This window comes from Cajanus cajan, chromosome 9, assembly GCF_000230855.2.
Source record: "Cajanus cajan strain Asha chromosome 9, NIPB_CcT2T_4, whole genome shotgun sequence".
Taxonomy (NCBI): domain Eukaryota; kingdom Viridiplantae; phylum Streptophyta; class Magnoliopsida; order Fabales; family Fabaceae; genus Cajanus; species Cajanus cajan.
Window position 1 is genome coordinate 15,742,364 of NC_138525.1, and position 72,089 is coordinate 15,814,452.

A 72,089-nucleotide genomic window follows, 5' to 3' on the forward strand; every position below is an offset into this window, starting at 1 on the left:
CATCCGCATGGCCAGTTCGAAGAACATTGGTGGACTCTCCATGTGGACGGCTCCTCAAACTGCCAGGGGAGCGGAGCAGGGGTAATTCTGGAAGGACCCAAAGGGATAATTCTAGAACAGTCCCTCCGTTTCCGATTCAAGGCCTCGAATAACCAAGCCAAATACGAAGCGCTATTGGCCGGACTGAGGCTAGCCGAAGACATGGGGGCTTCGAAAATCAAGTGTTTAACTGATTCCAAGGTGGTGGCCGAGCAGGTCGGGGGTAATTTCCAAGTAAGAGACCACAACATGTTGAAGTATTACCATGCTTATCAGAAGTTGAAGTCAAACTTTGAAGAGGTGCTGGTCGAGCACATCCCACGCGAGGACAACACTCAAGCCGACCAATTGGCGAGGTTGGCCGCAACCAAGAAGCCAGGACAACTGAGAACCATCATTCAACAAGAAATCGACCACCCCAGTGTCGAAGCGGACATGATAGCAAGCGTGGATACCGACCACACCGGACAAATCAACACGCCCAACTGGCGAGACGAAATCAGGGCATTTATCATTAACGGTGTCATACCAACTGATCCGACCGATGCCAGGCGATTGAGGATGCAAGCCAGCAGATATGTCGTCATCGCCGATCAGTTGTATAAGCGTGGCTTCTCCACCCCGCTATTAAAATTCCTAGACTCCGCCGAGGCCAATTACGTGATGAGAGAAGTACACGAGGGCATTTGCGGGATGCACTCGGGCGTGAGAACAACAGTTTCCAAACTGTTACGAGCCGGATACTATTGGCCGACCATGAATACGGACTGCGCAATGTTCATAAAGAAGTGTCAACCATGCCAGAAACACGGCGACTTAATCCACCAACCGGCCGAGCAGCTGCACAACATACCCTCAGCATGGCCATTCACTACTTGGGGGGCCGACATACTCGGGCCCTTTCCAGTCGCTAAGGGACAGTGCAAATTCCTCATCGTCGCCGTAGATCTGTTTTCCAAATGGATCGAAGCCGAGCCTTTGGCATGCATCTCAGCTCATCAAGTCCAAAAATTCTTATGGAGAAACATCATAACAAGGTTCGGCGTCCCGCACACCCTGGTGACCGACAACGGTCTTCAATTCACTGACCAAAAACTTAATGAGTTCCTCACCGGCCTAGGGATACAGCATAAGACAACTTCGGTCGAGCACCCACAAACAAACGGTCAAGCCGAGTTCGCCAACAAGGTTATTTTGAAGGAGTTAAAGAAACGGCTAGGAGAAGCAAAAGGAGCCTGGGCCGAGCAATTGCCCGAGGTGCTATGGGCCTATAGGTGCACACCTCAGTCGACCACACAGGAAACCCCGTTCCGCCTAGTATATGGATCCGACGCGATGATCCCGGTCGAAATCGGAGAACCATCGTTCCGCCGAGACCACTTTAATGAAGCAAATAATGAGGCCGAGCTCCGAACGAGCGTAGACGTAGTTGAGGAAATTCGAGACCGAGCATTAATTGTGGCCGAAGCTACCAAGCAACGCTACAAGCGAAGGTTTGACAGCAAGGTGAAGCCCAGAGAATTTCGACAAGGAGACCTTGTGTGGAGAGCCACCGGCGATGCGAGAAAAGATCCGAGACAAGGAAAGTTCGCCCCAAATTGGGACGGACCCTTCCGAATACGACACAACCTAAACAACGGGGCATACAAGCTTGAATACTTGTCAGGGGAGCCAATTCCGAGAACTTGGAACTCCTCACATTTAAAAGTGTATTACAGCTGATGTAACAATGCACTCTTTTCCTTGACCGACCTTTTTTTTCCCTAAGGAGGGTTTTGGGTCGGCAAGGTTTTTAACGAGGCACTCCATTAATACAACACATTTTTGAAATATTGATCGTCTTTTTTACTATTTGCATATACGAACACGTTCAAATCATCCTCATGCAGGTCCTCCTTCGGAACACACGAACGCGTCGGCACCGAGCTATCCTCGGCAGACCACACGAAATGTACTCGTGCGACAGGTTTCCCTCCCGAGTAACCTCCTCGGCTAAGGACGCACCTGGGCCGAGTACTACGCACGGACGCGTCGGCACCGAGCTATCCTCGGCCGGCCACACGAAACGTACTCGCGCCAGGTTTCCCTCCCGAGTAACCTCCTCGGCTAAGGACGCACCTGGGCCGAGTACTACGCACGGACGCGTCGACACCGAGCTATCCTCGGTCGGCCACACGAAACGTACTCGCGCCAGGTTTCCCTCCCGAGTAACCTCCTCGGCTAGGGACGCACCTGGGCCGAGTACTACGCACGAACGCGTCGGCACCGAGCTATCCTCGGCAGACCACACGAAAACGTACTCGCGCCGACAGGTTTCCCTCCCGAGTAACCTCCTCGGCTAAGGACGCACCTGAGCCGAGTACTACGCACGAACGCATCAGCACCGAGCTATCCTCGGCAAACCACACGAAAACGTACTCGTCTGACAGGTTTCCCTCTCGAGTACCCTCCTTGGCTAAGGATGCACCTGGGCCGAGCACTACGCTAGAAAGCGTCGGCACCGAACAAGCCTCGGCCGTTCGCTCGAAAATGTACTCGCGCCTTACGAGTCTCCCTCCAGAAGACCCCCTCGACTAAGAACGCACCTAGGTCGACCACTACGCTATGCAGGTTTTGTTCCTCGGCTAAGGCACCTAGGCCGAGCATCACACGCAATATGCGCCATAACCGAACGATCCTTGGCCGAAAACTCGAAAACGAACCCTTCTCGACTAGACACAGGCAGAGTACTACACGCTAGCGCAACGAGTAAACTTGGACCGGGGCGTCGCTAACCTAACGCTCACGGGTACCGAATACTCTCGTATAAACAAACATCACGCGTTGATCACAACCATAAATCGAAAGGTTAGGCCTCTCGGCCACACATACAAAGTTTAAATGTATAAACGCAGAAAGTTGGAATGCGGTATATTTAAAACAAGTATATCCGATCATAACGGCTACTTACAAAAAAAATCATCAACTATCCACCGGCGCCAATGGCCAAACTACAAAAAGGCACTAACGGCCCGGTTACAAAAACAACCTACTCTACCATCAAAGCCGACCCCTACTTATCGGCCAAGCCGCCCGAATTCCCGTCACCAACCACGTCTATGATTGGGTCATCCTCTTCCGTGGGTGGTGGTTCCGGTGCTTGTGTGGAGATGCCTCGGCAGGGAGCCTCGTCATCAGGGCTAGCCCCTTTAGGGAACTCGGCATAGTTGATGTACTTTCCCCCATAAAAATCCCGACTGACATCAAAGTTAAAATCAGCCGGGATCTCGCAGAAGTACTGAGCTTGTCGGACTGCTTGCCGAAATCCCGCATCGTGCTGATCGAGGATCTTATCGGTGGCCTCGGCTTTCAATTTGGCATGTGCCTCGTTTAGCCTAGCAATCTCGGTCGTAGCAGCCGCGGCCTCGACTTTCATCTTCTGCACCGACAACTTCAAGTCATCGGCCTCCCTCCTGTAGCCGTCGGCTGCTTTCTTCAGTTCTTCGGCCGACTCGTTAGCCTTTGCATTGGCAGTCAAGGCCTCTTTCACTGTGGCCTCGGCCTCCTTTAACCGGGCTTGAAGTCGCTCAGCTGAGACGGCCGATCTCATCATCACGTGCTTGGCCACCAATGAGGTCCGCACATCGAGCTCGCAGAAGAGCTTATACTCGGCCTCCGTAGACATACCCTCCAAGTATTGAAGCCCACCTCCGGTAGTGAGGTCCAGGCTAACCAGGTTCTCGGACTGGACGGCCGGGGCCAAAAAATTTGACCCAGCAACAACAGCCGGGACAGCAAACGCCCCGCATCCGGACTGTTCCAGCGTGCTTTGTTTTTGACGTTTGGAAGGGCCCGTTTGCTCGGATTCCACGGTCTGATCATTCTGACGTGTCTGAGATGTCCCTGTTCTCTTTCTCTGGTCGGCCACCGGAATTATTACAGACGAGGGCTTATCCCTCGGAATCTTCAATGCCGACCTCGCCGGCGGCACCTGCCCGCTAGCCTTTGCATCTTTCGCTCGCTTGGCGAGCATGGCGGTCACGTCAAGGTCCCCTCCGGCCATGCAACACAAAAAGTCTTAACATCAATTTAAAACACTGCTACACTACCGAAGCCTAACACTCATACCTAGCAAAGTCATCTCGAAGTGAGACGTTTCAAATACGTCCAAGAGGTCTCGGACAGGCAAGCCCTTCGACAACTTGTCAAGAAGCTCCACAATTTCTTTATCCTCGGCAGGGAGCTTTGAAAAAGGCATCGCCTCGAACCGCGTCGGCCGCCTCGTCCAATAGAAGGGGAATAGTGGGCCGCCCTCCCGGTCATAAAAGTAATTTCTTAAATCCGAACCCCAACGAACCTTAAAAAACCCACTCTTAAATCCCTTATAAGAGGAGGTGAATGTTCGGAGAAATCCACGTTTCGGCACTCGGGCTAGCGACACCCACTTTACAGGCTTGCTCGGTCGACAAATATAATAATAGAGGAAAGCAAGGGGTCGAGGTGTTAGGCCGAGACAAAGGCATAGATTCCGGAACGCCTGCATGGCCGCCCAGGCATTAGGGTGTAACTGGGACGACGCCACATTTAAAGCACGGAGGACGCCCATCTGAAAATCATCAAAGGGCAATGTCACCCCGAGATCCTCAAACCAACACATGTAGGCGTAGAAAAAGTCGTCCTCATCGGACCCCGATTCCAAGAACACGAAATCAGTGTTCGGCCCATCGTCCTCACATGCCTCGGCAAGTAGCGAGATCTCGTCCTCCCCTTTCCCGAAACACTTCTCTAGAGACACGAACGTGTCTAACAGTTCTTGGTCGAATAACTTTGAAAAATATATACCGACCTCACCGTCCACCCATTCATACCCGGGCATCTCCACCGTACCATAATCAATCTTCGCCTTCGGCTGAACCCTCGAAACGGCCACGGCTTTACTCCGACCAGCGTCAACCACTGCCAAAGCGTCTTCATCCGCCTCGGCGACACCTGCCTCGGCACGAACACTTTGATTGCCAACCCGTCCGAAACCCCTAGCATCCACCTCGGTCGTTTGCGCTAAGGCCACGACCAAAGTCTTGGGGGGTGATACTTCGACCACTTCGTCTCCACTGTCGTCCTGCTCAGCAAAATCAGAAGGAAAGACGACTTCGCATTGCAGGGGAGGAAGCCTCGATACTTCACTTGAATCCGACCCCTCCCGATCCGACGAAGCACCCGACGCCTCCGAGGATGTACAAGTCCTACCCGAGGAGTAACCCTTATCCATTTATTACCAAGAAAAAAGAATACAAAATTTACCTTTGATCGGTTTTTTCGGTTGGTCCTGGAGAGTCGAGAGCGCTCGGCAAATTTACAGCAGGTAAATTCACCAGCAGCCCTCCCCCTATTTATAGGCAAGGTGAATGGGGAGGTGAAAAGACGTCCCGACACCCCAGCCGTTCGATCCAAGCCATCCAACGGTCCAGATTTTGTAACCGTTGGGCCCGTAACCGCTAGGGCCAACGTGGCAGGCCGTATCCACCGAGGCCCAGATGTAAACTCCAATTGTTTCAAACCCCGGCGTAGGTTTCGTCCATCTGAGGCATCGGTTTAGCCCCATCGAGCCTAGACCTCGGCCTCATCACTGTCCAGTAGAGGTCTCAGCTCGGGTTCACCCCATCAACGGCCTAAGCATAACAACCATTCATCCGAGGTCTCGGCCAACATCTTGGCCAGATTCATCATTACTGCCACTCAAAGATCACGTTCTCGACTAATATAGTCCGATGCATTACGGCACTACACAACTGCGGCGTTCGAGAGAACAATTTTCAACCGTCTTCGTCGTTCACATCCTCGACGCTGTGGGGGTTGTATACCGTATGGGCCGACCTGACCGAACAATTGTATGGAACCGACCCGGCCGAGCACTCTAATTTATAACCGAATAGTCCGTGTACCCGATCACACCGACCATTCACGAAATGGAATATCTCGTTGTGCTCGGCCGAACTGACGACATTCACCAGTATGATTACGGAAGGGTTAATTTGCATAATACGCCAGGTTAGTCCCCTAATTTTCCGGGGCCCAATCCCTAATCACGGCCCAACAACAAACACTATAAATAGACCCCCTCTTAAGGTACGTAACCAACTTTCAACTACCGCATTTATTACGCCGAGCACTTACTTGAGCGTTGGAGTGTCTTTGCAGGCACACCCCCCCTTCACATCGGACTACCCGGATAGGAGCGAGAAGACCGAGACCTAAGACCCGACCCGTTATAACAAGGATAATTGAAGTGTGTTTCCTAACACGGGAACAGTAGGCAGGTAGGTATACAATATATTGTAATGGATTTGATTAACCTTATAATAAAGTTTTGTCCATACAAATACATAATAAATCAAACTCCTGTTAACGGACTTAAATAACTAAACCATCTGGTAATGATGAAGGTACACATATTGTAATGGATTTGATTACCCTTATAATAATTTTTCTGAAGATTGGAGAAATTTTTTACTTAGGTGTGGTGGCGGGGCCTGAGGGGAACAGGGAAAATCTGTTTTAGTGGGGAAGAAAAAGCACACAAAAACAAGAGGTCTGGGTGTGGCTGAAACCAGTTTTCAGTGGCCACTCTGAAATGGCCAACACAATCTGATCGCAGGCACATGATTTTCTGCATCAGGGTGGTCCCGTGACACACAACAATAACATGTATTCATTCATATATTAGCATGGTTACTTTGCTATTTCACTCTTCCGAGTGCATGCACACATGACACACCTTTTCCTCCACTCCATTAGTTTTGGGTTTCACCTCTCCCCTTTTTCCCTTTATCTCCGCTGCCCCATTATCAGTTTTTCTGTACTAACATTTGCTGTGATCCCAAGTTTTCAAATCTGTCAAATCTTTCAACTTTGTCAATGTATCTTGTAGCTTCCACACACAGTAGTGGTCTATATATTTAGATTAATAATTGGTAATCAAAATATTTTCCGAGAAAAACAAAAGGGCGATGAATTTTACCGCCAGGATATTCAATCATCTATTTCAGCAACAGGTGATGTTGTACTGTTGAATTTCTAAGGATCTGATGTGTAAAGGTGGCTGGTATTATTAGTCATAGAAATTGTATGTAAAAGATCTCACATTTCAGATGTGGATATATATATATTCACATCTTCAAACTTGGCAGTGGATTAATCTGCTATTTTTCTTATTCCATTTTGCACTTTCTAATTTCTTCTTTATATTAATATTAGAAATGAATCATACTTTAAATTACCACCACTACTATTATTTATTACACTCTTCCCTAGTATATGTACATTTGGCCTATTCTATTATTCTAAAACCCATTTAAGCGGCAGTCTTCTCGAGTGAAATAAATAATGAGTTAATTAGGTTTATTATGTATGTAACATGTTATTTCGTGTGTATTTTGTAAAAATTTGGAGAATGAATAATGCTTTTTTTTTTTTAATAATAAAAACTATTTTTGAATATTGAAATGATCATCCTTGCATCACTCAAAATTTATGACATCGTGTAACTTTTTTAATGCTTTAATTATTTTATAACCGAAGACATTTACTAATTATATGAATATTACTATTTTTTTTCCAAACATAATTTATTACATACTCAAGATTAAGATTTGAATTATGAATAATTTGATTAGGGGATATAAATTATTATTACTTGTGACAATCAATATGTTATTGTTTTAGTGAGACTCTTTCCAATTTTGAATAAGTAAAGAAAAAATAATTCACACTAACCGAAAAAGTTTGTTAACACAATATCATTTAATTTTAGTAATCTCATTTTAAAAAATAACATAATTTCTTGAACTACCATCTCTTGAAACATGATATTAAGAATAAAAAAATCATTGAAAATAGAATATTCTCAATTCAATGAAGGGGTATTTTGGAGATGGTAGCATATTAAATAAAGTACATTCAATTGAATTTTTTTATATTTAAGACCAATTGTTGCATATAAAATATGTTTAAGATAAATGTACCTTACTGTGACATGTGACAGTAACAATGGACAAAATTCAGATATTGAATTCAAAGAACTAAATTCAAGTAATTACCAACTTAGTCGTGATTTTTTAGCAGTTTAAAGAAATATAATTTAATTTGATAGAGTGTGAATTTAAGAATTAAAGTAGAAAATAAGAAATCATTATTAAGTTTCAAAGATAAAAAAAAACCTAGAATTGTGACTATTTACTTCTGAATTATAAAACATTGTCGTCAATTTATTTATGTCAATTTATTTATGAAATTGCTAACAATTCTTGATTTAGGAAACCAATAGTCTTTGGAAATCCTCAAGTTTATTACCATAAGTTTATTTGTAAAACAAAGTATAAACATGTAGAAACGAATTACAAATTAATTCAATCAAAAATTAAGAAAAACAAGTTTGATCATGCAAACTTTTAGAATTTAATTATTTTAGGATTTTGTTAATTAAAAGGGGTTTGATCATAGACTTCTAATTAACTAAGATAAGAATATGTAAAGCACTAAAATAGTTCTACAATTAAGAAAGATAATTCATGCAATTCCTCATTGACGTTCACTAGGAACAATTAATTACATCACAACTCTAAAACAAGGAGACTAATACACTCTTACATCACAACTCTTATTTCAATAACGAATACAAGAAAGAAAGTATGAGAGACTAAAGTTAGAAACTGAATGATAAAAAACATGGTTAAAACACTCTTATTTATAGTTAAATTAGGACAACCTTTTAAGCACGATTGTACTTACTACAAAGTATGATTGTGCTTACCAAGAACATGCTTCTTTAGGTGTGGGGTGCTCCAACATATTATCAAGCCCGACCATACTTAATAACATGGACATGTTTTTCTCAAGCATCACCATGTATGATGTTTCAACCATTTTTTCACTTTTTTTTTAATCTTTATTTACATGAATTCACTCTTTTACATCTTTTTACCTATTTGTTGCATACTTAATAAAAAAAAAGTGAAGTTTGTGAACAATTATGATCATAAACTTAAAAAAAAAGATAGTTAAGAAAATAACAAAATGCAACAAGTACTTAAGGATTTATCACCAATAAATATGAGTTTTTATACTTTTATTTAGAGTCGGATGAAGTATTAAGTTTGAGTCACTTACAAGATTTCATATTCAAACTTTGTAAATATAAAAAAAAATTATGATTAGTAGAAAAAATGTCATTAAAAATGAATGATCGTGTTTTTTTTTATATTTATTTTTATGAAAGTTAGTCACCGATATAATTGTTAGATACTTGGTTATAGTAAAATGGTAAAAAAAAAAAAAAATCCAAAAACGTTATAATACCAGCATATGAAACCCAGAAATGTAAGACACTCAATAGAATCGATACACCATGGAGAAAAAGGAATTTTAATTGCCCCTATATTTTGATAGGAATCTAATTATTTTGGTACCCATTATTTGAGTTAAGCCCTTCCTGAAAGATCACCACATGAATTATATACCATTCTTTACTTCACAACCTTGTTTATTTTACTTTTCTAAATTAAATCTACCCTTAAATAATTAATTTTTGAAAATTTAAATTATTAAAACTTACGTGTTCATATATCACATCTAATATATTAAAAACATATTCCAAAAATAAAATAAAGGTAATTACACTATTTTTGTTTACACTTTAATTTCACTTTATTTTTCCATGTATATTCCATTAATAGAATATATTTATTAGGTTAAATATGTTTTCAGTCTTTGAAATTTTATCTATTTTTATTTTTAGTCTAAAAACAAATTTTTTACTTGTTGATTTTTCATCCGGTTAATATTTTTGGTGTCTAGTTTCAAGAATTTTTATTCATTAATTGAGAAAAATTTAAGAAACTAAAATCAAATAAAAATTGCTCGGTGAATAAAAATAAAAATTAACACTAAAAACATATTTAATCAATATTTATTTTAGTTATATAATGACAAATATTTTATCATGTACAATATGCACAATTAAACTAAAATACTAGTTACTATATATATGTATAGTAAACAAAAGAGAAAATAAATTAGTTTCCTTCTTTCTTTTTTTTTTTTTTTAATTTACATTTGATGTTTTACAAATGAAATATAATTTTTTTTCTATGTTTACTATTTATCTTTTATATTTCATCAAATAGGAAATTTAGCTAGACGTGTTATTAAAAATTCTTCTGTCAATAAATGTAGGTAGTTTTAAATAAAATAAATTTATGTTTTTTGTTTTTCTTATATTTTTTTTCATATCATATATAATATATGGAAAATAAAGTATATAAGTATTAATATTTTTAATGTTTATTCTTAAAAATTATATAAGAATAGAAATACAAAGTAAAACACAGATTGAAATTAAAGTAGTAAATATAAATAAGTAGTCCATGTTAAAGCAGTAATAGTCACATGCATGCATAACCCTGCATGCAGAAGAAAAGTTGGTATTAAGGGTATGAGTTAGCTTGCAGATGAGTTTTGAAAAGAAAATAAGTTTTTGACCTTAGTGTTCACTCATTAGTGCATTATTATCCCATGATTAATCTTGAACGACGATTTTCCATTTGCCAGCACTGGTCTCTCCTAAAAGCTGTCATACTTTACAAAAAGGCCCCAGCTGTTGAAGGTTTTGTTTTGGTTGAACTAGCAAAACCAACTCCTAGTCCTAGCTATAGTAGATGCCTATATAGTTTAATTTATTTGTTATTCGTTGATTGTGATTATTATTATTATTATGTAAGAATTGAAGTGTTTATAAAGAATAAATGCAGAACATAAATAAATAGTATTAATTATATGAACCATGTAATGTCGTGGAGCACATGAGCCTAAACGGCGTTGATTTCGGTGATTCCTTGCTTTCTTTTTTGTCGTTTCTTTGATACTCAAAGTAGATGAGCTAGGGGAAGGTGAAACTCTAATTTCGAAGCAACACATGCTTGTATGGCTGTATTCCGATCTCGCGAATAACCATGAGAAAGCTAATATTCTTCTGAGTTATAGACAATGCCTGTTAATTAGGATTACCATCGATGCTCAAATCTCGAGTTTTACTTATCTTTCGTTAATACTAATATTAATTCAACTAGTCCTTTTCTTTATAGTGTATATATCAGTTATTGCACACAAAACTTAACTAATATAATCCTTTAAGTTACTTAAGGGTGCCCACAAAATCTACTTATCACTTAATAGAATTTTTCCTTCACATGAAGCTTTGATTAAGAAGATCGAGTTTAGTTTTATTTGAATTAATTACTTTTTAGTTGTTATATCTTGTGTTTTTCATCTAATCACCTCAAATCTAAGTCTAATTAGTTTTATTAATTATTATTAAGCTACAAATAAATTTTTTTTATATATTTTTAGAATAAGAAGAGGAACTTGAGTTTATAAGCATATACAAATTTTTTATTGGTATGAGATTTTCTCAATGAAGGTTAAAAGTAAATTTATGAGAGTTTATATCTCTAAGTGATATTTTATGTCAAATTTTGTATATATGTGTTTCTACAAATCCATTGCAGAGTGGTATATATACAATTCATTAACTATGATTATGAATACTTGCACGTACAACTTAATAGTATTTTTAATTCAATGAATATATATATTTATCAATTTACCGTTGTGATGTCTTATATATGTACGCCCACTTACGTACTGAGTTCTTTTTTTTTTTTTTTTACTTTCTTCTATTTCATGAAATGTAATCAATAAGTAGTAGTGTAGCTAGTGGTGCACCACTGCACATGTCTTTGCACGCCGATATGAATGAAATAGTGCCATAGCAGTGGGCACACGAGTCAGGTTGGGCAAAAATAGTAAAACATAACAGAAGCATATCACAAGTAAATGACGATGGAGAGACATATCTAGGCAATTCATTTACTACAAAATAATATGTAACATCATGTCTGTTCTTGCTTGAGATGCACTGTAGTTAATTACTGCCCAATTAATCATGCATGTTGAGTTCTAAAAACGACAATTAAAAAGTTCAAAAATAATTCCACGATACAACAACCTTGAGAAATTAACGGGTGCAGCAGATTATAAAAACGTTAAACTTGTTGCTTGTACAGTTGTTATAATAAATTAAGTAAGAGCAAATTGGTTAACAAGAAGTAGAAGAAAGAGCACAAGAGGGGCTTGCTATAATAGACAAACACATGGAATATTAATTGGACATAGCCAAAGCATTTGACAACATCACAATTGAGCCATAGAACGACATGTTGACCGGATATTCCCAGATCACAAGCTTATTGTTGAATAATTGGAATAAAAACACGAGGGGAGACATAGAGAGATTAAATATAATTAATAATTAAGATGAACATTTTTGAGTAGAGTATAGAAAATGATAAAGAAAATTAAAGCAAAGTTTCATTTCCCGGAGAATCTAGAGCGCATCAGGCGCTGACCGTGGCTTCGGAATCTATTAAGAAATGGATTAACATATTGGTGTGATCTTGTTGTCACATTAATCAGCAAGTAAAGAAATAAAGAAAAGAAGGAGCAAGCATGGGGGTGCGAGCATAATTGTAACATACAATACGCCATAAATGCCATGCTATGTTAAAGTTTTAATACTCATAGGACCAGGAGAATATATAAGACCAAAAGAAGAGAACAAAGCAAGAGCCTATCGCCTAGACAAGCTCACGCTCATAAGTCACGTGACCTAACCCATCTTCACGCCGACGAATATGCTATTCCCATTTTCATTTTCATTTTCATTTTCATCCCCGTCTTTTCACTTATTTATTCATTTTATTCATAATTAGTCTTTGTCTAGATATTTGACTAGGGGTGTTCATGATCAAATTTTTTTGAAAATTTTGAACTAAACTGAACCGAATCATTTTATAAAAGTGGATCGGTTAACCAATTTTTTATAAAGTGGATCGGTTTGGTTTTTTAAAAATATAGATCGATTTTTTTGAAATTAGATTGGTTCGGTGTGGTGCAGTTATCTACTTTTTACTCATATATGGATCATTTGTTTTTAAAATACCAAATCGAATCGAACTAATTCACTTTGTAAAAATGGATCAGATAACTGAATCGGTTCTATAAAGTGGTTTGGTTCATATTTTTTTTCAAAATAGATTAAATTTTTCAATACGAATCGGATCGGTTCGGATCAATTTGAATTTTTTGCACACTTCAATATTTGACTGATTATTTATAGTCAAATTTCTCATTCAAATCACATTTTTTTTTCTATTTACGAGATTCAAATTTAAGATTTTACTTAAAGAAATTAAATATAGTTTTAATCAGACTAAAAACTTGTTAATACCCAAATATCATTTAACTAAAACCAACTTATGAGTATGTTAAAATTAGGATTTTAGATAAATTAATAAAGAAAATTTTACAAATTAATTTATGCATGCCCTCTAAAAATGATATAATTGGTTAAATCTCATCGTTTCTACTAGTTAAGAATTAAAATTGAATTTGATTTGCATTGTATTTTATATCTTTTCATGTAAATTTGCGCTAAAAATAAAGTATGTGATTCATAATCTGAACAGAAAATTTTCAAAGTGATTAATAGTTGATTTTGACCTTAAGTAGGATGGTCTTATCATAATCTACTTTTTATTTGTCAATTTTTTTTTTTTTTTTTGATTCTGATGAAAATAGAAAGACGACAGGGAAGGTGAGTTGCTTAAGGTAAAGGGCGTGTTAGACATAAGACATGGAATATTTGAACACGGAGAGGGAATATTGGAGAGGAGGATTATATGGTACATATATATATAATTAGACAAATGCTAGCGTTGAAATTCTTAACGTTAACGTTGGAAGCAGTGGAGGGAAGGGTATGCACTTCTTTATACAATTCATGACTCATGAGCACTTCTCCCCATGCTCCCTTCACAAACTCACTTCCTAACGAACGAGTAAAATGAAGAGTAATCATCGTAGATATATATATATTTTTTATTATATTACCTTTAAATTTAAGTACTATGTCAAAATATTGTGCTTTAATTTTGCATTATTCGTTGTAATATGTTTGAATTGTAATTGATCAGTTGATATAAGTAATTAAAAATTTAGAGTTAATTCTTTTATTTTTTTTTTCTTCACGGATGTGAGTTCTATTTCTCTTTAAAGTAATTAAAATCTTCCTTTTTCTCAAGATAGTCTATCTAAAATTTTATTTTTCTTTAAAGTTGATCGAACAGAATGCATAAAGACGACATGGGAGGTGAGTTGCTTAAGGTAAAGGTGAGTTGCTTAAAGATAGTCTATTTAAAGTTCTATTTCTCTTTAAAGTAATAAAGCAAGTATAACAAATACATTGATGACTAGAAAAAACTTTTATAAAAATTAAACACACAACATGAAAGTTATATAATAATACAATCACTCTTATAAATGTATAAAAATAAAAATAACAAATAAGTAGAAAAATTAACATAAAATAAGATAAAAATAACAAAACAAATTATAACATGTGAGCATATAATAATAAGCAAAATCAAATGAAGAATGAACAAAATTACATTATAACATCCTTTTTAAATCACATTAGTATGTCTTAAAAATTACATTAAGTACAAAAAAAAAATATTTATTATTTCAAGTTTGTATTTACCATTCATTAATAAACATCTCTATCATATTTCATATTTTGTTCTCGCTGCTCTTCATTTATTAAATTTCCTTTCATAACTTGCAACTTTATTGGACAACTTCTATGAATTTTATGTTTAAGGCTTAATTTATTTTAATGATTTCTAAAAATTAATATTTTTACTTTGTATATGTGTAAATTAAAGTTTAAACATTGTAAATTTAGCTTAAATAGAAGTTTTTAGTCTCTTTAAAATAAAATTATTTTTATTTTAATCCCTTTAGTTCTATTTTTTTTTGTTTTGATCCTTCTAAATTTTAATTGTTTTCATTTTAGTCCTTTTATTTTGGTCCCTATAATTTTTTCTTTTTTATTTTGGTTCCCATAATTTTTTTTAAACTTTTTTCATCATATTTAACAGTCAATTTGATAGCAAGAATGAAAATGAAACAAAAAAATATTTAAAGAAACCAAAATGAAAAAAAAAAACTAAAATGACTAAAATGTTATATAATTCTAATATAATTTATAAATAAATATACAAATATTAAAATTAAAAGGGTATTTTTAGTAAAAACATTTTCAATTTAAACATTCTTCTCTTTCCTTATTTTTGTTTCTCTCATTCAAACAAGGTTTAAATTTTTTTCCCTCTCTTATTTTCTTTCATTTCATTCAATTTTTAAAGTATTTATATCTGTTCTAAAGTATATTAATTTGGACACATTTTACACGTACATATCCTTATATTTTCACTTCAAACGAAAGAAAAACACATAAGCTAACTTTCAGCTTGGCGTATGTGTGAGACATCAAACCAAAATATGCACTTAAACATAATGATAGGCTCAAGATTAAATTATTTATGCCTTTATTTTTACTAAATCAGTAAGTAATTGACATAATAGTTTATATCTAAGTTATTATCAATTATGATTGTTTATCTTATACTAAATATTATTAGTATAAGTAGAAGTGTTCACGAATAGGATTACTTCGTATTTGAGTGAAAATTTAAGTTAAATTCATTAAATTTAACTAGTTCAAATTTTAAGATTTTTGTTATTTAATATGAATTAAACTAACTCAATTTTGATTAGGTTGGTTTGATTTAAATTATTGAATATCCAATTAAATTTTTATAAATTTTTTTTTCAAAGTAAATAGATTTTCTAACGTTAATTAATCAATATATTTGGATTTAATTACTGTTGAATTCAGTTATTTAATTCATTTTGAGCTTTAATTCTAATATATTGTTAAAACCTTAGTCTTGATAATTGATAGTATTAAACTAGTTCCCACAAATTAGCCTCCATTCTTGAGAGAGGTAAGATCTCACACATTGGTTAAATAAATGCATATGAACCATATCTCTAATTTCAATGGTCCGGATAAAACTCTCTTTGCTTGAGCCAACCTTGAAATAAAATGAAGGGTTTTTTTTTCTTTCGCAAAGTAAATACATCGAATATTTAAGGCAGTTGAAGATAAATTGTGTATGAATCAATTGAAAAGAGATTGTATGTCAATTTAATCACGAAATTGTTTTAATTTAATTAATAATTTTAAGTTCAAATCTTAAATATGTATTTGTATTTTTTTTTTGTATGTATCATATATATTCTTTACAAAAGCCAATTATGTTTGAATTAGATATACTTTTTGTACCAATTAGATAATTCGAATAAAATTGTCTTTAATAATAAATATTTGTGATATAGAAAAAAAAAATGCAACTATATATCTAGAGTTTAAATTCAAGAATATTAATTAAATTGAAACAATTTCATAATTAAATAAACAATCTCATATATGCAAGGTGAGAGTATTATATTGTTGAGATGTAAGTAAAGTTCTATATCATTTAAATAAAAAGATAAACATAAATTTATATACACACAATTATCTCTAGTAATAAAGAAGTTTTTTGGTGATGTCCAAAAGTAAAACTTAAGGCATCTCCAATAGAAACAATTCATTTGAGTTGCTTCATACATTGAAAAATGAAAAAAGTGATCCCTAGTGTGCCATGTCAACATTAAGCAACTCAAACACAAATTTACTCCAATGGTAAGAAACTTTAAGAAATTCAACTTTTAGAATTTTTTTTCTAATCATTTATGAACCAAATTTATATTTTTATTAAAAAGGATAATTGCACTACAATGAAAGAAAATAAATTACGAGAAAAAATACATAATAAGTAGATATTAAAAATAAAATAAAGTAATAGTAAATACATAAACATTATACGAAATTAATTTTTATCATTATTATTTCCAAAACATTCCCAAATATGTTCAATAAGATCTGCTTGAAATCTGGTAAGGAACGGTTGCTTGAGGGAACAACTCTCTCTCTTTTTCAAGCAACTTATGTTATTACGTCAGAGTTTTCCAATGACAAGAAACCGGGACTTGAATTGCTTCATGGACAAGTAACTCCCATTGGAGTCGCTCTTATAATCCTTGTAGTGAAGAGATGAATGATGGTTTTAGAAAAGGATAGTTATAAATATTGTGGTCATTGTTGTCTAGAACAGGAAGCGCGTTAGAGTAAATTGCTTCTCTGCATGTGGGTCTGCGACCTGGTGTCGCCGGACATCACACCCACTCTCACCTACACTCATATTCCTTTCCCTTAATTCCTTCACAATTTCTCACCTGCACCAACCTTTCTTTCTTTTTTTCTTTTTTTTTTTTAATTCATTTCAACATTTCTAGTTATTAGAGAGCTTCTCACGTGTACAGCTCGACCTTTATTGGCCACTACAGTCTACATACCATTCATTCATGCTTATTACCTAAGACTTCAAATTAATTATATATTAAGAATAATTTTTTTATAGTTTGATAAATACGAAATAATCACATTCTCTAAAAGTTACAGCATATTCATAAGAATTAGGATTCAAAGTTTTAAATTCTAATCACTTAATTAAATAACATAAATCCTTCTACACTCATGTCGACCCAAATTAGTTTTAAGAGTATATTTAATTTCTCATAAAAAATAAATAAATAAGTAGTCATATATAGATTTTAAATATAAATGACATATCTTATATTTATAAACTTGTTATTAAAATCACAAAATGATTAACATAATTAATCCTAGAGCTTGCTTTAGTTTGAGTTAGGGTTGGACTTGGGCATGATATTCATGAAGAATTTAAAATGTATATTATTGTTAATTTGGTTGGACATGATATTATTTGTGGTTTCTTCTCAATTTAGTGGGGTTGGAAAATAGCACTACAAATTAATGCATTAACAGTCAATATAGCGTGACTATATATAGGCATGGTCCAGGACGTGAATTTGAACCTATTTATATTACTTGGTGTGGATGTGTGCCTAAGATATAGTTATAGGTTGAAGAGGAGATGAGGTTTAATGCCACATCTGCATCATGTAACAGAGGGGTAAGGGTGAGTTTAGAAAGAGGATATTTTTTGGACCTGCCGGTCAATCCTCGTTCATAATAAAAGGGGGAATATTCCAATTCAAGAAAATGTATTAAAAAGAGATAAATTAAACCCTGATACAAACAAAAAGAGCAGGGAATTTTAACGGGTCGCGATCCATCATCGCAAACTAGAGACTCAATTCCCATTCCAATATTCCATTCAATAGTACCCATTTTGTTTTTCTCGAAATCCAACACCTTATTCCTGCCAGGAACCACCATTATATCGCTGCACCCTCAATTTTTTTATTTTTCCTTTTTCTTTTTATAATCAATATTGTAATTTTATTAATAATTAATCTCTGTCAAAAAAATTACTAGTTCATTATCTTTAATGAAATTTTTACTCTATCATATTTTATCTAATCACAAAATTTAAACTCAATCATTTTCAAAAAAATTTAATAAGATCTCAAGTCCTATACTATTCAAACTAACTATTTTTTTTTCTTTTTATTTAATTACCTGCAGATAATTAAGAGAAATTCAGACCTTAGGCCCCAGGCTCTTCCTCTCTCTCTCATGACGACTAATCTCTCAGCTTCCATAAATAACTAGTACCCTTTTTCACTAACTTTTGGTTCAAACCACCATCCCCAAAAAACTCTGATACTTTCTCTTTCTCTTCATTTTTTTATCTGACTAGTGACAAGTAGTCCCTGGAACATTAATTACTCTCTCAGCTTTAAAATTTTCCCTATGCTGTGTGTTCCTTCAACCCTAGTTGGGATCCTACTAAAAGCCTAGACAAATCATAAGTTACTCATGATATAATCACACCCTTAAACCCTTCCTTTTCACCTCTTTCAATTCATTCCTTCCCCCTCACCAATTCACACCACAGTTCTTCAATTTTCTGCCAAGTGCCAACTATGAACCATTTCTCACCATAATTGCTTCTCTGAACTCTCTTCATATCAACTCTCATCATCCCTTCTACCTATTAATTAATCCACTTCCCCTTGAATATTTCACCACCTGAAATAAGACCTAGATCTTATTCTCTAGTCTTCGCCACTAGCATATCCCCATGTTCACTAATTCACACACGGTAATGCAAACCTTGTTATCACCCTTGTCGGAGCCAGACCTCTCCTTGAACATAAGCCCTCCCTCTATTTCAGATTCTGAGGCCAAAGAAGTGGGAAGCTTCGGCAAAGTGCTTTACAACGACATGTGTTCAACTTCTGATTCGGCTAGTAGTGGAAGTGATTTGAGCCACGAGTTCCACAACCTTGGTCACCGTGAACCCACACTGAAACTGGGGTTTGGAACCGTGGATTTGAATCAACGTCGTCATCAACAAGTGCAAGGTGTTGTTCCAAGAAGCTTCAATCACCACCTCCTCCAACCTCACATCTATGGCCGTGAGTTCAAACGAAGTGCAAGAGTCGTTAATGGCGTCAAAAGAAGCGTTAGAGCTCCTAGGATGAGATGGACCACCACCCTCCATGCCCATTTTGTTCATGCGGTTCAACTTCTTGGTGGTCATGAAAGTAAGTAAATTGATTAATTAAGTTGATGGGCATGAGTAATAACTGTTAATTAAGTTGTCTCAAGTTTAGAGTTTGAATCCTGATCTTTATGATTCACAGAGATTAATTACTACTTTTGTAATATATCAATAGCTAAAATTTAGTGATTTGAGAGATAAATATCGCTAAATTCATTGTTTAAAGCTTTTTCTAAAACTTTCTTGAAAAGCAATTAATTTCCTTTAAAAGGGTCTCCTGAACAATATTGGTTTAATTACATGCTATGTATGAGTACGAGTAGTTTGATGGCTTCTTTATTATTCTATGCAAAAGATGATGGTCTTGAGACAAAGCATATAACAATCTAGGTTATGTCTAATCTTGAGTTTGTCTTGTCACACTTGCAGGAGCAACGCCGAAGTCTGTGTTAGAGTTAATGAATGTTAAGGATCTAACCCTAGCACACGTCAAGAGTCACTTGCAGGTGGGGTAGCTACTATTCATTCCCATATATATCTTCATAGTCTTTCAGCTTAATGAGTGAAGTTCCGTTTCTTCCTCTTTGAATTAATTTCTGACTAGACAGAACAAAAGAAAGAGAGAAAAGCGAGAGAGAGAGAGAGAGAAGTATTGTTAGTCGTTATAGCTAGGTATGCCTCAAGTAGTGGGGAAGGTATAGAACCAAGGACTAGGGACAAAAGGGGTATCTAGATATGTAATAATGTAATCTTAGCCTTGTGGACTTTTCTTCTCATTTTTATTTTATGCGTGGTGTTCATGCAGATGTATAGAACAGTGAAGAGCACTGACAAAGGCACAGGTAATTGAAATTTGATGTTCCTTCTCAAGGACCCATTTTCGTTTCTTCTATTATTATTATTCTCTTTGTTTGAGATCTTTGGTGATTCGGGTGTGACAGAAGGCTCTATGATTTGCCTCTAGAACGTACTGTTCCCCGTTTGAAACAAAAGTCCCTTGGCACATAGGACTATGCTGACTTCAAATTAGTCTTCAAGTGAATTATTAAGCTGTGGTGTCTGATAAAGAAAGAGCAATGACTCTATTAATTGTTTGATGAATTTTGCAGGTCATGGCCACACAGATATTGGCTTCAACACAAGGCCAGGGATTAATAATGTTCATCTGCATGCACCCTCACCTAATTGTGACACACCAAATTTACCAGACCCCATTCAAAAATCCCTCAGGTGATTCATTCATATATATATTCGCATTCCCTAATTAAACTGTGTGTTCTACCTTTTACTTTATTTTTTACTCACCGATATTGTTCTTTCTATGCAAATCAATGTGAACGTAATGTTGACTTATTGACTTTTCGTGGTTCAACTGCTTGGACCATAACAAGCTAGCTATGTATGCTAATGTAGTACACGCACGAATTTTAAGAAATCCCTAGTGTTTAGTCCTTTTGTTTGAGAGTTTAATTATTCGGGCTTTCTTAACTCTCCTAAAGTAAAAATGAGGTTAAATAATTTCATCTAAGACATGGGTGTTATTAAAGAAAATGTATTTACTATTTTGAAGTACACTAGTGATTGAACCAATAACTTATTATGAGATCGATTAACTTCATTTTTACTTTAGAATAATATAAAAGAATTCCGCTATTAATATAATGTAAAAAAAATACAGTAAATATGACTTTTTAAGTGATTATTATAAAATACAATAAACTTATTATATATTAAAATATTTGTAATTAAATTATAATGTAGAATTATATCGTTAGTGTATATATATATATATATATATATATATATATATATATATATATATATATATAACTATTTGCTTTTAGTTACTTAAAATTAAATATTGATTTTAACAAGAAAAATACTAATTAATTAAAAGTATCTTAAGGCATTAATTAAAGAATTGAAAGTAAAAATTCACGTGTGTCTTTAGCTTTTTGCTTATCTTTTTAATTACGAGCTTCCAAAACGAGAACTTTACCTGTACATAGATTTTGACGAGTAAAACCTAGGGTTCTATAGGTTAGAGGGTGGTCATTTTCTACGTGGACTCTTAATAAAGTTTTCATATTACTCATCTATTAGATCGTCAATGTATTATTGATCCCAATGCGTAGCAAAAGGTCTAGCATTTGGTTCAAATCTCAATGTGTTACATATGCTACAATTTTCTAAGAAAAAGTAAAAGTGATTTCGGTGATATAATAAACTTCAAATGGTAATTGTAGGATCCTTAACAGATTGTGGAGCAACTAATCCACCACCTTTTTTTTTACTATAATAAATAATGATAAGGAATGAATGTTCTGTTGCACATATATATACTACGAATAATCAAGAAATTCAGTTGCATTCACTTACTCATAATCACATGACCCATTATATATATGTCCTAATATTTGGTTATGTTTCGCTACCAAAATTGAGATTGCCAACAAACTTCACTTCTTTCCTTTTCCGACATCTTCATAAGTTCACATCTTAACTCCGAGTTAATTAATTCCTCTGCAAATCGAAACATTTGGATGTTGACCGTTAGTATGTCACATGCCATCTTACCTTCAAAATCCAATCATAAACTCCTGGCAATGCCCTTTTAAAATTGCATATATCAGGAATTGGATTTTGGAGTTTTGCTTATACCACTGTTGGTGCTAATGAATGGACCATTTCATCAGTAGAACATGTTTAATTACCTTGTACATATATATATATATATATATATTATTAATTAATTTTTTATTCTTTCACTTTTCAGGACACCGTGGCAATCATCAATAGAGACAAATACAAACAATAGTAGACAAGAATCGGAAATGGGTTTGACGTATTCTGAGGTGAAGGGAAACGAAATTATGGTAAGTTGGGACGCATGCAAATGGATGTAGCATGTGGCATGTAGTTTTGTTGCATGGTATTATAAATATTCTGTATGGCTTATGTCACTAGGGTAATAATTTTTAAACTGCAGGTTGATGGGCACAGTTATGGAGGCATGTCATCAAATTGCATGAAGGAGTTGGAATCTAACCCTTTGTCACGTTCCGAGGCAATGCCAATGCTTGACCTTGAATTCACCCTAGGAAGGCCCAATTGGCAAAAAGACCACGCGGAATCATCATCAAGATCAGAGTTATTAACTCTTCTCAAGTGTTAAATTAAATAAACAAAGACCAACCAACCCCTTTCCTTCTCGTATGTTAAAAGGGTCTAGTTCGATTGGTTGAGTAGGGTATCTTAATTGTTGTAACTCTTTGTAGTACCGAGTTCAATTCCTACGTATAAAAAAAAAAAAAAATTAAAATGCGTACTATATATGTGTGGAGAGAAAGAGATGAGGAATTAGAATTATTCCATGTGAATGATTTTAGTTGTGTCTGGGGAGAGAGATGGGGAATGGGATAAACCTTAGCTAGAAAACATATGCTTCAGTCCAAGGAAATTCAGGCATTGTCTTTGATGTCATTTTCGGTGCAAGGTATACAACACTATGAAAAAACTAGAATGGCTCTTTCAGGGCATGGACCATGGGTTATAGTTAGGCGAAATAGGACCCATTTGGGAATGCTGATATTGGACAGGTGGGTCAAGTTTTGTGCCAGAACATCCATCATAACATCCTTCTCATCATATCTGTACCCGAGAGAAGAAGACTTACATGTACGTTGAGCTTCAAGTTAACAAATGCAAACTATTTTTCACACCATTCTTCATTCATTCAATCATCTTACTTTCAAACTTTTTCGTTAACTCATTAATTATCAACTCACCTTTCTTCTTCTTCTTCATTAACGCTACTATAAATGTTCATATCATTTTAAAAAAAATAAATTTAAGTTTAACTCAATTTTACAAAATAACTTGTGAATTAATGATTATTTTTTTACATATTTACTATTAATTTTGACTATATTACTGATCAATAGTCTTAAAACAAGATATTCTAAAAAATATATATAAATAATGATAAAACTGCTCCATCCATCATTTCACTTAAGTACAAAAACAAACCAAATGTCATTTTCTACCTTTATTTGTTGAACATTTTTAACTAGCATTTCTATTAATATTCTCCTTTTTCTCACTACTTTACCCCAAAACTGAATAAATTGAGTCTGTGTTTGTGCACAAAGTTGTACATGTTTTTATTGATTTATACTGAAATAATAATAACAAAGATTTTTTTTTTCTAACCATAAGAAGTATTTATATATATATCAATTCGACTGATTACCTTTAACAGGTCTCTTCTCTCCACCTAGTTATTTGTTTTTTCATCCATAAAATTGTAACATGAGATTTCTCCAAAAGAAATTGAGTCCAATTCCACTCGGAATTTGATGATGAAAAAAAATGAGCTTATAAACCGACATTGGTTGAAAATATATTTCTGAAAGAAAAACATAAACAAACAAGCACTGGTTGTTAACTTTTCCTTTTGAGCAGTGCTTTGTGAGTCTTTTTGTTAGTACGTATCAAAAGGTCTAGTTCTGTCCATCTGTGGCCCATTTGAACACTTTTTTTGTGGGCCGAACTTCGGTTCACTGATCATATATATGATATTGTAAGAAACGTCCCTTGTGTTTGTAGATAATATGAAAAAGTAAAAGCCCAAATGGTCCTACCTGTGTTATGATTTATGAATTTACACTGAATTTTGTCATTGACAGGAGAAAAAATAAACTGAATCCTCTGTCCTCAGTTGTTATCATGCCAGGGTTATTTGAATTTGACTTGTCTAAAATGAGTAAGGATAAGGTGAGTAATACTAATCATTGATGAAAAAAGTAATAGTTGGTATTTCAATAAATTCATAATTTTGTTGTGTATATATGTAACGTTCATCATTAATTTTCTTATCGATGATTGAGATTGATTACTTTATTTTTTAAAATGAATTTCTCACTTTGGAATATTCAGATCTCAATTTTTCTTAATTTTTTTTAGAGGGTATCATAATTTTCCAAATAGATGAATTATACATCCTTACATTTTTTTTTCATTTAATAAAATGTTGCATAGAAAGATAATTTGAGAAGAGTCAAAATTATTCACAAATAAATTACACCTTAGTAGAATAATATAAGTTTATGGAATATTGTTTGGTTAGATTTATTGACATATATATGGAAACAAAATGATCACCGTCGTTAAGAAATGGAGTCCACTTACCTCATAAAATTTACGGGTAAGTGTACTTTTTTTGTTTTTATTTTTATTATCAAAGATTTGTATAGGAATCAATAATAATAATAAAAAAATACTTTTACTTCCTTTACAAATTTTAGAAAATAGACTAAAAATAAGTAAAAATAAGTTTTTATTAACATTGTAAACAGTTATATTCCATTATTTAATCATAAAACACTAATAAATTTGTTGACTTTTATAATAACTATCTTAAAAATTATTTCAGTGATGATTTTTGATTAATTGACAGTACAAAACTTTTTAACCGACAGTGTATGATCATTAAATTATAACAATAAAGTAAGAATTTTGTAAATAAAATTTAAAAAGAAAAGTAAACTAGTAATTTCATAGTGAGTCGAAAATAAAGTTTAATTTGGTTAATATTATTGGTTTAACTTTTCCTTTTTCCTTATGAAGTCAATATTTTTGTACGTATGAAAAAGTGTAGTTGTGTCCCTCTCAGCTGTGTCCTCTGTATGCCCCAGCCCATTTGAAGACTTTCCTCGTGGGCCGAAAGTTCGGTTTGCTGAGTTGCTTCAAATTGTAAGCACCGTCCCTTGTGTTGTACAAAAATGATGAAGTAAAGGTCCTACTTCTGTACCAAAATTATAAAAGTAAAAGGCCCTGTCCTCGTATTGATTTTAAGAAACTTGCTGTTATGCTACTTTCTTTACTTTTCTGCTGGCCATCATTATTTTCCTTTGGATCTTATTCATCACTCACAATATATGTTGCTTCAGTTTTCTTTTTCTTACAGTATTATTAATACAATGTCTTTTTTTTTTAGCTTAATTAGTGATTAGTTTTTATCTAATAGAATTTTCATCCTAATCACGTTTTTATACTCACGTTATTTAAACCACTACATTTTGATTAGTTAAAACTTTGATAATGATTAGGTTTTTTCTGTTTAAGATACTAATTGTATTGTTTTATATAAGGAATAAACGAGAGTATCATTTTTACTCAATTGTACATAACATAGACTTTTTTTTTTAATAACATATAGTCAATTCTAAATCTGTTGAATATTAATTTTTTTTATACCTTTAATAGATTATTTGTTAACGAGTCATTCATTAATTTCTCATGAAAGTTAATGGATTTATAGTATTAACAATAAATCACAATTTTGCACACCAGATCAACTCTTAAGATGTAGAAGAATAAAATGATATCTTTAGTCACAACTTCATGTTAAGGTAAGGATCCAATTTTAATCTTTGGTTAAAGAGTCTAAATACCAAATCACTTGACCTAATGATTTTTGGTATAATAAATCACATTGAACAAGCTATTGCTTAAATTACATATAATCATTAAATATAGTTATTATTTAAACTACTTGATTTTATGAATACCTTTAAATTTATATTTAAATTTATAACACAATTGAAATTAACTAAATAATTTAACTATCCTTATTATCTTGATATCTGTTTTTTATACCTAGAATTTGAGGTAGTAAGTACATTCTTGCATGGGTTAATGTTTGATGTATAACGAAACACATTGTTTGTTAGTTTGTATAGAATTTTTATTTTTCTTTTATCTATGAAAACTGAATTTAATATTAAAAAATTACATTAAATCACATACAATAGTCAGCCAACTTAGCTGAGCATAATACCTCATTGCATAAATCGTTTGTATAATAAATAAAAAAACAGAACACATTTTTTTTATCCTTTTGGGTCATAGAAAACAAACATGTCAATTTTAGTTAACTAGGCAAATTTTATCTTGTTCAAACCAAAGACAAGTTGAGACCTCAAATGGAAGTAAGGAGATTGATCGAGAGGGATGAAAAGGTATAGCCGTAACGGTAAGTCAATAATGTGCAACAAGAGAAAGTCGCTACTTTTAAAATATTGCGACAAATTTCTCAAAAAACACACTTTTAACAGACAAAAATGAAAAAAATAAAAAAAAGTTCTTTATAAGCCTAATTTATGTACAAACAAATTTTTCAATGTTTTGAAGAAATTATATACAAATTAACTTATACATAAATTATTTTATTTTTTTTCTTTCTATTTCTTTTAGAAGTGTTTATAGAAGAAGTTTTCAAGTTATATGCTATTTGACATTTAAAATTAAACTAATAAAGTTTTTATCTTAGTGAGTGTTTTAGGGATAAATGACAAATAAAGCACATAAGATAATGTGATAAATAAACTTCAATAATTAACAATGTAAATTTGAAGCAATAAGTTTAATAAACATTGTAAAGTGTCTTTAAACCTTGTATTTTTCATCCAAATGGTCAAATTTGAACTCAAAATCTCAATGAGCATTCTCCTTGCTTTGGTCATACACTTGAGGATTCAATACATTTAATTACCACCCTTTCCTCATCAAGAAATGTCATATACAAATCTTTGGAGATTTAAAAGAGATAAATATTTTTCCCTTGTCCAGAGTAGTATTAACAGAGTAGTATTAAGTCTTATCTTTTACCATCCTTTTAGAATTCAAAAGGATTATTATCCTTTCTTGTCCAAAGGAGACACTTTCTACATCTATACATATAAGGGAAAAACCAAAAATTTGGTTTGAAAGGATTATAACATCAATATTATAATTATTTTGTATACTTCACATTCATATTATAACATCAATATAACTATCCAAATCTTCAAATTTACAATATCATGAATTCACATATAAAAATCTTTTTAAATAATAACATGACATATTCTTAAATTCCATTAAAACTTCAACGGATCATGAACAAATATTCAATTAATGATTACAATTATAAATTACAATTAATGATTCAATTAAACAATATAATTATAAAGAATGAAAGTTCATATTAACTAGGGAATGTCTACTCAAACAATTATGGGGAAGGGAAACATGAAAGGGGTTGCACTCATACGAAGATGTGAGTCCTAAGAATCATCCTAGTGTAAGTGATTTCATTCTCCTTCTCCAAATTGGCTCCCTTCCTTTTCTCTATCATTTTAGGTCACATGGAAGAAGAGTGAGAATGTGTGACTAATGTATGCAGTAGGATTTATAAACATAACTTTGTTTTATTAGGCCCTATAGGCCCATTTTATTTTTAAAAAATCATCACCTTTAAACTAACTCCAAATAATCATCTAAGTCCATCTTATTTTAAAACATCATGTTATTATTATTATTATTATTATTATTATTATTATTATTATTATTATTATTATTATAAAATCTTAATTTAGAAAAATGTTACATTCTACCCTTAATTAAATTTTATCCTCAAAATTTGGATTATAGAGTCAGACCTTTAAGTGCACCATCTTATTGTTTACTACACTTAGGACATCCCACTAACCTACATGTGTTTTCTTAACCTTACTCTTGTTTTTAGGGTTTCAAGTGTTAGTGAGGTACTAAGCTTTTCTCTCTTTTTATTTTCATGTTTTTAATTATGTGCTCCAAATCAACCAATATTTTTATTCTGTTATCATGGATTTGTACTTTGCTTTACCAATTGATTATTGGCCTAATATTGGCCTTATATTCGATTTGTGTATATTTACACTTAATTGAGCTATAATGTAAAATTTTGTCAAAATTGTACTTTTTAATGTATGATCCTTATTTAAGTCATATCTCGGGCTATAGGGATGTTTTTAAGGTGATCTTGATCTTTATAAAAATCTTAAAGAGGGATCTACAACTTTCACAAATAAGTCTAGAGCTAAAACAATTTAAACCATAAATTAATATGGTTATAAAGTTGAAAATAATGTTTCTTGTTGGCAAACTTATGTTGTTGCAGTATTATGAGTATAACTTAAGTTGTACATATCATGTTGACACAAAATTTGTGCCTAAATTTCAAGTACAAATTTGTCTACAACAATTTATACATATTATATTATGTGTATATCTCTTTCTAACATTAATAAATGTAAATAAAGTATTAAATGATGTGTTAAAGAAAGATAGATAAAAAAAATAATGTTATAACAATTATTATATAAATTTATTGTAAAAATATCATTCCTCAACCAAGAAAAGGATGTGAAGAGATTATTTAAACAAAATTAAAACCTTAACAATTACATCCAAGAAAAACATACTTCTTTATATCACGAGTTAATTAAAAATAATTTTAGGACGTTGATCTAATTATTCTAAAAGTATAATAAATAATTTTATTTAAATATTATATATATATATATATATATATATTATTTAACTATTTCTATTTTGAATTCTTTTAGAAGCATCTGACCATGATCATTATTAAAAAGAAAATCTTCTTTAATTATGTAAACATGTAATAAACATTCATTTTGATCTCTAAATTTGAAAGACACTATCATATTAGTTCTGAAACTAACAAATAATCAAATAAGTTTTTAAAATATCAAATAAGTCCATAAATTTAATTATTTATTATCATTTTAATTCCTAGATATATATCAATAATATCACTTTCGCCACATTTTTTTTAGATTTAAACTAATTTAATTGTGAATTAATTTTTGCTTTGAAAAACATATTTAATATATTTAATTCCTAGATATTTAATATATATATATATATATATATATATATATATTAATTTTAAAGACTAATACAACGTTCTTCAAACTTAGACCGAGTATTTTCTTGGCAAACATGTGATAACGTTTTTTTTTTCAGTCACCTTACGTGTTACGATGACCCTCTTAAGTACATTTTACTATTTACAATGTTCGAAATCAAAATTTTACTTGAATTTCAGTTTCTTCACATCAGTAAATATAAACGTATTTGTTTTGGTAATAATAATAATAATAATAATAATAATAATAATAATATTATTATTATTATTATTATTATTATTATTATTTATTCTAAAATGGTCTTATGCAAAGTGCAGTCACGAGTCACAATCGTGGTCGATGATCAACATTTGTTATGTCACAGCTATGATCACATGGTATCGACAAGATCGATGATGCCTGAAAAGGATTGTCATAGTGAGTAGCTGTTTTGTGAAACTAATCTTGGTGATTAAGGACTTTAGCTATCTCATTCAAATAGCACCTATTTCATCTGGATATAAATTTACACCTATAACATACGATCACTTTGGTGATCAAGGACTTTTGTTAGAGTTTAATTAATGTTAAAATTAATTGTTAAAACTTGTGTTCTAATATTTTAAGATTAAGAGGATTTCAATCCAATTATTTCATTTAAGGATGGTCATTCTTTTATTTTTAGATTAAATTATTATGAATGGATTCTAATTAAAGATTATAATTTAGAAAATACTTTATTTTAAACAGATCCTAAGACTATTTTAGAACATGTAAGATTGACGGCTAACAACTAATTTGGCTATTTTGTAACTGCCAACATACGGTTGTGATAATCAGTGCAGAAAGGAAGAAGTTAGGCCCAAATTTGTTGATTAAGCCCATGAAAAGCAGGAGCGGCAAAGGAAACATCGGAGGCATGGCTATTTATACACCTCTCTTTTTATTTTTTTTATTTTTTTATTTTATATAAGTACACCTCCTTTATTTAAAAAAAAAAAAGAAATTCTTAAATATCCATAATTTTTTTATTTTTTTAATTTTACACCTCTAATTTTTAAAAATTTTTTTTTCACACATCACCTTCTTTATCTCTTTCGATTTTCATATGTACCCTCCTGTCTTTTTTAACTTTTCACATATTTCGGTAGATAGTTTTAATTCTCTTGTTTTTACATTACTTTCTTCTTTCTTCACCTTTTTCACTTTTTCACATGCACTCATACCGTAGAACTGGTACGTGACAGCATTGTAGGTACATGCGACTTCCTTGACAGTTTCTACCGAACTAGACACACAACACATTTTCACTATTTTGGAGTACTGTGCAGGATAGTGAAATTAACATTCTAGAAAGAACTTTCCATAATTGCTTATTTTACATACTTGCAGAAAGTACTTTTCGGAATAGTAAATTTAGTGTTCCGGAAAGTATTTTATGAAAGTTTGTAAAATAACACACTTTTGGAAAGTCCTTTCTGAAATAGTAAAGTTAATGTTCCAAAAAGTACTTTCTGGAAGTATGTTATTTTACATTATTTCAGAAAGTACTTTCCAAAACACTAAATTTATTGTACTAGAAATAACTTTCTGGAATTATGTAAAACAATATAATTCCAGAAAAATACTTTCTAGAACATTAATTTTACTATTTTGGAAAATATTTTTTAAAAGTGTGTTATTTTACATAATTCCAAAAATTTATTTTCGGAATAGTAAATTTAGTGTTCCGGAAAGTACTTTTTATAAATATGTTAAAAACTCAATTTCAAAATATGCATTAGTTTTAATATTCCAAAAAGTATTTTTTGAAACACTAAAATTATTTGATGTTGAGTTTTCTACACGTGTGAATGAGAGAAGTGCTTGAAGAAAAATGCACATTTGACTCGACACTTTTGACACGGTCAAGAAAGTCACACGCGCCTATAATGTTGTCGAAAACTAGTTATACGTTCTTTGTGTGTGTGTGTGAAAACTAAAAGTGGGGAGCGAGAAAATAATAGTGAGAAAACTGAAAGAGGAGGGGGGGAAGAGTAATGTAAAATTGAAAGAATTAAAACTACCTATCTAAATAGGTGGGGTTGAAGAAAAGGTAAGGGAATGATGGAGATTCCTAGTGGAAGAGATTGATGTTCCTCAACTAGTTCCATCTTCTAGTCCAATCTTCTCTTGAGGTTGAAGTATCTTCACGAAATTGAGATTCAAGCTCCAAGAGCTTGAAGGAAGCAACAATGGTGGGGCACTCTTCTTGAAGAAGAAGAAGAAGTTTGATGAACCAAGGCACAAAGGAAAGATTCCTTTGTGAAGGTCCTTAAGGAGAGAAAGTTCTCCACGATTTTGGACTCTTGAGAGAGAGAGAATTTTCTGAATTCTAATCTCATAAATGTCAAAAGTGATTACAAATGCAAAAGAAAGACTTATATAGAGTAGGGAAACTTGTGGTGCAAGCTAGACTAACTATGGTTCAAGAGAATCATGGTTAGCCAAGTTTGACTGGCCTAGTTAGTTTAGGAAGCTTGTGGAACAAGTTTCTAACTTAGAAGCTTGGGAAGCAAGCTAAGTTAGAAGCTTGTAGCATAAGCTTCCCAAGTGTGTAGGAAAAGCTATCCAATTCGGCCAAGAAGAGAAGCTAGGCGACCTTGACTTGATTTCCCATATTTCCAAAATCTTGGAATTGGTTTAGTTAGGTTCACCAAATGGTGGTGAGACCTAGCTAAATCAATTCCTTGGAAAAATATGGAGGAAAACAAGATCAATATGTAAAATTTGGCCTAAGCCCACTTCTGGTCCAATTACTAGTTGTATCTACACACCTTACTATTTGTCACCCCACTTCTACTACTGAAAATATGAAAATGAATGACCTTTAATACAAGGTCAAATGGAGCAAAAGTCTCCAAGTAACATACCCTAAATACTCAAAGGAATATCCTATAATGAAAGAAAGAAAGTGCCTCACAAATACAAAGGCAAAATAAACCTATACGAGTAACTACTATGTACACAATCATATGAAAGGTCTTCAAGATTAACCCATTCCTCTTGGGTCCTTCAATATATCATCTCTTGGTCTTCTTGGCTTTGGCATGATTCCATCATCCCCTTCCTCTTGAAAATGATTTGTCCTCAAATCTCGAGGATCTTCATGATAGACATCATTACCTACAATTATAAAATACCAATTATGAGAGGTGACATCTTCAAATAACAAATGTGAAAGGTATACCCTAAGAGGAATCCTTCTAGAGAACCTAGCAAAGAAGTTTAAATTAATTACACTAGACCTTCTAAGGTAATGGATAAGATCCTCTCCTAAACAAAGTTTAGGTATGTAACTAAAATCTAAGAATGTGTTAAAACTAAGACTATAACATCTTAAAGAATTAGTCCTAACAACTAAAACATCTTGCCTAAAGTATCATATGTAGTAACCTAGGCATTTCCTAGAAAATAGGGAAAATACTACTAAGAAATTTCCTAAACAATTTTGGAGTATATTATTTGCTAGATAGTTATGAGTAAATAGTGAAAACCCATATAATCTAAGTTTATCTAGTAGGGAAGTAGTCAAATTAAGTTCAAGTAGATGTGAACTTCCCTTTGAAGATAGACATGAAACACATAGAAGGGGGTTGAATATGTGTGTGTGTGAACAAAGGTATTTTAAAAAACTTTTCTCAAGAAAACTTTCTTTTGTCCTGTAAAATGTTGTTAGTAATTGTTAGACAAAAACTACCCAGGTTTGGTTTAATAGAATGATTCTTCGTCTAGGAATTTCATCATCTGCTTAAAGAAAATGTTTCTTAGCCACAAGTCGTCCTTTATGATAATAAATTAAACATGTGTGGTTTTCGTCTGAAGATAGTTGTAACAAATGATAAATGATGGACGAAGTTTTCAGTAGGTTACATCAACTACGTGAAAGTGCGTCTAAAGCTTAATAAAATAGTGCAAGTATTTTTATACTGGTTTGCTCAAACTGAGCTACGTCCAGTTTCCTTCAAATGAAAGGTCCCACTAGATAAATAGTTAAGTACAAGTATTCTTTAATCAGTCTCTTCAGGCTCGCAGTGAGTATTATGGACCACCCAGGTTAAAACCACTCCTAGTCCAAGTATTCTCGACCTTTCCAGGTCCTGAGTATTCTAGACCATCCTGGTCACGGTCACTCCTGGTCAAGAGTATTCTCAACCACTCTGGTTGACTAACTTCACTCACCAGCTCTAATATTCTTAAACCACTTCTGGTTCTCCAAGTATTCTCGACCACTCTTGGCCCGTCGACTTCACTCATCAACGCTAGTATTCTTAAATCATTTATGGTTCTCCAAGTATTCTCAACTACTCCTGGCCTGTCGACTTCACTCATCAACGCTAGTATTCTTAAATAACTTCTGGTTCCCCAAGTATTCTTGACTACTCCTGGCTCGCCAGCTTCACTCACCAGCGCTAGTATATTCTTATCAGCCACTTCAGGCTAGCAGTGAGTATTCTTTGACAAGCCCCTTCGGGCATTACAAGTATTCTTTCCCTAGCCTTTTCAGGCTTTACGATATTAACTAGGCAGGTTTGATTTGAGTGTATGGGTTACTCTTATAGAGAGGATACATAGGTTTCTACACTCACTAAGGTATGCAACCTTAGTCTTTACAAAGATTGAGTGTTTGGTTTACTATCATGGAGAGAATACATAAGATGGCACACTCACGAAGGTTTTGCTTGTAAGATACACATGTTTGGAACTCCTTAGTTTACAGAGATGAATACACTATGGTATATTTTACTTTATATGCTCTATCTCTAGTTTTGTTGCATCATGGGTTGGATATCACTCTTTTTCTCGCTTGAACCATTTCGGGCCAAACAACCAACCTTTTAAGGTTTGGGGTAGTGATATATATATAGTCTTGTAAAATCTGCCCATTGCTAGTGTCCGTTGAAGCAGATATAGTCGTTCACGACTAGTTTGATCTTCTCATTTAATGCTCAAATGCATTAAATGTTGCTTCCTATGATAGACCTTGCGTGAAGTATTTCTTGTCTTGGTAGCAGTAGTTTCTAAATTCTGCAGAGACCTAGAAACCCTTTTTTTTTCAAGTTACATAGTTGTGGAATTTTGTCTTTGTTTGAAAAAGTAATGTATTTTTTCTAACACATGCATGCTTTTAGTTATGCGCTTGATTTTCTCCTTTCTTCTTTTCTTCTTACAACTACGATGACTTCATGTGTTCTCCTGTGAGTGTGGACGATATTCAAATTGTCCTTTGAAACTTTATTCCTCAGGTGGTTGCGTGACAACTTTCGTCTGTGTCTGGTAGTCTATATGTAGCTCAAGCCTTGACCTTTGTCTGAGCATTTGTCATTAACGCATTGACTTTTCCTTTTGTCTTCGTTTGTGTCTTTATGTTGCGTTTTAGATTGTGCTTGACACAATTTTGCCTTGTTCTTGATTTGGCCTTGTTGGATGCTTGTGTCAATCTTTCGTCTGTCGTCCTGTATCATCTGATGCATATGCTTGTTCTTCATTTTACCTGTACTTATGTTCTTCTGAAATACTAACACACTTGTTAGATATAACCACGTGCATTATATTTGTCACACTTAAAACCTTTCTGGGAATTACTTTGTCTGACTTAACCCCCTTAAGATCTAACATAGAATATATGACATTATAAGTTGTATCTATTCCAAGAATTGAGGGCTTTATTAGAACATCTAAGGTAGAAAGGGTCCTAAAGAAAAGAAGGTTATCTACCTTGGGCACCACCAAGGTAGTAGCACAAGAAGTGGGACTAAGTGAAGTCCACTTCTTCTTCACTAAATCTTGAAGTTGAGATTCTTTTTCTTTAAAAAGAGCTTGTTTTTGAATCTCTACTTCATGACTAATGGAAACATAAGGGTAAGAGTTAAGGTCTTTATGAATGAAGAGAATATTTTTCAAAAGTTTTTTAGTGATAAAACAATTCTCTTTATTCACTAGTCCTTTAGAGGATACATCTTCCTCCTTACTTTTCCCTAAGCTAAATAACTTTCTTTTTTCTTTTTCTTCTTTTCTTTTGAGTTTCATTTGTACTTGATCCTTAGCCACTTGTTGAGGTGAGAAAGAATGAAGCACAAATTTATTTTCCTCATGTGTGAAGGTGATTTCATTAGTAAGACCATTGTGCATAGTTTTCTTTTCAAATTGCCAAAGTCTTCCTAAAAAAATATGACAAGCTTCCATTGGTACTATATCACATAAAAATTGGTCTTCATGCTTCCCAATGAAAAACTTGACTTTCACTTGTTGGTCAACTACTATGTCACCATCCTCATTAAGCCAATGTAATTTGACAAGATTTAGGATGAGACATAGTAATTAAACTCAACTTTTCAACCAGCCTAGTGCTACAATAGTTGCACCATGAGCCACTATCCACAATGAGAGAACATGTTTTGTTAGAAACATTGCATCTAGTATGAAAAATGTTCTCTTGTTGAGATAGGGTACTACTAGATTGGTTGTTAAGGAGTCTCCTAATCAATGGAAGCTCTCCTTCATAAAGATAAGTCAACTCCAAATTATCCTCTTGTTCACTTGTTTCCTCCTTACTCTCACTTGAGGAGGTAGTAGTCTCTTCTTGACTACTATAAGTATCATGTCCCCCTAAGATCATGACTTTCTTTGTGGGGCATTGAGAAACAATGTAACCTCTCCCTAAACACTTGAAACATTTAATATCACTAGTGTTTATGCTAGTGTATGAGATGATTGTCCCTTTACCCTTATCCTTAACTAGTTCTTTGGAGGGTTCTAAAGTATTTTTTCTTTCAAAAGGTTTTCCCTCCCTCTTGTAATCTTCTTTTTAACCTAGCATATTTACTCCTTCTGTTTCTAACTTCTTTCACCAATTTCTCACTCATTTTATCTTTAATTACATTCGGTAAGAGATGAACAAGGCAATAATTTACGTCATCACATTAGTTCAATAGCCATTTTCCGGTTCAGGTAGCAATGAAAACAACTTAATTGGTCCAACTTTTTTAGTACGTTAGATATACATTCGCTGGAATGAAGATTTTTTTTTATTTTTTTTTATTTTATCATTACTGGATGATTCTTTTTTATTTATTTATTTATTTTTAATTTTTTATACATCATCATATATGATTTTGTTTTCATCGAAAGATCCGAGGCGGCAAATGAGATATTTAATCCAATAATTTGGCGATGTGGCTTTACTAACTACTCATCATTTGTCTTGTTAGCTAATTAAAGAAAATAAAATAATCATCAGTCACGACTTTCGTTTTTTCTTAAAAATGAAATGTTGTCAATCAAACAAAAACTACATATCAATTTCTTGGTCTATGTTCTCTTTAAATTTATCAGGCAGTAGTTGAAATGTTTTATTAAAATTGGCACTGAAGTTGCGAGAGTTGGTCATGGTAGTCACTAAACAAATTTTTTACCCCCTTAATAATTAAAAATATAATGGTCAAAATATTGTGAAGGTCAAAAATGATTATAGAAATAAGTATATTTTGTATATTAATATAGATATACTTAGTTTTAGTATTTTGTTACCGGAACTGGATGTTATTTTATTAATGAACTGTTTGGGTGTGGGGAGTGGTTTACCTTCTAAGCATCTATTATTGGCTTGAAAGTTGAAACATGTTCTCCATTTAAAAACTTCATCTGACACAAGCTAGTTGGATATGAATTATGGCTGTTTAAAAAAGTACATCCATAACTTTTATTTTAAACTGAAATTGCATTAACTGGTCATCTCATATTAGACATGAAAATTGATTCATGTAATATGCTAAGTTGTTAATATAAACCCTAAACCAAATTGTTTCCACGAAATATTGTCATCTTAGCTGCATTAATTAGAAGTCAAACCGAAGTACCAATGTTTTATATTAGCGACACAAAGAGTGTTAGGATTCAAACAAGTCCCACGTCGATAAAATAATACAACAAATAACAACTTATATAATACAAATATACTTCAATGATTGAGAGGCTTTTAGGTGATGACCAAAAGTAAAATCGTGAGGACTAAAGCCCAAAGCGGACAATATCTCATCATTGTAGAGTATGTTTGTGTAATAACCTTATAAAAATAACAACCCCATCAAAGAGTATGTTTGGTTTAAGAAAAAATAATAAAAGGAAAGGAAATGAAGAAAAGTGAAGAGAATAAAAATAAGAGAACAAAGAAAAAATAAATATTATTTAGGGTTGAAGAAATGTGTCATCTTTCTTGCATCTCTTCGTATCTTCACGTTTACAAAATCGTGAATGTATAATAATTTATACATATTTGTTACTTCTTCTCCCTATTTCATTCTCAACTCTGCGTTAAAAAGAATGTTAGTAATATAATTTTTTACATTTTAAATTTTTTTATTATTAATTAAAATTTATTAAAAATTATAAGATGTAAAAAAAAAAATCATCCTACAATAATTATAATTTTAGCATTTGTAAAATGTTCAAAAATGAATGTTGTCACTTTTCAATGCAGTGCTAATTATTATTTTTTCTAATATGTTCCTTAATAAATTATTCAATTAACACAATTAAAAATAATATACTTATTAAGAGGTTGAACTATTTTAGTAAAATTATCTTAAAAAGTGATATGTTTATTGTTATTTTTAATTTGTATACAAATTTTAAAATGTAATTATTGTCAGATAAAGAGAGTATTAATTATTTTAAAATAATCCTTTTTTTTTTCTTCTTTTTAATTAGTTGCTAGAGGTTGAGTCCAAAATCCAATCCAAATCCTCTATTTCACATTTTTATCTCTCCATTTTTATTTTATTAATAAAATATTTCTTCCATAATGCATTTTAATTATTCTAATTTATTTATTATTTCTTTTAAAAAAATGAATGTTATACTAGTATCGGTCATATACCTTATACTCCAATTCATTTGTACTTGATTTCATAGAGCTTCACATTTTGTATACTCCTCTCTTATCTTATCTTGCTTTTTCTTCCACCTAACGTAATCTACATTATATATGCATTTATGAAACATGCTTGTATACATATATATTTGGATTCATTCATTTCTTATATACATATATATATATATATATATATATACACGTAATCTATTTGACTATGTGCAAGTACGGGTGCACACATAAACACACATATGTATAGAGGAAGATCCATTTATTTCAATAGTATATCTATATATATTTACTTTACTTAATAACTCTTGTTCTGCATTAAATTTTAACTATTAAACTATTGAATTAAAAATTTTTAATGCATAGATCAAGTTTACAAAATTTTAAAAAATTTGAAAATTATTTGAGATCTCATATCATTAATTCAAATTGACGGATAATTATAAAAATATTTTATATGTTGGTTTGAACGGAGTATCAAATAATTTTTAAATTTTGTAAATATTTACAAACTTGATCTATGCATTAAGAACTTTTAATCCAACGGTTGAATTGTTAAAATTGAATATAGAATATAAATTATGAAGTGGAACAAATCTAAATAGACTTACTCTTAGAATAAGTATGTCCCTCCTTTTATATATATATATATATATATATATATTAACTATCCAAAATAAATTAGTACTAATAATCCACTTAATCAATGTATTACTATTTAAATAATTATATTTAAGAGATTTCAAGATTAAAAACTATATTGTCATTATATATTTATTTTTCTTATTAAGATTTTTAATATAATGCTAGTATAAAAAATAGTGATTATTTCTTACGGGAAAATATAACTGAATAGTGAATATATATATATATATATATATATATATATATATATATATATATATATATATATATATATATATATATATATATATGTATGTATATTTGTGTGTGTAGAGGGTTCAAACGACACCGGTGTAATTTTTACTAAGTGTTACACTGCTCAATAACTTTATGATCTAGGAGATATGAACTTTCAATCTAACAGTTGGATTTTCAAAATTCACATTTAATATAAATTTATTGAGCGGTGTAACACTTAGTAAAAGTTATACCGGTGTCATTTGAACCCTCCTCTATATATATATATATAGAAGATGATTATAATAACATCGGTGTAACTTTTACTAAGTATTACACTGTTCAATAACTTTATATTAAATGTGAATTTTGTAAATTTAACTGTTAAATCGAAAGTTCTTTACTCTTAGATCATATATACAAAATTTTATATTAATCTAAGATGATTTGATACTATATTATTATAAAACAAAATTGACATAATATATATTTCAACATATATTAAAATATGAACGTTTTGATTACCTTCAAGTTGTTGTTCAATTTTAACAAAATTTGATATAAATATATAAAGTGTTATGAACTTTCAATCTAATGGTTGAATTTACAAAATTCACATTTAATATAAATTTATTGAGTGATGTAATACTTAGTAAAAATTATATTGATTTTATTATAACATTCCTCATATAGATAATATGTTTATTTCTTTATATTAACATAATATTTTAACACACAAAAAATAAAAAAAAACTATTATTTATTTCATAAATGTAACAAAAAAACTTAAGATGTTATAATAAGCATGTTTGTGTATTATATAATCTAAAATACTAGTAAACATTTAAAAAAAGAAAAATATATTTTAATTAAAAAATACATTATAATAACTAATGAGTAAAACACATTTCGTGTCTTTCTTTAAATATATACATATTAGCAGAGGTGGTCAACAGCTATCAAAAGATTCAAATAAAAAAATTATATATTAAAAGATTTTTCGGACCTATTTTAATTATTGTTATACAACTTTTTAAGAGGTTAAAATGTTAAAATAACATGAACACCAAAATAAAAAACCGTTTTTATATATAAAAGAGATTAATGAAAGATATAATAAAAAAATATTTAATGTTACATAACATTGTAAAAAGATAATCAAATTTTAAACAAACAAAAATTATTAAATCATCAAACAAAATAAAAAGGAAGAGTATTTCAATATTAAAACTTTTGTCAAGGTATAAAATGTTATCCAATCGAACACTAGTGCAACCTTTTGAGATTTTACTTTTTAGAATGCAAAGATTATTCCTATTAATAAAAAGTAAAAACGAAGACAGAGACAATCGCCAATCCTTGATATGCTTATTATTTTCCAAATAAACTAATTAATTTCACAGGATATGATTTATATCACATTTATATTTACGCGATCGCCTAGAATTTCCTATGTGCTACGTCACAGAGACAGAGACAACACCAGCCTCACCACTCACCAAGTAATAACTAACAACTATTTAGTGTCCGTAACTCGGGTTAGGTTAACTAACCATGGTTATTAAATGCCAGTTGGGAGACATGGGACTTGAAGTTAAGACCGCAAAATAATGCAACGATCAAGGTCACACACTCTGACACGCATTACGCACCGCAATGCATACGTGAGGACCAGACGAGACAACGCGCGCACCCGATCCAAACTCCAAACCTTCCTCACTTTCCATCTTACACACTTTTTCACACTCAACACGTTCCAATGCTAAGAGACCAATGCGTTGGTTCCGTAAGCGCCAGGCACAGCGCCACCGCTATCGCCACCGTCTCCAACAAAGTTCTGGTGGCCGTCAAGGCGGAGAAGGTCATCTCCAACACCGCATTAGCCTGGGCTCTCACTCATGTCGTTCACTCCAGCGACTGCATAACGCTTCTCGCCGTTTACTGTCCTCGCAAAACCGGTACCTATATAATTGCCGTTTACTTCGCTCAATTAAATTCAATTTTAATCGGAAAATTGAAGCGTCAATTCTTAGGATAAAAAACTTATATGCACCTGTTACATGTTTTGATGTCATTTTCGGATCGGAATTTCACGTCGTGTAATAATAATTTGGATTAAAAGTCAACACAGATTTTCAAGGTGAAATTTCGATTCTAACTGAAATATAACACCATATGTATTCATGAAATTGTAGTTCTGATTCATGTTGATTCAATTGGCAATTGGCATAGAGTATTTGAAATAATTATGCGTGGATGTGGATTGTTGCAGGCAGAAGGTTCTGGAACTTTTCGAGACTTGGCGGAGACTGCACGAACGGAGCGGCGAGGAAGTTGCCGGAGCAAATTTCCGATATCTCCGAGTCTTGTGCTCAGATGGTGCTTCAGTTGAACAATCAAATTGAGGTAATTAACTTTGAAATTTACCTCAACTGAAATTATGAAACTATATAATATATAATTTACTACTTTCGGATTTTCTGTATATGATTTCGGAGTATCAGATTTAAAATTTATAGGAAATTATAATGTTAATCTTAAAATTGACAAATTGTGCAGTCGTATAAACCGCAAACCCGTACCCGCTGTCACTGGTAGTTTCCTCCACCTTTCTCTTTCAAGTGGTTGCCACGATATACTTAACGTTTAGTGTGACAAAAACGACTTCATTTTCTACCCGGTTTTTAATAACTTGATCAATCAGTTGTTAATCAATTTATTTTTCCGTTTTTTTTATAAAAAAAAGCTTATGACTTCATGACCGTATTCGCGCTGTCGTTTGTCTCATTCTTTTTCTGTTGGTGGACCTAGACGTGTACTTCGAACACATAATGTTATTATGTTTGCATTGCAAGCAAAATATAGAAACAGACAAGAATTAATAAATGAAAAAAAATAGAGTAGTTAAAACTATTATTTTTTTTTATGAATATTAGTGGAATCAAAAGACTATATTTTGAACAGAAAAAAAGTGGTGTCTCTCTTAAAAAAAATTATAAAAAAAAGAGAGTTACCCGTAACTATTCACTTTTAAGGATAAAAAAAAATGGAAACCAATTATAAGAAATCGCTAGTGAAACACCGAAACTTAAGTAGTTAAAATGAATAAGCAGCTTTATATGTTGGTATATATAAATAAATGGAGGAACCGAGGAAGTATTGAATTTTTTTTCCTATTTATTAAGATATAAGAAGAAAAATGAATAAAATTTTGATATTTAATAATTTATTTTCCTTCATACAAAATCATTTTTATATTATAAAATGATTTTATTTTAAAATAAAACGAAAATTTAAATACAATAAAAAGTTCTTTCATTTTGCTTTTTGTCATAGACAATCAGTCAAACTTTTGTATTTTCATTTAATTTTAGTCATCTCTATATTCTTGTTTACTATTTAAACTCAAACAAGCACAAAATAAAAGTATGAAAAACTATTATGCTGATTATTTTATATATTATATATTTTGTGTCAAATCTATATCAATAATTTTTGCTAATAATTTGTCCATTTTTTATTTCAATCATTTAAAATGTGTCTATACTCTCTATATATTTTATTCTTCTTCACCAAAAAAGACAATGTTGTGTCCTCAATTTTGCTTTTCAGTAACATGTCAGAGTTGAGGAAGTTTCTGATCTCTTCCTAGTTGTACCGGCTTGACTGTAGTTTGTTCGATTCATGTATGCTTTTGAAGTCTTGTCTTTATAATAAAGTCTATGATTTCTAAATAATTGCACATGCATAAAGCTCGGCATAACCAACTACACAAAAATAAGTTAAACAATGTTTGTCTATGTATGGTAAAGAAAAAGGGGAAAAGTTTTTTATATTTATATATGCGTTAAAAGCAAAGATTTGACCGTTATTGACAGTAAATAGTTAGTTGTAGTTAGTTTTATCACTGAATTTACACAAATAAAAAATAAGCTTTATTACTGAATGAGACTACACTCCTGATATGTCGGTAAGCTCCAACATGATCGATCGGTTGATAACTGGATTATTTTAAGTAGACTGATATTTGATTCTCTGACTAAGTATATGGAAAAGACTTTATTATAGAAAAAAACAACTCATTTATCTATAAAAATAATTAATTTTTGACTATCAACTAAAAGATATATTTGGCTCACAGAAAAACAAAATCTCTATATATGTAACTCTATGAACACAATTAGATGGAAAAAAAATTGTGATCAAATATTTTGCTCTCAAATTTCTTTACTTTTAGATCTATAAGCTCACTATGACTTCTAGAATTGAATTTCAAGATCTCAATTCTCTCTACAAACATTCACTACCCCAAACTCCATTAAGCTCGATGATGAAAACTTCTTAATCTGGTAGCAGCAAGAGCTTGCAACAATTCGTGGTTTGAAGCTCATCAAGTATTGAAGTGTATATATAATAGGTGATACAATCACCAAAATGTATCTCAGCTCTGAACATGAAGAAATTGATGATGTTGGTGATAATTATCAGAATTATGAGCAACCAGATGAGTTACCCATGGCTTGGCTAATTGATTCAAAGTCAAAACCAATATTCACAACCAACGTTTTCACATTAAATTTTGAAAAGATTGAAAGTCTATTTTGCATCGCAAAGAAGAACTAAATTCAAGAAACTCAAGCTGCAATTGCAAATGAATATTCACAAAAATATCCACAATTGGGTTTTTTAATTCCTTACATGGGATAAAAAATGGATGTTGATCGTTAAATATGTAAGAAGGAATGGATCTCACTGGTTTTCAAGAAAAAACACATTAGAATATTTTATTTAATTAAAGTGTAATATAATAAATACAAGAGTATATAGATACACATTAGAAATGTGTGCGAGCACTAAAATCATTACTTAAGCGAGGCTATGTATGATTACGAGTCGGAGTTCAAATCTATTTATGAAGTGAGATATGAATACGAGTTCACCCAAATTCTTTACATTGTCATTCCTATAGTGGAGTTGTATTAATTCGTCTAAAGAGTGCATTTTCCGTAAAACGGCTACAATATATCAAAGTATGGCATTGTATAATTGTTTTGGAAATGACTTTTATTGGTTTTTATAAATGCAGGTCAGGGTGAAGATTAAGGTGGTCATGGGTACTCCCAGTGGTGCTGTGGCGGCTGAAGCTAGATGGAGCGGTTCCCATTGGGTCATTCTGGACAAGTAATTAAACATGAAAAAGTATTTCTTTTTTCTGAGCTAGTTTATTCAGTTGATTGCGAATATGTTTTCTCATTTCTTCCATGCATACCCTGTGGGTGAGGTCAATTGACTTTGCGCATTTGACACGTTGGTGGGTGGGGGACCTCTTCTGCATTTCCTTTTGCGGCACATTTGCTTTGTGTCTTAAGGAGTATTACTCAACAATTGATTAGCGATACTTGGGAACCTTGTTTTTTCCAATTGCATGAGGTTAATCATTCAATTGATATATGCGTTGAATAGCCTCAACTATTGTCTCACCATCTAAAACAAGTACTTATTACCTACCAGTAAACAGAGAAAGCAACCTATTGCATTCTTTCCCCACCTAATCTTGGCTAGGTCCATTGAACATATTAATTAAATAGATGATATTTGTAAAGGTTGCGACATTATATTTGAGATTTGAAGAGGCACTGCCATGCTAGGATTTGATTGAACAACGGCACCACATAACTTCCAATCAGAAATAAGTAGAATTTTTCGGAGTTGCGTGGCCGAATGAAATAGTTGTTGATGAATGAATACCTTACATTGTTGAAACAGGAAATTAAAGCAAGAGGTAAAGCATTGCATTGATGAACTCAGCTGTAGCATTGTGGTGATGAATGGGTCACAGGCAAAAATCCACAGGCTTAACTTGGGATGTTCCGATGAACTCCAAACTCCTTTTTTCTCTGCTACTTCTTCACCAGGTATAGAAATCGGAAAGTTAAAAGGCAGAAAATTGAAGCATTCTACCCCAGTGAGTAGCCCTGAAGAAGCAGGTACTTCTGTCACGAGAAACATAGGAGTAAATTCAGGGTCAAGTTCTGGCTCGACGACTTCTCTTTTCCTAGTCTATGAACAAAACCCTCTGTACGAGGGTCAGGGCCCAGAGAAGAGAACAAACAAATCGAATGAACCAAAAGATTTTAACACCCCGCCACCATTATACTTTGATCTGGAAAGGGATCGGTCTCCCCCTTCATGGACACGTCCAACTTCATCTGTGGCTAGTGATAGCAAGACTACATTATGGATTCCTCAAAACCACATTGTAGACGAGAAGTTTCAGAAAGCTAAAAACAACAGTGTTATCCAAAGAACTAAATCTCCAACTTCGAAAACTTTACTCGAGAATTTTATACACTGTGATCAAGAGATGAGGACAAATGAAGTTGAGTTTAACCAAGCCCAAAGTAGAAGTTATATCCCCGACTCGGGCTTCAGAGATAATTCCATTCCTTTGGGCAGAACTACCTCTATACCTCCTCCCTTATGCTCTCAGTGTCAGAATAAAGCACCAGTATTTGGAAAGCCTCCTAAACGTTTTTCTTACAAAGAGCTGGAGGAAGCAACTGATATGTTCTCAGATGTCAATTTTTTGGCTGAAGGTGGATTTGGTGTGGTCCACAAGGGAATACTCAAAGATGGTCAGGTTGTTGCGGTGAAACAGTTAAAGTTTGGGGGCTCTCAAGCAGATCTTGATTTTTGCAGGGAAGTTCGGGTTTTGAGCTGTGCTCAACACAGAAATGTTGTACTGTTGATAGGTTTTTGTATAGAGGGCAATTTGAGGATATTAGTCTATGAGTACATATGCAACGGTTCCTTGGACCTCTACTTACATGGTATTTACCAACTTTATTTAAAACACTTCTTTAGGGTCCTTTCTTTCTTTCTTTCTTTCTCACTCTAATTTGTACTTGAATTTCCTATCAAACAATCCAAGGAGAGTTCACAAAGCTCATTATTTAATTAACAGGAGACGAGAGTATGCCTTTGGATTGGAACTCACGCTTAAAGATAGCGATTGGAGCTGCACGAGGCTTACGCTACCTTCATGAAGATTGTAGAGTTGGTTGTATAGTGCACAGAGACTTCCGACCCAAAAATATCCTCTTAACCCATGACTTTGAACCTCTGGTAATTACTGGCCCTTCCGCATATTTTGTTGCCAAAAGTTGACTTTTATATTTTGTTTGCAATCGCTCAATTGTAAAAGATAATGTTTCACAGATGAATAAGAAGAAAAATTGATGCTGAATCTAATCATTTACCATTCATTTAGGTGGCTGATTTTGGGCTTGCTAGGTGGCACTCAGAATGGAATATAGATACAGAAGGTCGTGTTATAGGAACTTCAGGGTATTTTTCTTGCTTTATGCATATATATATATATATATATATATATATATATTCTTCGTATCAAGATATGGAACATCATAGTTTTGATTCTAATGGTTACCTTACATAAACTAGGTATCTAGCACCGGAGTATCTTGACGCTGGGAACCTTACATACAAAGTAGATGTATATGCATTTGGAATTGTATTATTAGAATTAATTACAAGTAGAAGAATTAGTGACTTGGAACAGTTCAATGGACACTCGTATCTATCTGAATGGTTTCACCCCCTACGCATGTTAGAGCCCAGTCATATCTTACAAAACGTTCGATCTCTCAAACCATGCTTTGATTCTGAGGAGTCGTTGGAATTTAACCTTCAAATGCAAGCCATGGCACGAGCTGCTTCGTTGTGTTTACGTGTGGATCCTGATGCCAGACCCCCAATTTCAAAGGTATGATTTGTTTGGATTCTTTAATAAAAGCTGGTTGCTTAATGATCATATCGAGAAACACTATTTTTAATATATTGATTTTTTTTCCTTCTTATCGTAATTGTAGGTCCTGAGAGTGCTGGAAGGAGGAGATCCAGTTCGTCCTATGGGTTTAGACATCAATTCAGTTGGTAACACAAGTGGCCATTTAAGTGGTTTGAATTCACACACTACGCCTAAAGGTACCAGAAGTCATTCTCGAAGACTATCACATTAGATAATTCCTTCTGCTCTTGGGCTAGCTAAAGGATCTATTATTGGCTTTTGGCCATGTAGTTCTGTTTGAGCTGCATTGGATCAATTATTACCCATTTGAAGCGTGGAACTCTCTTGTACGCTTATAGAAACTTCCAGACAAGCACAGCACTTGGTGGAAAGCGGTAAGAACTGAGAAATCAATTTCTTAGCCTTATTAAAAAGTTAGATTTGTAATATGGCTGGAGTTTCCGGTGCCATGTAGTTCCTAACTCGCCATTCGTTTAATAGCAAAAAATTCACTTGACAGAGGGGATGTTTCTCTTTGCACTATTTTCTCTTGGATCCGAAGGGAAACCCCCAAATTTGGTTGTACAACGTGAGGCCCTTAATAATGATAAGTTTCAGTTTCAATAGGCGGGGCTACAAGGAATTAGGAACTTTAAACAAATCAGTTACAGATTCAGATTTAGCAGTATACATATATGTGTGCTGTTCACCTTTCCCCATTTATTTTTGTTAGTGGAAAATATATTAATTTTGAATACTATGGCTACTACAGTCCGTTTCAATTACTTTGCTTCTGTATTTTTGCCTTTACAGCACCTATTTTCTCCATGTGCAGTCCATTGATAGTTACATCTGTATCTATATACTGATACTCAGAAAGAAAAAGGAATAAAGGTTTTTTTACCCATGTATCTATTTTCGTTTTTTTTTCTTTGAAGTTAGAAATGAACGAACAACTAACAATTTATCTAAAATACCGCAACTATTTTAGAAAAAAGAAATAAAATATAGTGCAACTTTCATGTTATTTTAAGTTTGACTTTTGTTTGAAGATAAACAAAATTTGAAGTTGGGAGAGTTGATAAGTGTCAATTTTACTAAAAGAATATAACTTTATTGATACTTATTTGGTTAGGTTTAAAAGAAAAAAATAATTTGAACTCTAAAATTATTGTGAAAGTCAAAAAGACGTGTAAATTGGATAGTTGTTTACGAAGAGTTGATGATTTTTGAACTAATGAACCTCATTTTCCTATAAAATCTGATCAAGATTCAAAGTCTTTAAAAAATGTAGTAAGTCTCGAGCCAAATGAATTTTACTCGGCAAAATTTAAGAAAAATACAAGAGAGTCATTGCCAAGATGCTACTCAAATAGTGCTTCTAGAAGTGACCCCTAAAGCCTTGAGTAAGGCTTGTACACGAAAATATGACAGTTTCAAAATTTGCATGTATTTGTCAGCTCGACGACATAGGTCCTCCATGTTGTAAGGAGGTTTCTTGCATAAGTTGGAAGCGAAACGACCCCTCTTTTAGGATTGTGACTAGATGATGTAATGCAACTATCAGATTGAGGTTTTTAATCTCAAGAGTCATCCTTCCATCAAAGGTTGAAGGGTTTCTCTCTCCTCTTGTCAGATGTTTACCAAAGTTGGGAAAGTCAACTAGTAAGGCTAACTCATAGAAAACTAGATTGCAAATTTTGAGGCGAGTGTGTTAAAGGAGTCAATGGAGTTTGGAGGTGGCCGAGTTAACCAATTTAACATTCTTCCCTTTAAAGAGATTGGAAAAATGCCACAAAAGGATGCATCATCAATGGTGCTCAAGGTGACTTGAGTGAGATAACCATTGATATGCTCATCTGGGTCGGAGGTATTTCATACTTGTCTAAAGGGAGACTTTTCCAATTGTCTAGAAGAGGTTCCTACAATATGTTAAGGGTGAAGGAGTGACTATGAGGTCCCACGAGAGCATTATGTTGGTTTATGATTGGGACGGTTGGCATTCAATGAGCAAGTGTGGTCAATGAGAAAAGAAGGGTAGGGGTGTCTTGTTCTTGAGTGGGGCGGGAGGACGCTCTGGGTTGTGTTACATGGGATGGTTTCCAAGAAGGGTCTTGGTTTTTAAGTTGAGCATTATCTCGCTTCAATGCCAATAACTTTCTAACATCCTTCTCCCGTTGTTGGCACATTTTTTTCATCTCTTCGCTCGATTGACAAACAACTCTGAAAGGTGTGTTTCATCCACTAATTAACACATGATCTTGATAGGTAGATACTCTTATTCTTGTGATTAGTGACCATAACCATAGTTTTAAAAACCGGACCGGTCATCGAACCGGTTAAGGTACTGGGTCAGTGGGTCAAAGGTTGAACCGGTAGGTCACTAGTTGAACCGCATGACTCGATTTTTATTTATTTTTATTAAAAAATATTCATATTAAATATATTTTATACTTATAAATTTTAATAAATTCATATCTTATTTTAAATTTCAATTTTTCTATCTTATTTAAAATTATTTTTATTTTTATTTTGTAAAAAAATACATAAAAAAATTACATGTTAAACGGTATATTAATACAAATTAAAAATATAAATAATATGTACATATATAATATGCTTGCAATTAATATCACAAAATAATATATGTAATATTTACATAGATATTACATTATTAAATATATAATTTAAAATTAATAATATACTATAAAAGTTATTTAAGTTGTATATATTGCAAACAAATATATTAGAACAAGTAGTCATTGTTATATTTAATAAGACTCCTTGCTTTTTCATTAAGAGATTCAATTTTCATTATTATTTTTATGATTTATGGTCCCTTAAAAAAATTTAAAAAAAAAAAAAAAGTGGTTGAACCGGTTTGACCCACCAGTTCACCGGTTGAACCGGAAAATTGACCGGTTCAATCCGATTTAAAACGGGTTGACTGCATAACCGATCCAACTTCAGATTCGGACCGGCTGGACCACCGGTTCCCGGTCCAACCGGCCGGGTCGGTCCGGGTTTTAAAACACTGACCATAACAACAAAATTACTAATCTTATGAAACATGCAAAGACATTCTAAGGTTTAAATAAAATACTCACTCAACATAATAAATACCAGTAATAAATGAATTATAATATTTTATCTCAAAGAATATTATTAAATAACTCGAAGAACTCGTGATTGTCGGCAATAGTCCGGCTGGCCGGGCGAGTATAAATAACTCGATTGATGAAACTCGTGATTGTCGGCAATAGTCCGGCTGGGCGAGTATAAATAACTCGAAGAACTCGTGATTGTCGGCAATAGTCCGGCTGGGCGAGTATAAATAACTCGATTGATGAAACTCGTGATTGTCGGCAATAGTCCGGCTGGGCGAGTATAAATAACTCGATTGATGAAACTCGTGATTTTCGGCAATAGTCCGGCTGGGCGAGTATAAATAACTCGAAGAACTCGTGATTGTCGGCAATAGTCCAGCTGGGCGAGTATAAATAACTCGATTGATGAAACTCGTGATTGTCGGCAATAGTCCGGCTGGGCGAGTATAAATAACTCGAAGAACTCGTGATTGTCGGCAATAGTCCGGCTGGGCAAGTATAAATAACTCGATGGATGAAACTCGTGATTGTCGGCAATAGTCCGGCTGGGCGAGTATAAATAACTCGATGGATGAACTCGTGATTGTCGGCAATAGTCCGGCTGGGCGAGTATAAATAACTCGATGGATGAAACTCGTGATTGTCGGCAATAGTCCGGCTAGGTGAGTATAAATAACTCGATGGATGAAACTCGTGATTGATCGGTAAACATCCGAATGGGCGAGTATAAGTAACTCGAAGACAGTTTATGATTCAAGATTGATTCCTAACTCTACCCACCATTGTTAACCGGAATTTGGACGATTCCAGACTACGAATCGGAATTTGACCGATCCTTTCATATAATTACATCTTAATGTTGATTTAAATTCTAGCTCATTGCCGACCACATGGATAAAATTTAACCGGAGTTTGGACAATTCCAGACTACGAATCGGAATTTGACCGATCCTTTCATATAATTACATCTTAATGTTGATTTGAATTCTAGCTCATTGCCGACCACATGGATAAAATTTCATGATAAAGATATTTTTCATGATAAAAATATAAACTTCTCTTCAAATACGCGAATCGGCATTTGGGGCGATTAAGTGGTTGAGTTTCCTTTTGAATTAGATATTTCCCATATTACTGTTGCTAACCATACAATTAAATTCTATCCCAAACTTAGGAATTTTGTGATCCAAGACCTACATGTCGGGTTAAGGATGACTATTCTGTTAGAAGCCTAGATCATTATTTAATTCAGGATTTGGACGATAGCTTAGAACAGAGTTCACTCTTCAAATCTACATTCGAGTCGGCATCTAGCCGACCATAGGGTTGAGTTTCTATTGAATCACATACTCCCCATATTATTGCAAGTCGGCACTTTGCCGATCTTATGGTTAAGTTTTTCCAAACAAATGATATTTGCCACGTTATTGCTAGTCATCATTTGGCCGATCATACGGATAAATCTCATTCCAAACTCTAGAAAATTTCTTCAATATTTTGAGTCGACAATTTGCCGATTACACGGTTAAAGATCATTATTTTATTGCTCAATATTCCACGTTGAAGTAATGATCGAAATCTTGACAATAACGTCATTCAAGGGTGGCGTCCGACTTAGATTTGTTTGTTCCTTCTCATTAAACTGGAATTGGACAGATTACTTGGCTCAAGTAAGCTTTTCAATTTAGAATTATCTATCCCCTTTTCCTTATTCGGATTTTAGCCGAACATTTTGTTCCCAGAATAACATCCAACTTACAATTTCGTCCCACTGAAATTATTTATTTATTTTGGCGAACCGTGGTTATCTCTTTGGTATCTGGCCGACAACTTTTATATTGTAAATAATTGCCAACGGAGTGAATCTTTCGTTGTCATGCTAATTTGGAATTGTGGGGATACATGGGGAGTGAGTCGGCGTTCGCCTGACTCCTTACTTACAATATCACGAGTTCGTAACTAAGAGTTTTTTCACTAATTTTTTAAGAACCGCTTAAGAAACCTTTGAGTAGGCGACCGCCTCGTGCAAAAATCGATTTTACCTTTTCTGTAGTCGTGTTTGGCCGTTGGTCTCGCGAAATCAATTTTAACTTAGAAAATGTAAACTTTTTCAGTAATCGGAATTTGGCCGACTCATTTGCAGAACCAGTTTCAGCATAGAAAAAATATTCACTTTTTCAGTAATCGGAATTTGGCCGATTCTTTTGCAACTCCAATTTTTAGCTTAGAGAAATTTTCACCTGGCGTTTGCACCATCGTCATAATCTGTTTTTCAGCACACAATCATTTAACTCGCAGCAAAATAGCAACAACTAGAGGTCATATCAAATAGTTGACGAGGGATAGGTCGGTAATGGCTTAGCTGACTCTCTTTCTACCATAAGCCTTCTCGCCTTACACGCTCAAGGCTGGAGGGCTAGTGTACCGTCCAGGTAAAAATCCGACTTGACCTTCTGCTCGGCTAATACCCGATTAGGTTACTAGGCTACAAGCCTTTTCGCCTTATAGGCTCAAGGCTGGAAGGCAAGTGTACCGTCCAGGTCAAAATCCGACTTGGCCTTCTACTCGGCATTAACCCGACTGGGTCCTCGATATGGACCCAGTCGGTCGAAATCCGACCAGATTTGTTCCCCTTAAACCCCGCGCCATCATGATAAGAAACGGTTAGAGAAATCCCTTGATCCTCGGGGCCCAAGAGGCCCATGAACGACGCACTATAAAACCCAAAGACCTAGAGCTAAGGAGGCAGATCACACTTTTGAATGCTCTGGCTTTGAGGCTTGACCTAGGAAAAAACCCTAGTTCACCTCGTGGCCGGAACAATAATAAATACCAGTAATAAATGAATTATAATATTTTATCTCAAAGAATATTATTATTTATACTAAGTATAATGAAGCATTGGGTTGATGTGCTTGAAATTTCAATTAGACCTAGATTAGTATGAATTCTAAGATCTTCTTTTCCACCCTTAAAAATATTTTTTATTCCCTCCCATCACCACAGGAAACCAAATAAAAATTTAAACCCAATATCTCTATATCTTGCATTCTAATATAAAAATATCTTCAAATGATTGCGCAAATCATAAATAGGCCAGTTAGAGCCTAACAATATACCCACGCACCATTAGTTAATTATCTAACAACTTTTAAGAGAATGTCTACTACACGGGTCTTCTGTTTGAATCTTTTAATATGCCATGCATATTTAAGCGGTCAGAAAATAGAGATATCTTACCAAATTTATTATAAACTCGGATTCGTTGGATATTACACAAGATAATATGTTTCTTTATTAAAATTCACCGTGTTACTTTAAATTATATTCCTAACAACAAACATATTGTTATTTCCCATAACACCCACCATTAATTAATTTGTCAAGCTTTTATAATTATATCACACTATATATATTGTGAGTCAAAAATCATTAAAAATTACAAAAAAAAAAATTCATAAAATTTGTTAATAATAATAAATATTTAAAATAATATTATTATAATTGTTATAGCAATAACAAATAAAAATGAAAGAGAGGTAATAATAATATTAATGAATCACAATTGTTTGCATTCTCAAAACCCAATTTTCAATTGAAGAAAACCAGAATCCATCAAACAGCCCTTATGATTCTGAAACCCAGGCCTGAACAACAGAAACCGTATAACAACCTCAATCAAAGAAAGGCCTTCATTCTTACACAAATTATATATCAACATTACATTACACAAATAATGAATATATATAAATATAAAGATATTAATTGGACCATGCATGGCTGTCCCAATCTTGCAGAATCGATTCATCATCATAATCAATCAATCAATCAATCAAAGTCAACGAGCACAAACAAAAAGAAACAACCATGATCCCGCGGAATGGGCCTTCAGTTCTTCCAGTTGGGCCGGCCCGAAGAGAAACTACTATCGGATTCGGAAGGCAACGAGTCCGCATCGGAAGCCACGCGGTGGTGCAGCACCAGATTATTATTTTGGTTGCTATTGTTCATCGTTTCCGAAACGCTCCACACCTTAACCGACTTATCCAAACTTCCACTGTACACAATCCATCGCCGGTCGCCTCTCGCGGTGGCTTCGCGGTCCTCCTCCACGGCCAGGCACTTCACGGGGCCGTCGTGCCCCGTCAGCACCGACACGCACGTGTGGATCACGCCCTCCCTCTTCCACACGCATATCGTCTTGTCGGCGGACCCGCTGAACACTAGCGACCCCGCCGCCGTCAGGCACAGCACGGCCAGCTTGTGGCCCTTCAGGACGCCGCCGTGGGCGTAGTTCTTCTCGCGCTCCCAGAAGTTCACCAGGCCGTCGGAGGCGCCGCAGTACACCATGGTGCCCGTCGCGTCCACCGCCAGCGCCGTCACCGCGCACTCCTGCTTCAGGAGCGTCCTCACCGGCGCGTGCTTCAGCCCCTTCCCCCGCGGCTCCCTCCGCCACACCTTCACCGTCCCGTCCGCCGAGCCGGAGAACATGGTCGCCTCGCTGCCGCACACCACCGCGTTCACCGCGTCGTCGTGCGCGTGGATCGACTCCTGGCACTTGGAGTCCGATATCCTCCACACCTTTATCGTCCTGTCCCACGACGCCGAATACAGATACGTTTTATCGTCCGAGAGACTCAAGCACGAAACGGCGTCCGAATGCTTTATCCATAATGCCGTTTTGTGTCGCCGAACCTGAAGCCAACGACAACATAAACACCTATTGTCACGTACGTAGAGAAGAAAAGAAAAACATATATATATATTTATATATAATAAGATGAAGTTGATGAGAACGGAGAACCTCGACGTAGTTGCTGGGCTTAATAGAACTCTTGAAGATATCCTTGAGAGTGGGCAAAGTGCCAGCGCGTTTGTGGACGCTAGGGTTCTTGGGGGAAACCTTCCAGACGCGGATTTTGCCGTCTTGGTGACCGGTGAAGATTTTGTGGGCAGAGAGAATGATGGTTTTGACCAAACCGCTGTTGGACTTGAAGCCGCAGTACTCGTGAAGATTCTTCCAGACGCGAATGTTCTTGCTGTCGGAGCCTGTGTACAAGAGGTCACCGGAGGCGGCGAGGGAGTAGATGTGTCCCTCCTCCCGCACCAGAGACCCTATGAGGGCGTTGGGAGGGATGTCCTCGTCTTGCTGGTGGCAGGACCAGTGAGGCTTGGCGAAGGGTGAATTCGTTGTTTGGTTCCATGGTGACATCATCATCGGCGAGCTTTCTCCGCTCAGCCTCCCCTGCTCGTAGCAGTACGGACTCATCGGCGAGGCCCCGCTGCTGCTCCTCATCGTGCACTCCTCGTCCGTCCTCCACATTCTCGCCTCCGCCTCCCCCAACATCGCCTTCTTCTTCCTTTTCTTCTCACGATGTCATTCACCGTCGCGCAGCTCAAATGCCTTTGCTGCCCCAAGAATCCAACACTTTGATTGATTGCTTTCCTTTCCTATTGCCAAGTCAAGACTCTCCCCGTTTATTATTTATTATTTATTATTTATTATTTATTATTTATTATTTATTATTTCAGGAGAGAGACAACGTTTAAAACTATATATATGGATCCTAACTCCTGGCGCCTCTCTTTCCACACGTCCACCCTATTCATTTCTTCTCTCTTTCCCGCTTTCTTCGCCTTCTTTTTTTCTCTTTTCAACCCTATTTTTCGATCTTTGTAACTATAGTATCATTTTTATTAGAAACTACCAACCCATTAGCCATACACATTCCCTTGCCTTTTTTTTCATTTCTCACACATCACAACCAATGCTCTCATCTTTCTCATTTTAATCATCTTTCAACTTCAACTCAACCGATTAAGGTTCTCTTTCATAAATCATGTTTCAGTAGTCATTTTTCCGGAACATGCTATATAATAATATTTTATATGACTTAATGGGTATTTAATTGGTATCGATTTTTTAAGGTATTTTCTTTTTTCTCTCTACATCTAAATGTCTTATTTATATAAAAATTGTTATTTATCGCTTCAAATCGGAAGACTTGAATTGAAACACACACTTAATCTAGGTTTCTGTTGCATGGGTACCATCATTATCGTTATTACAACATATTCTACGGATAAAGCTTTTCCAAAAGATAATCAAAACCCTAATCGAACCAGCTCTATCCACGCGCACCAGCAAGAACTGGAGACGAACCTCTCGTTAACTAAGAAGGTTATTTTATAAGAAGAGAAATGCACATCCAAGGTCTGCACCACCGATGTGGACTCTAGTACAATTAACTCTACTACATTGCTACCTGTATTTCCAGGATGAGAACTAAAGATGTACATGGGACTTAGTGAAAATGCCCGGATGATATCACAACACCAATGTGGGACTTAATCAAAATGCATCGATCCAAGTACGATACCGATGTTGGACTTTGTTAAAATACAATGACATACTCTGATTTAAGGAACTTGAAAATGCTAAACGCAGCAAAGAAGCTTTGAAGTTCAACTGCTGTTGAGTAAAGCTTTGGCTCAAATATAACCTCTTAATCGTTATCTCTTTCACTTATAATCAATTGAATTAATGAAGATGCACCTTGATAATGTTTCAGACGCACCGGAAGTTTTCAAAACCGGAAGTAATAATGAAAGACGATGATGCCAAAGTTGCTTCAAGGGCTATTGAAAATTTCATGAAAATCATAAAAAAAAAAAATAGAAAACGAATTTGTAAAGTTTATTACAGTACAACATAGAAGCATAATATATATGTATAATTTTATGAACAAAAATCTTATTGGTTGATTTGGTTCAACATATTTTATATGTTTAATTTTTATTTTTTATATTATATTATTTAATTATCACTGATTCAACCAACTTTTAGCCAATTCAATGATCAATCAAATTAATTTTTTTGTAATGTATAATAATAAACAAAAACAAGTCCAGTTTACAAAATAATATTTTAAGATTAAAAAATAATAATTTTGAAGATAATCGTAGTATATAATTCTAATATAACATTTTTAAATTAAAATTTAAATATTATAATTTTTCAAATTAAAAATTTTAAATTTGATAGCAATGTGAAAGACTTACCGCAGAGGTCAAAGGTTGTAACTTGTAAGTTCTTCACGTAGGGATTGAAGGGAAAAATAAAATGCATCCGAAATTTGTCTAATGATAAGTGAATGAAGCTTACAAAAAAATTTGAGACAATTTTTTCCTTTAAATAAAAAAGATATATGTTAGAGTTTTTTCCCCCAACATATGTTGTCTTTTAACTCTATTATAAAAATATTTGATTTTATAAATTTCCAAAATGTGCGAATAAAGAGGAAGTTTGTTTAATTATTGCCACAACGTAAAGAACAAATTGAATTTTTTTTTTATACAATCATTAAAGTTGGATTTTTTTTTTATAGTTAAAGAAATTACATGGAATAATTATTAACACATTTTACACGCCTGGAAAATAAACCATACAATGTCTATTCCATCTTGCAAGAGTTACAAACTTGGTGTATTAATTGTAGTAAAGCTGAATCTAACATAGCATCACGTGAAGTGATGGGTTTGTTTTAGATAGGTCACCTTGTATCAAATTGTTACATGCAATCAGAATCAAATAGAAAGCTTAGAAGTTTGGCTTCCTCATATTAAGTGACATACCTTGGTGCATGAGAGAGTTAGTTTTATTTGGATGAGACAATGGCATATTATCACTTATGAGGTAGGGACACATGCATAGTTTGTGAAAGTGAAAACAGAATATGCATGCATGGACCCTGAAACAGTGCAACCATGTGAGACTCTATGGACTCTAAAAGCTGAGAGAGGTGTGAATTGTTTATTTGTTCCTACCTTAGTCAGATAGGATTACTAAAAATAGAAAATTTGGATGTTGGTCAAGGGAACTATGATAGACTTTTTACCCTTTTTCTTTCATCAAAAGAAACAGCTGTCAAGTAATTTTGTCCAAACAGTATCTCAAAATCAACTATTGTTTTCTTAAAAAATAAGTATTTGATGTAATTAAATATTGAATAGTACTCTTTTCCTTCTCTAAATTATTTAACACAGATAAAAAAAAGTTAAAATAAATAAATGAAAGAGAATAATAATTTTACAAAATTAATCATATAACTAATTATTTTTTGTTAGAAACATAGTACAATGATCACGTTTTTTTTATAAAATATATATTATGTGAAGAGATGTCACTAAAGATTAATCAAGTTTTTTAATAAAAATTAGTCATTAATAAAGTTAGTAGATACTTATAACATGATTAACTTTAAAAAAATGAGTTATATAAAAACTTGTCAAGTTATATGCTTATATATTTTCTTGTTTTTATTTAACACTCTTTATTTTTTTCCTATCAAACTTTATCAATCAAACTGACCTAAGTATTACTTATTTGTGGCTATTGTTGAATCCAATTTTAAACTATGTAATGTAGCTTTAAATTCGGGTAATAATAATTCAAGACTCGAGCTTGCCTAAGGGAATGATTAGAGCTTTTTGGAAATGACAGCGAAACAAGAATTGCAATGAAACTAGTTAAATAAGAATGGCATAGCCAGCTTGGCATGTAAACATTTCTACTTTCTTTCTTCTATAGTTTAGCAACATCAAACTTTTTTTTACCACTCCGTTGTGGTTGCCTTAAAATAGTTTAAAAGAAAATAAAGCAACGAAAAAATAAGAAGAAATATTATTTTGGATGCTCTTTGCTCAATGAATAGAGCGTAGAATCTATTGATAGGTGATCTCATCCCACGATGGTAATGGGCATATCTGAATATCTGTTTGTAACAAAAGCAGAAACTTTGTTTTGTCATTTTTGTCTCCATACATTGCATTGCAAATTTAGAGGTTTCGTTTTTATTTCAAGAGTATTACACGTACAACGAAGTGATATATGAATTTGTTGTTAGAAATTCATTTTTTTTTTAATTTTTATAGAATTTCTCAAAACTAAATATCCACGGTGCACAGCATACATTTGTGGTTGGTGACGTTGATACTCAAAATACTGAGATTCTGACGCGTGGAAACCTGAACTGTGGGGACATGCATTGAGGTTTGGCTTCATTCCTCTTAATCTGCCACGTGTTACTCAACACTGGAATGTGTGCCCCCAACAGTGCTGCAAGTAGCAAAGTTTCTGAATTATAGAAAGGAAAATGGAAAAAAGACGTTGTCTCCTTTGCATCAATAGAATACCTGGTTTTTGAGCAATAATGGACTTGGTTGCTTAATTAGATATAGGCTTAGTTTGATTTTTTCCAAGGAAAAAATTTAGTTACGAAAGGAACACTATTGTTGACCACTTAGATTACCACATATATATATACATTATGTCTATTCTTTTAATTGAACAATATGGAACTTTACTTGCATCTCAACAACTATACTTATTATTCTGACATATTTTTATGGATATTAATCTTTTATAAAATTATTTTTGATATATTTTTATGGATATTAATTATTTATAAAATTAATAGATATTTTATATTAATAATATAATTATAAAAAATTATTATCAAAAAATTAGGATGAATGCTTTGGAGACCACCGGTCCAAGTTCACGGTCGGTGCAGATACAACCTTTCTGAAAGAAAAAAAAAAAAAAGAATCGTACAATAATAATTTTTTGTCCGATTTGTGAATTTATTTTTCTTTTTAAGACACTAATATTTTGATATTGGTTGATATATTTAAAATTTTAAAATTTCAAGATATTAAGTGTGTGTTTGAAAAAATATTGACTTCAACGTAATTCACATTTTCCATATACATAGTTGGTATGTTATTTGAAACACTGGAACATGTGAAAATTCATTTTGGAGCGTCTGAACGTAAAACCAAACATGTTGTAAGATGTTGATGTTTGGTTGCTGTAGTTATATTTTTAAATCTCAAAACATTAAAATTTTAATGTTTTTATTAAAATATGTAAACTTTTATATGTTATGCTAAGATTTTGATCATTTAAAATATTTAATTTTATTACAAATGTATTTATATTATATATATATATATATATATATATATATATATATATGTGTGTGTGTGTGTGTGTGTGTGTGTGTTTCTATAGCTTAAAAAAGAAAGAAAAAAAACTTCTTCAATATAATTTGAAATTTCTTTATTTTTTTAATTTTTCATATTTTAGTTAGTTCTTTGAATCGACCTATTGAATCCATGCACCAAATTTTTTTGAACGTTTATTTCACAAACCAAACTTATCTGAGCCGTTTTAAGTACAAACTTGACAAGCTTAGACCCTATCAGACAAGATCCGTTTGTATACTTACCCATAAAAAGAGAATACAACATTTTGATTTAGTTTGTTAATGTCAATGAAAAACCCACTTGAGATAAGCCAACTAATTCGATAAATATATACAAATAATGGTCACTCAAGAGGTAATTTTCCAACTTGCCAATACAAGAACATTCCAAGATTTTAATGACTTTCAAAAATTTAACTTTAAACGGAATAAACTCAAAAATTAATTAAATAATTAAAATAAGAAATGGAATAACAAACTTAAAGACAAAAAAGTAACTTCAACAGCAAAAATTAATATGTATTGAACCGTTACATTTCAGCCGAAATTTCTCATTCCAAAATTTACATGAAAATTGCCCAAAAGTAATATGTATCAGACATTTTCAATATATTTTATTTAATTTTGTATTTAGAAATGTTTCTTTTATTTTAAGGGTCTTGCTAAACTCTAACCAAAAGGGAGAATTTTTTTATTAGAAAGTTGTATTGAAAACTATGAAAGTTGCAGTTATTTAACAAAAAATACTCCACTTTTATGTCAAAAATAAATTGCAATTAAGATTTCTTAACTAGTCCTTCAAAGACTGATTACATTTTTCTTTTATTAAATAATGATCCAATTCCCTTCAAGAAAAAATGATGATCCAATTAGCTGTATACTGTTTTTAGTGGGTTAGTAACTGCAAGCTTTACAATGCAAGTTAGTAAGTTTACGATGTTAATATCTATAAGCTTTGATGTTTTTTGTTGTTGCGATCACTCTTAGAATAAACGGAAGGGATTGGGCTTTGGAATTAAAACTAGACCCATTCTTTGAGTGGATTTCATTTGAGTGTGATTTTTTGCTTAAAAAACCCACAATCTGTAACCCAACTAGGTATGGTCAGTTTTAACAACTTATCTTGGTGATTTTGCATTTTAATTTTATAAGTCATTAAAGTTTCAAATGCAAAAGAATCTAGTCATTGTATTCCGATGAAATTAGATTAAGTCACGTGTCACTCACATCTTTTTTTTTCTTTTTTTTTTGTTCGTCCCTGACGTATCCACCGCCGACAGCAGTAATTAATCTCCTCGATACGTTGGAGGCACCTCAAAGGGTGAGATAGCTGGCTGATTCGAACCTCTGACCTTGCTTAAGCGTGGATCAACCCCTACCGTTGAACCACACGCTTGGGGTTCGTGTCACTCACATCTAAGCATATTTACTAAATAAATTAGCTATTGATTTTTTTATAACTCATTTGGCTAAAATAAATAAATTTTTAAATTATAACAATCTCCCTTATTATAACTAGTAAGGTCGAGATATTTTTGTACTCTATTAAAAATAAAATAAACTAAAAATTCACCATAACGTATTTTATTTTGTAATTATGAGTTAAAAATACACATATATTTTATCTTTTAAGGAAAAAATGACTAACATTTATTGAAAAATGATTTTAAAAAATGTGGATATCTTTTTCAATCGAAGAAATTACGAAATGTGATGATTACAAATCACATGGAATTATGTATCTTGAAATAATTAGGAGCGGAAATACGTGAAGTTAAACAATGTTTTGCTTTCAAGCACAAACAAAAATGTTTTGCTTAAATAAGATTTGACCTATTTAAAAAAAAATATCCATGGTCCAAGACTGGTTTGTCACTTGTCAACTGTTTATTTATTTATTTTTAACGATTAATATTCTAACCTTTTTGAAAGTTTTGATTGATCTGTTAACTTACTAAAAATAACTTATTTCTTATTAAAAACAATTAAATAGTTGATGTATTGCATTTAATTTATAGTTAGGAAACATTTTAGTTATGATTATTTGCATTCACAGCTGTTTAAGTCTTTATTTACGTTAATTTTATTGTATTTCATTCTTTTTGTCGAATTTGTTACGTCTTAGGTGTTTTTCATATATGCAGGTGCTATATTATTGAACATTTGGTGCTAAATGGATTTTTTTTTTCTAGTGCATATTGCGATCTTATAGATGAAGCATGACCATCAAAGACCTATTTAAAACTTGGAAGTAGAAGAAGGCGTATTTAGAATTACAGGCTACTGGCACAAGCATGTCATCTATTAAGGAATATAATGTTCTAATTAAAAGTAGAAACAAAAAAAATATTATGAAGTGAGATATCAAGTAACAAATCATATGCACAATACAATAACTATATGCATTGTCATACATGCATTTTCAATAAAGAGATCTCTCACAATATAAGTGAACAATTTAAGTCACTTGACTTTAACTAATTCAACAATATAATCTTTTCAATCCAATTAGATCAACAACCAATTGGGATATCAATCTCTAATAATATAATATCTCGGATGTCACCACTTAAACTAAAAAATCTAGTATTTTTATCGGGGTAGAGCAACTTGAGTTTGAGTCTTCCATAAAATTAGTTAGTATAACTAAGTCATTTGTAGGATTAGTTTGTTAACTATCCTCTAAATACTACACTCTTTTAATACTTAGTTTTGTCCAAAGAAATCCTTAACAACTAAATAACCCAACATGAAATTCAACACAATAAACAAAAAATTAAATTAAAACATAGAGTGTTACACTTATAAACAACACATTTTTATAACTTTTTTATTTACACTTCACTTTTTGACAACTTAAAAAAATTAATTTAATTATTATAATTAAATATTAATTTAATTAAACATAATAAATATTATTTTAACATAAATTTTAATAATAAAATTTACACATTTTATTTAATGTGTATAAAAATATTAAATATTAAAAGAAAAAATTTACGAAATCATGAGAAATACATAGTGAAGGTTGACTAATTTTTTATTCGTGAATAATGAAGGATTGATGATGCATGATTATTTTTTCTATTTGTAAAATTGGTTTATATTCTCTATTATTTGTTGAAATAATGAAAACTACTTTTTTTAATTTATAAATAATTAACATTACTTATTTAATAATAATTATTTATTATTAAACAATTTCTTATATCATGTTATCCCATTCCCATAAAAACTACTAATAAACATCATTTCTTATTAAGAAGACACACTTCAACATTCTCTTTCGATGCTCAAAACAAACTATTTTTAACAAATGAATCATTAATTGGTGTAAAAAAAAACAGATGAATCATTAAGCATATTTCAAGAAAAATATCTTCCGTATTCCCCCTAGGTTGACTCCTGCGTGCTGCTTTATAACTTATCCCGTTAGAGACACTCAATTTGGTTGACGCTAGCTTTCTCCTTCGAACTATAACACGTTCCCTTTTATATGATGTTGCAATTCGTTATTCATTCAAGATTCTTTTCTTTTTTTTTATGGAAGGAGCAACAAGTTACAAGTATTTTAAGTCGACAACTTTTCGAAAACTACACTATAACACAAACGGAGCATATTTAATAAGTTTATAAATTTTTCAAAATTCATACTGTAGTTATATTTCACACGCTATCAATGTTTAAATTTCAGTCAGCCGTAGTTGCATTTTTATCATAATCCCCAATCTTTGACAGTGTAGTTAATACCAGTTGCCATCTAATTTTATAACCACCACCAGACTGTATATTTTAATTAATTTATTTTAAAATAACCACTTTATAATTTCTGAAAAATCAAACTGAATGAAAACGTCATCTGAATTCTTTTGTTCAGACCAATTAAAAAATGGAAATATATAAAGAGTTAGCTAATAATACTATAATAGCATGCCATTCTCGCAGTGTCTATTTTACGATTTTTATCAAAAATAAAAATCTATTTTATTTTATTTTTGTAGAAGAATTTTAAGTGAATTAGGTCTTGAGAGCTCAATAGAGTTGGAGCTTATCTTAAGACTCTATGAGAATTGTACTTGTTGAGAAATGTTCATAAAATAATCTTCAAGTGAAAGTTTTCAGGTTCTTGGTCCTCGATTCTTAGTCTTTGGAGTTGTAAATGGTGGTTGTACTTGTAAAAAGAACTTCAATATTAAAGTCAACAAGTAATCAAAGTGTTTTTATGTAGTATATGAAGTTACATACCTTATGAAGATGAAATGCAAGTATTTATAGATGAAAAGATATTATCATTAATGATTTGGTCATTTAAGTGCATTTAAGATCTTTTATTATCGTGTAATAGTCGAACATTACTTTATCGTAATTTTGGAAGGAAATCAAGCCAGGTCGAGTACTCCTTGACTTGGTCAAACACTGTTTGGCATAGACGAACACTACTTTTCTTGAAATGTTCTTGAGTTTGAGAACTGACAATACCTAACTCCTAGACCTATCTAGAACATAAACCCGCCAAGTCATCAACTCATGGGAGAAGAGTTCAATGAATCTTTGGTTGCCAAAAAAATTGATTTCCCACCTAAGAATTTGGGATTGTCGCCTTCCAAGTATGTCATCGCTTTAGCAATCTCATCAAGTGCAATGATGACATGTCAGAAATCCTAGGAAGGTTCTAGAGGTTGAATAGGTGCAAAATGTATTTCAGAATGTGAAGGGCTACATCTTTCCCTACCATTGGATCTCCAACGGTTCATAGAGATGTGACGCTTTGTATCCCAAGTTGCTTCGCTTTTATAAATAGGGCCCTTAGCTTTCAAAGAGATTTACCTACAAACCTCTACATCTCAAAAACTCCGAGTATTAGCCTTTTCAACTACCTACACACTACTACAAAAACACTATTTAACGTCGCTATATTTACATCGGTTCTAGTAGAACCGATGTAAATTATAAACGCGGTGGCAAACTTGTAAATAAATAAAAAATATAAACATATTTACATCGGTTAAGAGGAGAACCGATGTAAAAATGGAATCCAGAAGTTGTTATACGTCAGTTTTACTTATGACCGATGTAGAAGTTGAGACCCTAATATACCCACCCTGCGAAGGCACGCCCTTTCACTTATCATCAACATGCCCAGCTGCCAAGAGCAATGATGGAGAAACAGAAGAGAGCCATGACGGAAGAACTGGTTCGCCACTCAGCACATGAAGTCCCTCTCCAAACGCCTTCGCAAATACGGTTATGAGCCTTTTTCTCTCTCTTTCTTCCAATTTCCCAAACCCTAATTTTCTATTCCCTTTTTCCAGGTGGAGTACCCATGGAGGCGGTGAAGCAGGGCTCGGCGGCAATAGGGCTCCAATCGAAGACTCACGTGGTTCTCGCATGCGTCAACAAGGCCAACTCCGAACTCTCCTTGCACAAATGACATCGTCGACGTCGTTGGTGCTGAAGCATTGTTTGGCGATTTGGGAAGAGTGGGCCGTGGGCGTTGGCGAGGGAGCCCAGGAGGTGGTGGGTGGAGCGGGAGCGGGTCAGGAGGGGGAGGTGGCCTAGGATGGGCCACGCGCCGAGGATGTTGGGGGCCTCTTTCGAGGCTTGGGCCTTGGAGCGGTGGAGGAGGAAGAGGGAGGAGAGGGAGGAGAGAGAGGAGTGCGATTAGGAGAGGGTCCATTTTGGTGCTATATATTTATGTTTATGCCTATGGGTTATGTAGAGTGATCGATTTGATACGCGAAAGTCGCCGAGTTTGAAGGATTTGAAGAAACCGAGTGATTGGCATAACTTGCAGGCGATGCTGCACGTTGTGGCGGGGTGGAATGGGGCGAGTGGGGAGTTTCAGATGAAGGTGAAGAGGAGCCTGGCTTTGGTGAATAAGTCATATGAGTTTTTGACGGAGGAGTATCGTATACCAGGCTCATGGTGGGTTGAGAAAAATAAGGGAATGGTGCGTAGGGACAATGGGGAGTGGGTTTTGGATGCACCTCAGGAAGAGGACTTGCCTGTGCCGGAACAAGTTTGATTGGATAATGAAAAAAAGAAAGCCATGTATTATTGTTATCCTTGTCAATATTTTATTTTCTTGTTATATATGTTTCATTACTTTTTTGTGAGTTGTTTCAACACTTATCCCATCTAACCTTGGTTGTGGTAGGGTTTTGTTGTTGTTACAAATCCTTGATATTAGGAATAATTTCGGACAAATGTAGTTGATATGGCTGCAACTGAAATTGAAACTACATTTTCCTTTACCCTTTTTTGCTATCATTTTGTGATTAACAGTGTAGTTTTCAGCACATGGTCTATAGCTCATATAATTGTTGACTGCCCTTTAACAACTTTGTTGGCCACTGTTTTGTATACCATGTTTTGCGGATCATGCTAATTTGGTGACTATGTTAATGTTATTATAGTCTTTTTACTTAGTAGGCAGTGTTGTTTAGTTATTGGCACTATGAAAATGTTCTGCTTAAGAATTCCAATTTCGAGTTTTGGGTAGTTTTGGGTGCCGTGTTTTGCTGAGCATGCTAATTTTGTGAATATGTTATAATGGTCTTTTTTTGGTTATTGGCATTGTGAAAATGTTCTTATATATTTTTGTGTTTTTGCCTTTATGACAGGCAATGCAAACACCATTCAGGGGCTACCTTTAGGAAATGCTGGCACTTGTAAATAAAGAAACTAATGATATATAAGATGAATTAATTAATAATGATGAAAAAATGGTTTTATATAATAAAAAGGGATAAAAAAACCTGCTATTACAGAGATTAAAGCCTGCTAAAAAGTAGTTTTGATAAAAAAAATAATTTACTTCAATCACGTTCAACATTTTACATCGGGTGATAAAAGACCTGATGTAGTTTTGCTTACTTTCTACAACGGTTCAAGAACCGATGTAGAATATCTTACACATTCTACATCATCCGTAACTACATCGGTTTTAAAACCGATGTAGAATAGTCAAAAGAACCGATGTAAAATGTTGTTATTGTAGTAGTGACAACACCCAATAGTCGAGTACCTAAAGCCACTCAACATCTGCCTCCCTTTCGAGGCCTTCACCATTGGGGTTCTATCATTCCTCAATATAGCCCCTACACAACTCCGTCCTAATAGTTAGGCATTCTTGCAAGCATTTCAGTGTGTCTGCAAGAGTTTATGTGTAGAGCCAACCCCTACCATTTTTCAACATTTCTATGAGACCCGATTCAGTGAGGTGTCCAAAGTATTTGATCAGTCATGCGCATGGGGTGTTGCTCCAACCATATATCGCTTACTTCAAGAACTTCAAAAATGATTATTTTAAGATTTTACCAACCTTGAAGGGAACACCTTTTTTATGGACCTAGTTCTCCTGGATGACGAGAATTCTTCTCGAGAGTTCCCCTTTTATGGATTTGAGAACTATTTAGGTATAAGGTTGTTTGTGGAGGATTTTGTTCGTAGGTTCTTTTTATTCGAACTAGCACGATTTCAATTTATGCGTTTTCGTGACATGACAGAATCGAAGACTTTCAGTGAAAAAATAAATCGTACAAACAACAAATAAAGTTAATTGATTAGGGTGTTGTTTCAACACATTAGAAGATCTATGCCCTTTGTTTGAGCACGTCAGAAGATCTATGCTGGTTTTAGCACGTCAGAAGATCTATGCTTGTTTCAGCACATCAGAAGATCTATGCTAATTACACAATCAAATTCATGCATGTAAGAATTAACGTGAATCGAACAGATGACATGTATATTGATTGCAGAAATCATATCCTTCATTAAATGATAACAGAATTACAATTCGTAAGGATAACGAAGCATGTTCAGATGACTACACTACACTAGACTAGACTATGCTATGCTACGCTATGCTACGCTACTCCTAAAAAAGGAAAAAGAAAGGTGGTCGAGAAATCGTACCCAAAGCTATCTCGTATGCACAGTATGCCTTATGCGCAGGCTGCGGAGTGCGTGTGAGGTATTGTGGGTGTGTGATTTCTGACCCTTTGCTACGAGCATGGCTCGTTTAATTTATAGACAAAGATTTGGGAAAGGTAACTGTTTTTGATGTGCCCCGGAAGTGCACAACCGTTCTAAACTTCCACATCGTGGCTTATTCCCGGGCACGTCTTTGGATAACTCTTGGAACTACTCATTAACTTCCCCAAACCATTCTGCAGCCTTTGACACTTATCCCATGATTTACTTCAACCGCTCTTAAATCGTGTCTCCTTTAAGCTCTTCATTCTGAGAGGTTACGAAGTGTATTCGTGTATGTCCGGTTCCTTGGGATTTCGAGTAACCAACGAAAAATATACTTGAGTGTTTCCTGATTTTCCTTGTACTTTGAGAGGTTGCGAGGCTGTGAGCCTTTCTCCTGAGCAGCATCCTTCCCGGTTCGAGGATTTCAAGAGTTTCACGAAAAATGTCTTCGCGTATCTCTTGATTCTCTTCAGGCTTCAGAAATTTCTTTGCAATTTTTCGATCACCTAAGATTTCGAGCACCCCTGTATTTCGAGTATCTCCAAATTCATTTTCTGGTACTAACAAATGCCCCCTGGAAAACACTTGTTTCGAGGTAACTGAGAAAGAATGTTTTCCAATGTCTCAATTTTCTTTCTCTGATAAGACCCTAGAGCCATGTGCTCTTCGCGAAAATTAAATGCCCCTGACATTTTTAATTCCAGATTTCTCCTTTTCGTACCTGCTACAATAAATTTGGCAGCACTGATTCCGCTTCCCTGGGATATGTTGACGCAATTTCAAATTTTGTCCGTTAGTGAATATTTTTGGTTACCAAAAAAATTGAATTCCCCTTTTTTGAATTTCACAGCGGGCTTTTACTGCACTTTGGTCCATTTTGCTCTTTTATATAACCTTTCACCTTGTCCTTCTGAGTACTTTTTACTGTTTCTTCGCACCCATCTCATTTTTACCTTCGACTTCTTCATCTTCGTCTCGTTCCCATGGCAACTTTCTCTGCATCCGCATCTACGGCTACCCCTGTGGCTTCGACAGTTTCTCCTACTCCTTCTGCTCCTTTGCTGACGGAGAATGCCACTATTTCCACCTTGAGCGAAGGGGCTAATCCATTCGTTCCTATCCCTGGTGGAGGAAGCCAGCCTCAAAATCTTTCAATCACAGGTACTTCTTCCTTTTTCCCTTTCTAACGGATAAGTGCATGCTTTTCTAGGCCCTTATTCGAATCCGAGCAAGAAGAAGACTCACAATGATTTGCTTCCGGAAGATGATTCCACTCTTCCTTTCATTTAGAGCAAGAAGATGTTTCGGGCTTTTCCTCCTCCTAAGGATAAACACATTCAATGGTTGGAACGCGTTGAGGCCTCGAAGCAATCTATCTGGAAGGAAGCTGGAATATTCAATTTTGTTCAATTATCGAAGTACGATTTGAACGTCTTCGATCCCCAGATGTTGCTATCAGCTGTTTTCTTTTGGAACTGGGAGACTCGTTCTTTCGAATTCCCTTGTGGTTTTGTCTGTCCGATTCTCTTGGATATCGCGGCCATTACGGGGTTGAAACCCTTAGGGGACCATTATCTCCCTGACACTCTCGAAGAAGAGATCCTAATGACAGAAACTTTTATCGTCTGTGACAAAAAGACGTATTCTGCCTTCGTCAATGCACATCATGGCGAAGAAGGTACTCCTATCACTGACTCTGAGCACATTGCCTTCTTGCTCTATTGGCTATCAGCTTGTGTCTTTTGTACCCCTTCTCTACAAGTTCCCAAGTACTACTACACACTCGCCCAGGCTTTGCATCTGAAGAAAAAGATTTGCTTGAGCAAGTTGTTACTTGCCTCTTTTTATAACTGTCTCGATGAAGCCTCGAAAAGTTTATTTCGAGAAACTGGCCCTCGAAATCTCACGGGGCCACTTTGGCTTTTGCAATTATGGCTTAATTCCATTTTCGAGAAGAAACTAAAACTTCTTCCTCTTCAAGCCTCTATTCAATATTCTCTCGAAGGCGCTCACTTGACTGCTTTGACTCCCAAGAAAAGATCTGTTGATGGTTTTGCGCGTTATGTCCAGGCAATTCTAGAATTCGAGGAGTTCTCGAATGATTTGGCTCCTTTCATCCGTTCTAATTTGGCAGAGCCTTCCTGGTTAATTGGCAACAATTAGGTAGGACAAATTTTCCAGGAGATGGTCGAAATCTGGATGGGATTCCTATCTTGAGATCTCATCTTTACTGGCATGAAAGAAAGGGATGTGAGAGTTTATCCCTATCAACCTCAACTCTTTGCCCGTCAATTCAGGCTTTGTCAGATTAGACCGACACCTCTTCATCCAAAGGATCAAATTGATTCGGATATTTGTGTAGAAGACGTGGATTACGAAGGTTTTTTGAAGTTCATCTTGACGCCTTCTACCCAATTGAACCTTACTCCTTGTTCTTTTCTTCCTGCATTTTTGGTGTCCAAGTGCTACCTTCGATGGTGGTGTGGTTATTACACCGACAAGATGTTTACTTTCGAGGACTTTTCTTGGAAACTTAAGAATTCTCCCTTTTCTCTGCAGGCCTGAAGATTTCAAGTATTTATGATAATCACAACATTATTTCTCAGTTCGAACAATATTACAGAGTTTATTATCGCCCCGAAAACATGTTTCAAACTATTTTCGATGCTACTTTATCCCTGACTAGAATGGTACAACGGAACATCCGTCGAAATAAAGTCATTGATCCTTAGGCTCATTTTTGAGGAAGGGGATTGGGTTTGGCTTCATTTGAGAAAGGAAAGGTTTCCTTCTCAAAGGAAGTCTAAACTCAACCCAAAAGGAGATGGTCCCTTTCAAGTCCTCCAAAGAATCAATGATAATGCTTACAGGTTAGATCTTCCCAGTGATTATGGAGTAAGCAACACTTTTAATGTGAGTGATCTTATTCCCTTTGCAGGTTATGATGAGGAAGATGAACCTACATATTTGAGGACAAATCCTTCTCAAGAAGGAGGGGATGATAGACCATGGGCCAAGGACCCAATTACCAGAGCTATGGCTAGAAGGATACAGGAGGAGTTGGACCTTGTGAAGACTAGTGGGCTTGTCAAGCCCAAGGTATTCTTCACTTGGAATGCTCTATCATGAAGAGAAGGCCTAGTTCTATTTGTGTATATTGTACAGATTATACATAGTCTTTTGTATAGGTTATTTTTGCCTTTGTATTTGTGAGGCACTTTACTTGCTTTTTCTAGTGTTTTGTATATTGATTTTAAGGTAGGTTACTTGGAGAGTTTAACTCCATTTAACCTCCCTAGTTGATACATTCATTTTGTATTTTTTCAGTAGGAAAAAAGGGGTGGCATTTAGCAATGCTTGAGGGTGTGACTAGTAATTGGGCCAAAACTGGGCCTAGGCAAAATTTTGCATATTGGACTCATTTTGCTCCTAATTTTTCATAAATTTGATTTAGCTAGGTCTCATCATCATATGATGAACCTAACTAAAACAAATCAAATATTTTTGAATTAATTCATGGAGCCAAATGACCCCAAGGCCGCCTAGCCTACTTCCTTTGTTCTTGGCCAAATTTCATTGTCTACTCTTCAAGGTTTGAAGCTTGCCTTGCAAGCTTCTAAACCTTAGTAGGGTAAGCTTACCTTACCATGGTTCTTAAGTGAACCATGGTCAAGGTTAGCTTTTCCTACAAGCTAGCTAAACCGTGGGAGTTAAAGCTTACCTTACCATGGTTCCTAGTGAACCATGGTTAAGGTTAGCTTCTCCTAGAAGCTACCTCTCCCTATATATTTGTAAATACCTCTCTTGTACTCACTTTTGAACAATTTGAGAATAGAAATCTGATTTTCTCTCTCACTCAAGAGTCCCAAAACCGAAGAGAACCCTCACTCTAAGGTTTCTCTCAAAAGTTCTTCTACTTTTGACTTGGTTCCTCAAGCTTCCTGCACAAGCTTAGGAAGTGGCCGAACCTCCTTCAAGGACTTCTCCTCCATTGAAGCTTCTTCAAAGGAGATTTCAGAGTTCTTAAGGTGTCAACCTCAAGAAGCATTTCGGT

At 33.8% G+C, this 72,089-nt stretch overlaps 3 protein-coding genes and 1 long non-coding RNA gene across 5 annotated transcripts; 3 read left to right on the plus strand and 1 right to left on the minus strand.

The window, feature by feature from the left end:
* The first annotated feature begins 18,414 nt into the window (after positions 1–18,414).
* ATS (Homeodomain-like superfamily protein) lies at positions 18,415–23,298 on the plus strand. Its single transcript, XM_020348515.3, has 6 exons — positions 18,415–19,617; positions 20,004–20,080; positions 20,380–20,416; positions 20,684–20,804; positions 22,351–22,450; positions 22,564–23,298. The coding sequence occupies exons 1-6, from the start codon at positions 19,152–19,154 to the stop codon at positions 22,747–22,749; spliced, it is 987 nt and encodes a 328-aa protein (XP_020204104.1). The 5' UTR covers positions 18,415–19,151; the 3' UTR covers positions 22,750–23,298.
* Positions 23,299–40,702: 17,404 nt separating this feature from the next.
* LOC109789535 (putative serine/threonine-protein kinase PBL28) lies at positions 40,703–47,697 on the plus strand. 2 transcript variants are annotated; one of them, XM_020348513.3, is made up of 8 exons: positions 40,703–41,050; positions 41,365–41,498; positions 44,179–44,273; positions 44,859–45,922; positions 46,057–46,217; positions 46,363–46,439; positions 46,554–46,875; positions 46,982–47,697. In XM_020348513.3, the coding sequence occupies exons 1-8, from the start codon at positions 40,852–40,854 to the stop codon at positions 47,129–47,131; spliced, it is 2,202 nt and encodes a 733-aa protein (XP_020204102.1). In that variant the 5' UTR covers positions 40,703–40,851; the 3' UTR covers positions 47,132–47,697. The 2 variants fall into 2 exon arrangements, with proteins under 2 accessions (XP_020204102.1, XP_020204103.1); XM_020348514.3 differs by lacking the exon at positions 40,703–41,050 and having other exon boundaries at positions 41,444–41,498; positions 44,179–44,291.
* A 5,832-nt stretch (positions 47,698–53,529) lies between these two features.
* On the minus strand, positions 53,530–55,504 carry LOC109789533 (protein JINGUBANG). The gene is made up of 2 exons (XM_020348511.3): positions 54,811–55,504; positions 53,530–54,701 (listed from the first exon to the last, which is right to left on the minus strand). Exons 1-2 carry the CDS (start codon positions 55,351–55,353, stop codon positions 53,895–53,897), a joined length of 1,350 nt encoding a protein of 449 aa, XP_020204100.2. The 5' UTR covers positions 55,354–55,504; the 3' UTR covers positions 53,530–53,894.
* Positions 55,505–64,922: 9,418 nt separating this feature from the next.
* Positions 64,923–66,181, plus strand: LOC109789534 (uncharacterized). Its single transcript, XR_014429736.1, has 2 exons — positions 64,923–65,299; positions 65,368–66,181. It is a non-coding gene; the product is annotated as an uncharacterized LOC109789534 (long non-coding RNA).
* Positions 66,182–72,089: the final 5,908 nt, after the last annotated feature.

Excerpts from the sequence above, each read along its gene's own strand:
- ATS (XM_020348515.3), top strand. The coding sequence starts at position 19,152 with ATGTTCACTAATTCACACACGGTAATGCAAACCTTGTTATCACCCTTG. Across the intron at positions 20,805-22,350 it reads CCCATTCAAAAATCCCTCAG|GACACCGTGGCAATCATCAA; the intron begins GTGATTCATTCA and ends TTCACTTTTCAG. Across the intron at positions 22,451-22,563 it reads TGAAGGGAAACGAAATTATG|GTTGATGGGCACAGTTATGG; the intron begins GTAAGTTGGGAC and ends TTTAAACTGCAG.
- LOC109789535 (XM_020348513.3), top strand. The coding sequence starts at position 40,852 with ATGCTAAGAGACCAATGCGTTGGTTCCGTAAGCGCCAGGCACAGCGCC. Across the intron at positions 41,499-44,178 it reads AGTTGAACAATCAAATTGAG|GTCAGGGTGAAGATTAAGGT; the intron begins GTAATTAACTTT and ends TTATAAATGCAG. Across the intron at positions 46,876-46,981 it reads CCAGACCCCCAATTTCAAAG|GTCCTGAGAGTGCTGGAAGG; the intron begins GTATGATTTGTT and ends TCGTAATTGTAG.
- LOC109789533 (XM_020348511.3), bottom strand. The coding sequence starts at position 55,353 with ATGTTGGGGGAGGCGGAGGCGAGAATGTGGAGGACGGACGAGGAGTGC. Across the intron at positions 54,702-54,810 it reads AGCCCAGCAACTACGTCGAG|GTTCGGCGACACAAAACGGC; the intron begins GTTCTCCGTTCT and ends CGTTGGCTTCAG.